Source organism: Homo sapiens, chromosome 7, assembly GCF_000001405.40.
Source record: "Homo sapiens chromosome 7, GRCh38.p14 Primary Assembly".
NCBI lineage: Eukaryota > Metazoa > Chordata > Mammalia > Primates > Hominidae > Homo > Homo sapiens.
The window spans coordinates 121,538,079-121,610,167 of NC_000007.14; the positions used below are offsets into that span (position 1 = coordinate 121,538,079).

General features: G+C 38.2%; 3 annotated features.

Annotated features, from left to right (window-relative positions):
• Positions 6,225–7,424: an enhancer, noted in NCBI's record as "P300/CBP strongly-dependent group 1 enhancer chr7:121184357-121185556 (GRCh37/hg19 assembly coordinates)". NCBI's record gives its function as "activates an origin of replication core promoter dependent on BRD2, BRD4, P300/CBP, MED14 and CDK7 cofactors, with strong dependence on P300/CBP, by STARR-seq in HCT116 cells {active_cell/tissue: HCT116}" and the evidence as "EXISTENCE:reporter gene assay evidence [ECO:0000049][PMID:35650434]".
• Positions 30,711–31,291: an enhancer, noted in NCBI's record as "OCT4-NANOG-H3K27ac hESC enhancer chr7:121208843-121209423 (GRCh37/hg19 assembly coordinates)". NCBI's record gives its function as "activates a minimal SCP1, AML or CMV promoter by ChIP-STARR-seq in naive H9 embryonic stem cells {active_cell/tissue: H9 hESC(naive)}" and the evidence as "EXISTENCE:reporter gene assay evidence [ECO:0000049][PMID:30033119]".
• Positions 31,292–31,871: an enhancer, noted in NCBI's record as "OCT4-NANOG-H3K27ac hESC enhancer chr7:121209424-121210003 (GRCh37/hg19 assembly coordinates)". NCBI's record gives its function as "activates a minimal SCP1, AML or CMV promoter by ChIP-STARR-seq in naive and primed H9 embryonic stem cells {active_cell/tissue: H9 hESC(naive and primed)}" and the evidence as "EXISTENCE:reporter gene assay evidence [ECO:0000049][PMID:30033119]".

Here is a 72,089-nt window from a genome sequence, read left to right on the forward strand (position 1 = left end):
TATGGTAATTGTGTCCTTCTTTAGACTGGATGCTCCATGAGGGCAGAAATAGCTCTCTATCATTAACTATAAGTTTCCAGCACCCAAAATAGTATCAGTAGCATAGAAGAACTCAAAAAATAGTTCGTCAGTGCTCACGTATACACATAAAAGTGTATATTATGTGCAGTAAATAAAAGAGGATTTAAATAGAAGAGTTGGAAGAAAGAAAACACATCTTTCAGTGAAAATGGAATAAGCGAGGATGTCACATAAATGGAATAACCTTCATGAAGTAGGTTCTAATGATTATTTCATAGAGATTTTGCCAGTTCTAATCTCAAGTACCTTTGAAGTATGTTTGTTGTTGTTATTGTTGTTGTTGTTTTGAGACGGAGTCTCACTCTATTGCCAGGCTGGAGTGCAGTGGTGCAATCTCGGCTCACTGCAACCTGCGCATCCTGGGTTCAAGCAATTCTTCTGCCTCAGCCTCCTGAGTAGCTGGGGCTACAGGTGCACACCACTACTCCCAGGTAATTTTTGTATTTTTAGTAGAGACGGGGTTTCACCATGTTGGCCAGGATGGTCTCGATCTCTTGACCTTGTGATCTGCCCGTCTCGGCCTCCCAAAGTGCTGGGATTACAGGCATGAGCCACTGTGCCCAGCCAAAGTATGTTTTTAAAGAACAATAATTTAAATTTATTTAACTTTCCTTAATGGTATTAATTATGCCCATGAAATACTAATGAATTACTCATTTGGCAATTCCAAGCAAGCACAGTGGTTAGATAAGTCTCATAAATGTTAATCAGTAATTCCCGATAGCTTAATCACAGTTGTACCTCACCAAAGAATTTAAGACCTAAGTGAATTGTTATTGGTTTTAAAGCTATATGCTGGTATCTGTAATTTGATTATTTTCTTCATCTTTTTAAACTATGTTTTCTCTCTCTGTCTCATACATATTTTCTATGCAACCGAGTTTTGACTGAAGCTATTAAATTAAGCTAATAAAAACAGTATACAATCTGTGAAAGGGTAGGCTCTGAACTGGGTGGAAATGGCCAATTATAGTGTAAAGTTAGAATCACTCTCTACTTGTGAACCTAAAGAAACCCAGACCATGAAGTGGTTACACCCAGAAATTCAATGCCTATATGCTAGAGTTTCATCTGTACTCTTGTCTAGTCAACATATATTCTCATAGGTCTATCAGCAGGAATAATGAAAGGAACCTTAAAATAAATTACCTAAACCCCTTTCAAACAAAATTTGAAATGAAAATCTTAATTCAAAGAATTATCAGATGCAGAAATCAGGGAGTGTTTATATTTACATATTTTAAATTTTAAAGAGGCTGCTATCACCTCAAATAGTTATGACATGGCTCGGATGTTTGTCCCCTCCAAAGCTCATGCTGAAAGTGATTCCCAATGTTGGAGGTGAGGCCTGGTGGGATGTGATTGGATCATGGCGCAGATTCCTCATGGTTTAGCACCATCCCTGCATTAGTCTGTTTTCACACTGCTATAAAGATACCACCCAAGACTTGGTAATTTATAAACAAAGGAGGTTTAATTGACTCACAGTTCTGCATGGCTGGGAAGGCCTCAAGAAACTTACAATCATGGTGGAAGAGGAAGCAGGTACCTTCTTCACAAGGTGGTAAAAGAGAGAAGAGTGAAAAAGGAACTTCCAAACACTTATAAAATCATCAGATCTCATGAGAACTCACTCACTATCATGAGAACAGCATGGGGGAAACTGCCTCCATAATCCAATCACCTCCCTCCCTCAACACGTGGGGATTATGATTCGAGATGAGATTCCAGAGGGGATACAGAGCCAAACCATATCAGTCTCCTTGGTGAGAAGTGAGTTCTCCCTCAGTTAGTTCACATGAGATTTGGTTGTTTAAAGGAGTCTGGGACCTCCTCCTTTGCTCTCTTGTTCCCTCTCTTGCCGTGTGATGTGCTGGCTGCCCTTGGCCTTCTACCATGATTGCAAGCTTCTTAAGGCCCTCACCAGAAGCAGATACCAGCACTATGATTCTTGTACAGCCTGCAGAACTGTGAGCCAATTAAACCTCTTTTCTTTTTAAATCATCCAGTCTCAGGTATTTGTTTATAGCATTGCAAGAATGGACTAACACAAATCAGAAGACATTTTTTAAAAATGATTATTGTTTGAATATATAGAAACAGAGGGTAGAAAGGTAGCTATTGGGTGGTGGAGGGGTGAAGGAAATGGAAGTCAAAGCTTACAAAGTTGTGGTTATGTAAGATGAATAAGTAGAGATGCAGTGTACAGCATGAGGACTATAGTTCATAATACTGTATTGTATACTGGAAATTTGCTGAAAGAGTAGATTTTAGGTACTTTTACCACGTACACACAAAAAAGGTAACCATGTGTGATGATGGGTATATTAATTGGCTTGACTTTAGTAATTATTTCACTGTGTGTATATCAAAACATCAAATATATTTAAGGGATACAACATGATGTTTTTACATATATATGATATATGTGTTTTTACATATATAATTATACATATTAAGGAGAGCAGCCTCTAACTTTATATATATATATATATATATATATGTATATGGTATATGTATATGGGTATATATGTATACATATATGTATACATATATATGGGTATTTTATATATGTACACACACCCATATGTAAAATTATTTAAAGGCTGCTGTCTTGAGTTTTTGTGGAGATAAACAAGTTAACATTAATTAAAATTATGTTTCTTGGAAACATAATTAAATGTGATGCAGATGGTTATTAAATTTAAAATCAAAATTTTATTTGTTTGGCCATTGTGATTAGTCCCAGGATGAAGACTGTCTTTTCATAACCATGATAGAAAGGAATCACAAAGAATGCTTAACAGAAGATTACATTGCATGAAGTAAATTTAAATAGCCTGAAGCCAATTGCTTTAAAGACTTCAGTAAATTTTGTTTGATATACAAATATCAAATCTTATCTGTTTTTGTCTGAAATTAGACATCAGTATAGTGTTATTTGTCATAATTTCAGTTATTTTTGAAAATGTTAACCATATAGTAACCTTATTTCTTTAATTTGAATTCTAGGCCAATGGTTTTCAACTGGGAATTCACGCAACTCATATCTGGAGTTTTATTAATATAACAGATGTTTAGTACCTCCTCCAGATTTACTGAGCCTTTTTACTTAATAATTTTGATACATTCTTGGGTTATTCTAATTGTATGCTTGTTTAGTCATGTATGTTATATGTCAAGATTATTCTATCTGAAGGCTTTTTCTCTGTAAAAATTATGTTCATCCATTTTCATAAATTATATATGATATCCACTCTTTGAAAATATGGCTAATTTTATGTTTGTTTGTATTTTGTCTTTAACTTTTTGAGTGATTTTATTTTGCACATCACAGAAAGAATCAAACTTCCTTGTTAACTGTATTATTCCTGTAACAAATCCTCTTCAGATCTTTGTTTTGAAAATCATTAATAATAAGCTAACCACACCCATTTTAAATCTCTGTCATCTACAGAAAGGGTTTGTTTTGTCATGATGCTTCCCTGAAACCACTTGCAATAAGCTACAGGCCAGTGTGTTATTATCAACAAAGAAAGACTGTCTTAGAGCCTTGGGAAAGGACTATACCAGGCACTGTACCTTGGTGTACAGCTTCTGATGGTATTGCATGAACAACTTTGAGGCCATCCCGGTGGACTGAGTCAGTATATCTGGACTTCAGTCCACAAATGAGTCCATGATATGGCTACCCCAGGATTGTGTGGAACAAGAATTCATTGCATAGGGCTAAATCAACTAATGGGTAACACTTGTTGGTTTTGTTTGGAATATTGTTGATGTTTTAATATTCTGTGTTCTGGATGTAAAGAACCCTTTCTCTCTTTTCTGTTAAGCTGTCTATAACTTATAACAATTTAGTAGACTCTGTTTTATAAACAGAAATAAAACTCTTATCTTTTTTCCCTGCTTGTTCCCTCTAGAAATCAGAAACTCTTATTAAATATTCTTATTTTCACAGCAACAGAGTTATATGCATAGGTTCACTAAGAAGAGATTATATTGTATCCCTTGTCATTAACAAGGAAACAACAATGTTTCCAATTATGTCCTGTTATTAATAAGGATAGTCCTTATTATTCACCAACCAAGACCATGCCTGCCATTTCATATTTGATAATGATGCGTATTTAATCAGATATGACCAGGCACTAAAGAAACTTGGATTGACTTGATGGAGCCGATGCTTTTGAAGCCCTCTTAGGAAAACTTGCCCATTACCTGTCTTACAGGGTTTAAAGGGCTTACAGGGCCTACACTGTTCCTTCTTAGCCTTAGAGCTGAGGAAGGAAGGCTACTTCCTGGTAATCCTAAGAATTTCAGAATATTTGAGGGACCTCAAGAAGAAAGGAATTAATCTAAATATATAGGTGAAATCTGATGATGAATTATTGGCTTGGCATACTAGCCTCAAGGGGCATTTAAAAGTTAAAATTGCCCGGGCATAGTGGCTCACGCCTGTAATCCTAGCACTTTGGGAGGTTGAGGTGGCCGGATCACTTGAGGTCAGGAGTTCGACACCAGCTAGACCAACATGGTGAAACCCTGTTTCTCCTGAAAATACAGAAATTAGCTAGGTGTGGTGGCACGTGCCTGTAGTTCCTGCTACTCTGGAGGTTGAGGCATGAGAATTGCTTGAACCCAGGAGGCAGAGGTTGCAGTGAGCTGAGATCATGTGACTGCACACCGGCCTGGGCAACAGAGCAAGACTCTGTCCCAAAAAACAAACAAACAAACAAAACCTAAATAACTACATAAATAAAAGTTGAAATTGAATCAAGAGTTCCTAATGATAACTTCCAGGAAAGCAAACTTAAAAAGATATATATGGTAAATTACCATTCTTACTGTACCTCTGTACATAATCAGGCTAAATCCAGTAAGAATGAAACCACATTATTTTATGATCAAGAATAATCACTTTTTTTCTCTTCTTTCCTTTTCCTCTTTTTTTTTTTTTTTTCTTTGAGATGGAGTCTCACTGTCACTCAGGCTGGAGTGCAGTGGCACGATCTCGGCTCACTGAAAGCTCAGCCTCCTGGGTTCATGACATTCTTCTGCCTCAGCCTCCTGAGTAGCTGGGACTACAGGCGCCCGCCACCACGCCTGACTAATTTTTTTGTATTTTTTTAGTAGAGACGGGGTTTCACCATGTTAGCCAGGATGGTCTTGATCCCCTGACCTCGTGATCCTCCCGCCTTGGCCTCCCAAAGTGCTGGGATTACAGGTGTGAGCCACTGCACCTGGCCCTGTTTTTTTTAAAGACTATCTTTGTTCAGGAAAACTTTGTTTCAGTGGAAAACTATAGCAGATCTTTTTGAGTTATCAGATTTGAAACAATAATTCAATCGTCTTTGAACTATTTGTGCCTCTTTATAAATTGTAGGTAACTGATGGATGTGCTAACTCTGTTTGGTTGAGATTTAATTGGCTTCCTTCCCCACTGTGCAATAACTGGTTTTGTAACCTACTTGTGATTAGACTGGATTTTGTTACCTTGAACAAATTGTCAATTTTTACCATGTTTTCAATTCTTCTCATTTTTTTTTTCAATATCTGGCTATAACCTTTCAAACTAACATTTCCAACTTTTCTCCCTCCCTCTTAACTTGGTCTCACTGAGAACAAAAGTCTGACTATCTAGAGATCCTTATCGAGACTCAAAGTTGCCTTGTAGCTGTTCTTTCACCTCCAGATCTGAAGAAGGACTGGGGGCTAAAACCTGATGACTTGATATATACCCTGAGGGACTTATCACCACAGAAGACCATAATGGACTGAATTTCTCCCTGAGCAAGTTACTGTCTAGGCCACTAAGAAAGCTCACTGAAATGCTCAGGTCATGCATAACCTTACATGAGAAGTAACCAAGACTGGACAACATCACCAAGAACATTAACTTCTTAACTTCAAGAAACTCCATAAGCAGTGCTACATAATCAAAAGGTTTTCATCCACTGACTCTGGAATCCACTGGACCAAACTTTCTCAGGGTTGAACTCTTGGGTCTTTACTTTAATCCAGCTTTATATATATATATTTTTTTTATTTTTCATATAGATGCCTGATCTCTAGGACTCTAAAACAACTGAGCTTTGCCTCTACCTTTCAATAGATGTGTTTATGGGAGGCCATTATTTTGGACTAGTTTCCTGTGTTAGGCCCTAGCAGACAAGACCAAATTATAATGGAGTTACTTGGGCTAAGTGCCACATAATCAAACTGAACTTTCCAACAGGTCAGTTTTCCAAAAAAAACCCCCAGCAGATTCTAGTACCTGAGTCAGCATAATAAGGATGCCTCCTCTGTTTGAACCCTATAAGGAAAGTAACGTTGAAAGGATGAGTCTGTTTTTTATTCTCTCTTTTTGTTTCCTTTGGCTCTTTTCATTCTATAAATCTAACCTCCTCCATTCAGTTCATTTGAACACTCACTCTATTTTATAGAATGAGGTGTTCCCTGATTCTAGAATTGAAAATAAAAGTCAATTATAAATTTAAACTAAATACATTGTAATTTTATTTTTTGATGGGTGATTTAATTAATTTTGAAGACATCATGTCATTAAGAGTCCTCGCAAGCATAGTTCTTTTACCCTGGTTCACCTCACTCAGGAGATTTATGGCCACCTTTGACTTGTGCAACAGTGAATGAAATTTATCTGTCTTGATCAAAAGGGAAAGAGGACTAACAATGTTGAACTTTTCCAGAGCCTCATGCTTTCAGAAAATAGTTGTGGTTAAGAAATCTCACCAACTTTTTGTTTTCAGAAATGCCTCACCGTTTTGTGTTCTGAAAAACAGCTTAAGGAAATGAATCACCCTTCTCCATGTGACTCACATAGCACTCACTGTCCATTCTTTCTTGTGACCCCCATCAGGCTTGTAAATGGCTTTCTTGTTTACCTGTGACAAGGCCAAACACACACTTTTCACCTTTGTTTGAACCTGCTGACAAAGCCAGGTATAAATTCCCCCTTCCCTTTGCCTCTACCCAATGTCCCATTATTCCTTTTTTTTTTTTTTTTTTGGAGATGGAGTCTCACTCTGTCATTCAGGCTGGAGTGCAGTGGCATAATCTCAGCTCACTGCAACCTCTGCCTCCCAGGTCCAAGCAATTCTCCTGCCTCAGCCTCCCTAGTAGCTGAGATTACAGGTGCACCCCACCACACCCAGCTAATTTTTGTAGTTTTAGTAGAGATGGGGTTTCACCATGTTGGCCAGGCTGGTCTTGAACTTCTGGACTCAAGTGACCTGCCCACCTCAGCCTCCCAAAGTGCTGGGATTACAAATTACAAACGTCTATTCTTTATCTCATGAATGATTAGCTAAGGTTACAACTGTTTGTTTTTGAACTAGCAAGACACAGAAATAAACATTTTCTGCCCACTTAAATAACAGAGACCTCTTCTGATTGCAAAACAATACAGCTGGGAATCCCCACACCTGCAATTTGTCTACTCTTTCCTGTAAATGCCTTAAGGCAAATCCACTCTGCAGAGACACTGTAATTTTCTGATCTGTGGGACTCTCCCTATGGCACTAGCTGGAATAATATCACCTTCTCAATTGTCTCATGCATTTTGTCTTCAACAGTACTGAGAATAATTCCCTGGGCGGCATCAGTGATTGGGTGCTAGTGAGAGTTGCATTCCCTTTTCTTTCTACTTTCCAGACAAGTAAAAGAAACAAAGCAATAAAGAACCATCAAACAAGACTTTGACAGATAATAATATATTCTGTGGATAATTTCTACTTCAGAGATAGGCAATTACACATTTTTAAAAGCAATTTTTACTGCTCAGTTACAGCAAGTTTGCCTATTTACAAAATAAATGCTGTTTTATTATTTTTAAACATGTCTTACTTACTGCATGCCTCTCCATTTTTAAGAAAACCCCAGTTACTCTGACTGAGCAGGAGAGTTTAGGAAAGGAAGGAAATCATATTGGCTGATCTTCCAATAAGTGACAGACTTGGGCTAGACATTTACATTTATTTGATCCTTTCAGCAACCTGGTGAGGTAGGCATTATCTCCATTTTAGAGATAAGGAACTGAGGCTTGGTGGTGTTAATATCTCACTCAGCATCACACACCTAGTAACTGATAGAGTTTTATGCTTTCCTAACATCTTACATGCCTTCAGTGATGATAATTCTTCAGAAATTAGTAAACATTCTGTGAATTTTTAATATTCTGTGAATTTTAGAACTCATTAAGACAAACACACATCTATGCCTTGTACTCGTATAAAACCTATTGAATGTTACAAATTATGTCTTATCGTTCCAAAATTTCAGATTTTTTTTCCCAGAAATCAAACTCAATGCTGTTTGGAAAATTTTTGCATAAACCAGCATTCAGATTAAGCAAAATAGAGAGATAAATGAAGAGTTGAATCAAAACAAAGTTGAAAACCAAAATAAAATTTTAATTATTTGGTACATTTAATCAGGAAGGATCTTCTTACAAGGCAGTTCTGTGCAAAACATCAATGAGTGCTAATAAATAAGGACATATGTGTGTCCCAAAAGATTTGTCTTCAAGGTATTGTGAAAAAAGTTCCTGGAGCCACCTATGAGAGAGAGTGCATCTGGTCTAATTGCAAACTTCAAGCAATTGTTAAACTTCTTATTGCCTTCTTGAACACCTCTCTGGACTCACCTGTGTAGGTCTGTCTCTGTCCTCCTCCGGGCTGTCTGTGAGTTTCAGTTCTACCCTTCTACCCATACTAAGGGAGAGTCCACTCCAGCCTTGTGGACGTCTAGTTGCATATTCACTTTATCCATAACCTTGACATCTTCGTGAAATAATAAGTGGGTAGGGAAAAAAATTTCTCCTATACACTAGTGGAAATTGTATACTAAAAAATTTCAGCTATTTAACAGAGGGCCAGGAGTTTGGAAATTAGAAGCTGTTTCCCAACATCAGCAAAATAAAGGATTCCACTTTATTTATTTGAAGCCACAATTATCCAACCCACTTCAACGGTTGCTTCATATAATGAGTCTTAGAGTCAGAAAAACTATAATTTAATGACCCCTGATTATGTAGGCTGAAAACTTGGATTCAATGTGGTAATTAGATAAGGCATGTTTGTTTATCTGACATTAGATAAGGCATTTTACCTTCCATCAGCCACAATTTCTAATTTTCCTGCAGATGTTTACACATGTTTTGGGGAAAAAGCTTTTATGGTACTACAGATGCAGCCATTGCAGCTTGGCAGAATGCTACAGGAGCAGAATAATCATCAGAGATGTTCCTAAGCAAAGAAGGAAAACCAGTTCTGAAAAAATGGCAATGATTAAATAAGGTAAAAAGTACACTATTTCCAATGGAATTATGTGATTTTTAAAAAAACTTTGAGAGATGTGAATTTGTCTATGTATAAATAGGTAGACAAAATTGTTCACAAGTAATTTTAAATATTTTTTTCTTTCAGAAATGAAATATTCTTCAATTTAAGGAAATTCTGACGTTTCAGTACGCTAGTGTGTGATGTTCAGCTATTATAGATGCTCCTAGCGCCATCTGGTGAGATATACAAGCAATAGCATCAATATTTGACTCATGCTTTGTAAACCCAGGAGACACTTACTCTGCAGAAAATAGGCAGTAGAACAACCTCCACTTATTACACTATGAAGTTTGTCCTCAGATACTAAGAAAAATCACTGTGTAACCTTGATGTGCATGTAACATCATTTTAATAATGCAGATATGGATCTCACTGAACATTTTAATTGTACCTTTATCCTTGAAATGTTTATCAACCTCTGGTGCCATTTTCTCTTCAAATAAATTTTGCATACATTTCCAACTGAAGTTAATGGAAAGTTAGAATATACATTTGAGATTACAAGTTAACCTAAAATTCATGTTGTAACATGCAAATTAGAAGAAAAATCATTTTGCTTAATTCTTTAGGACTATTTGACATTTCAATTGGAGGTGCAGTAATTTCTTATCGAAAACAAAAGAATAGATGTTTTCTTTTGGAAAACAGACTTGATATGTGTACATGATATTTCTATTAGAGGAAAAGAATATTGAAGAAGAGGATGAAGTTGGCTTTGAATAAGTTGAAAAACATCAGGGTTAGAGGTGCTGAATGTAAAAACATTTAGTGTTTTGACTTCTAATATCACAGACACCTTTTCTCCAAGAGTTACTGGTATAAAATATGTAAATTTACCTCAGACAAAAATATACAGAAGTGTAAAATGCCTTCAATTCCTCCTTACATAAGCTCTATCTGTTGTAAACCAAGTTCAGCATATGTGTAATCAAGAGCTTCTGGAACAGCAGGGAATCACCTGAGCATTGGGAATCTTCAATTTGTTCCATCTCTCAGACAGGTTGCTGAGTGCAGTGCCATCTTATGCATGTAGGCATTTGTTGGTGGTTTGCTGTTTTAGCACAAATGACAGTATAGATACGATTTGCATAGCAAGCTTAAATAGTTAATGATCAAGAAATATGACAAGACTTTATCTGATAAACATTTACTCTTATTTTTCTGACAGAGTAATGTTGATAAACACCAAAAAGCTCTTTCCACAAATACCACAGTAGAATTCACAATCAGAACCAACTACAAAATTTGCAGTGGTGTGCTCAATGCACCATGAAAATGCAAGCCCCTTTGTTCAAAAATTTTAAGGAATTTCAAGATGGCAACAAAAGAATCTTAAATCAAATGCAGGGCCCTTCTGAGCACAGTGGCCCCATATGACTGCACAGGTGGCACAGCCATGAACTCATTGACGTAGGCCAATATTTTATTTTGCACTTGTGGAAAGGTAAACTGAGGCACATTAAAGCATTAAAAACTCTATTAAAGACTTTATTTGAGCATTTAGTGATCCATGGATCTGGGTACTTCCAGACTGCAAGTGGTTTGGGGACTCCAATAAAGGCAAAGGTACTTTTATAAGGTGAATGAGGGAGCAAGGCAAAGGAAACATTTGGGGAGAGGTAGCCTCGCTCAACTCATTCCCCTGGAAAGTCCTAGCTAGAGGTTAGTTGGTGATTTCTGGGTTAGTTAAAGTTTTATTTTACCGTTTATACTGAATTGGGTTTGAGTTTGCTTACACAGGAACCCAAGGTGCTAGAATCACCTCAGCCCAATGACCTCCTAATTAAATTTTTTTAAACACTCTTATGGCCGGGTGCAGTGGCTCATGCCTGTAATTCCAACACTTTGGGAGGTCGCCTGAGGTCAGGAGATTGAGACCAGCCTGACCAACATGGCAAAACCCCGTCTCTACTAAAAATACAAAAACTGGCTGGGCATGGTGTCAGGTGCCTGTAATCCCAGCTACTTGGGAGGTTGAGACAGGAGAATCACTTGAACCTGGGAGGTAGAGGTTGCAGTGAGCTGAGATGGTGCCACTGCACTCCAGCCTGGGTGACAGAGTGAGACTCCATCTCAAAAACAAACAAACAAACAAACAAACAAACAAACACACTCTTATTTAGTGTTTATTGAGCAAAGCCATTACATGTATGTATATTATCAGTTATAAATATTACCTCAATATATAAAGATTAAAACAGATCTCTGCTACAATTTCTGATTACCTCATTAAAAAAAAAGGATGAACAAATTGGTAGGCTCAGCCTTTTCACAGCTTCCTGAAATCATACTCATATGCAGTGGATACTACTGGGTGCATAGAGGCAAATTCACTGTTGCGGGTAATGAAGCTAAAAGTTTGGAGCCAGAACAAGGCTCTGGGAAGTGCTCTGGCAATTAAAACACATTTCATATGTCTGCAAAAGTAAGATTTTTTTTTTTTGACATGGACTTTCACTCTTGCTGCCCAGGCTGGAGTGCAGTGGTGCAATCTCGGCTCACTGCAACCTCTACCTCCTGCGTTCCAGTGATTCTCCTGACTTAGCCTCCCAAGTACCTGGGCTTACAGGCACCCGCCACCATGCCGCTCTAATTTTATATTTTTAGTAGAGATGGGGTTTCACCATGTTGGCCAGGCTGGTCTTGAACTCCTGACCTCGAGTGATCCACCTGCCTCAGCCTCCCAAAGTGTTGGGATTACAGGTGTGAGCCATTGTGCCTGGCCAAAAGTAAGATTTTTAACTGCAATCTATTATAAACCTTGGTTCTGTCCACTCTGACTTCCCCTTTGTCCCTCTTATCCTGTGTCAGGTGCAATTGGAGTGGCCATGGGTATTTCTAAGATCTAGTTGAGGGGAAATTGAGTTCATCCGGACTTAGAGGAATATGTTTTTGTGGTTTGTAGTTACTTCTGTGTATAGTTATTGCCAGCCATCCTGGGGTACTCCTACACTCACTATGCTGACACAAAGTTGCTTGGCCAGGATTCATATCATGAAGAGCATATGTCCTCCACCTCCAGCACCAGAAAGCGGTGGGTAGTGGAGAAGCAGCAAGGTTCACCATGCACAGAGTCATAAATTCATCTGTGGCAAAGCATGTAGAAATGTGCCAGAAAAAATAACATATTTATTGTCCCTTTTTTGATAGTTTTTTTCCAAATGTGTTGTGTATTATAATTTCCTTTCATGTTTTAAATAAAAATTGATTTATACATCTAAATTCATATTTGTAAATTATATACATTTCAGACCACTTAAAACCTGGATCTGTCCCACTGAAGGCTGAGAAATGAAAGCAGAGAAAGACTGAAGGTCTGGCCTAGATTTCATTCAGATGGGGATTATAGTCCGGTTCAGATAAAAATCAAGTATAGCTGAGCTGGAAGAGAAATTATTGTAGTAAGAATGTAGTGATTTATTATTAACATCCCTCAACCCTCCATTTGTAGGTTTAGTTTTAAATGTAAGATTTCAGGAAAAGGGAGAGCTTTGACTTTCACAAGCCCCAGCTTCTCCCCTCTGTGCGACCTCTGGCTGGGCTTCCCCCACCCAGGCCCCCTTCCCTGCATGGACTCCTTTCTTTCCAAGATCCACTCAGCACCTCCTTCCTCTCTCTCAGTACTCCTTAGTCTATCTTTGTTTCTCTCCACAACTCTTCTCAACCATATCACCCACTGTTTTCTCACCTGGGTGACGTTCCCAGCTCTCAACTTTGCCAATTTCTATTTCTTTTCAAAATTGATCTGCTCCACTAGCCCTTTTCTTCAGGTGCTAAGTTTGATAGATAGCTAGTAAATAAAAAAATAAAAACTGAAATAATCAGTTAAATAGGTTTTAATTAGTATCATCAACTTTCTTCTTGTGTACTTTTAAAAAATTGACTTTATTTTATAGAATAGTTTAGATTTGAAAAGATGGTACAAAGAGTTCCCATATACTTTGCACCAGTTTCCCAAATTGTTAACACTTTACATTAGTATATTTGTTACAATTAATGAGCCAATATTTACATATTGTCTAAAGTTCCTACTTTATTCATGTTTCCTTACTTTTTATCTGATGTCTTATTTCTCTCCAAGGATCCATCTAAAGTACTATATTACCTTAAGTCGTCATTTCCCCTTTGGCTTTTTTTAGTTGTAATGACTTTTTGGACTTTTCTTGTTTTTGATCATTTTCACAATTTTTCAAAAGTACTGGCCAGGTATTTTTGTAGGATGTTTTTCTATTGGAGTTTGTCTGATGATTTCCTCATAATTAGATGTGGAGATTATGAGTATTGGAAGGAAAATAACAGAGGTAAACTGTCGTTGTTACCACATCACAGCAAGGAGATATACATATAAGGGTACATGCATACTATTAATATGATTTATTACTATTGATGTTGACCTTGATCACCTGGCTAAGGCAGTGTTTGTCAGGTTTCTTCATTGTGAGGTTTTGTGCTTTTCCCCCTTTGTATAACTATAGTCTTTGCAAGGAAAAAACTATGCATTGCCCACACTTAAGGAGTGGGGAGTTATGCCACCTCCTAGAGGGTGGAGTATCAATGGAAATAATTTGGAATCTTCTGCATGGGAGATTTGTCTCTTCTCCTCATTTATTAATTTATTCAATCATTTATTTATATCAAAATAGATTCTCTGATATTTATTTTTATTTGTTTTATACTTTAGGTATCTAATACCTTTTTTTTTTGAGACACAGTCTTGCTCTGTTGCCCAGACTGGAGTGCAGTGACATGATCTTGGCTCACTGCAGCCTCTACCTCCTGGGCTCATGTGATCCTCCTGCCTCAGCCTCCAAAGTAGCTGGGACTACAGGCATGCACCACCACATCCAGCTAATTTTTTTAGTTTTTGTAGAGACAGAGTTTTGTCATGTTGCTCAGGCTGGTCTCGAACTCCTGGGCCCAAGCAATTCACCTGCCTTGGCCTTCCAAAGTGCTGGATTACAGGCATGAGCCACTGTGCATGGCCTCCAATACTTTTCAAATGTCGTTTATTCCATGAATGTTTCCAGCTTTGGTCACTGGGAGTCCTTTCAGTTGGTTCTTGGGCTCCTTGGACATACCTCCATCAGCACAGTGTTTTATTCTCCCTTTTGGTTGTTGCTTGAGTACTTCCTTACTGTCTAGCACAACAGGAAGTCCAGCTGATAGTCTCCTGGCTTGGAGAGATAGTAGTGCCTCTTTACATCTTCCCAGGTGGCCTCCACTGACTCATCAGAGGAGAGGTAGAGTCCCAAGTCCTGATTTTTCTACCAGAACCCCAGGGGGAGAGGAAAGTGTCAAATCATAGGGTGGGCTGGAAGTCTAGGCTACCCTCTTGGTCTTTGCCAGCATGAGTGGTGGTGGAGCCACATATTTTTTTCTGCAGTGTTTGGCTGAAGTCAAGCAGTTATTGTATAAAACTTTTCTGTGTTTCTAGCTTGAGCTTTGATTAGAAAGAATAGACTTTGTTGGAACTATATAGTTTTTCTGCATTCATTCACATTGCCATGTAACTGGCTTCTTCAGCTCCCAAAGTCTAGGGATATATGAGACAAAACAAAACAAAACAAAACAAAACAAACAAAACACACATACACACAACACAACAAAATAACAACCTCCCTGCCCCCACCCCCCACCCCACCCGCCCCCGCCAAGGAACTCATCTCCATGTTGTTCGTTTGGTCCTGAGGTCCCTTTCTGCTGTCTTCTCTCAAGCATTCAAAGTTTTCTGTCTTTTATGTATATATATATATATATATATATATATATATATATATATATATATATATATATTTTTTTCTTTTTGGAGACGAATCTTGCTCTGTTGCCCAGTTTGGAGTACAGTGGTGCAATCTTGGCTGTCTGCAACCTCCATTTCCCAGGTTCAAATGATTCTCCTGCTTCAGCATTCTCCGTAGCTGGGGTTACAGTCACCCACCAACATGCCTGGCTAATTTTTATATTTTTAGTAGAGACAGAGTTTCACCATTTTGGCCAGGTTGGTCTCAAACTCCTGACCTCAGGTGACCTGCCCTCCTTGGCCTCCCAAAGTGCTGGGATTACAGGTGTGAGCCACTGCGTCCTCATTCAAAGTTTTCTTATGTTTGCTTTATATATTATGTCAAGGGGTTTTAGAAGTACTTAGCAGGAGGAGTAGGTAAGATTATGTCTATTTCATCTTCCCAGAAGTGGAAATCCCTTACTTCCTTTTCAAAAGTTCTCTTTAGAAGCAACAGTCAAATTCAATACCATACTGGGAATGTATTTTGTTGCAGGTGCAACTCCCTGCTTTTTTCCATGAGTCACTAAATATTTCTTATTTTCTTTTAGCAAACATACGGGAACCTTTATTTTATATTTCACTTATAAATTTAAAGGAGGAAAATAGGAAATTAGTATGCCATCAAAAAAGGTGAGTTTTCACTTAAACCTACTTAAATTATAGTTTTATGTTTAAGTCAATGACATATACTCCACTGAGCAAATCATGAGTTGGTTTCTGACCCCATCAGATAGTAAGAAATGTGATATGAAGACTGAGATGGCTAAGGAGTCACATTCTGTGAGATGAAACACAATGATTTTGCTTCCACACAGCAGTAGAATGACACACAGTGATGAGAAGCTTTCCATGAGCGTGCTAAAAGCAGTGTCCAACATCTGGTAGAACTCACAAATTTTCCAGGGACAGTTACGTGTGCCAGTTAATCTAAAATCAGTTATCACCTTGTCAACTAAGTAAAAATGACCCAAATGCCCTAAATTCTTTCACTGCTGTGGGTTCTCTGAAACAGTTAACCGAAACCTCAATTTAATTTAACAACCCTCTCAATAAGCATAGTAGTCAAATTCAGTCCTATGATCATTTTGACCATACTGAAATTAACTCGCTTTTCTATTATGCAATGACTTTCAGGTTTTTGTTTTATCTCTTGAAATTAAAAGAAAATTTAAATTGTTCTTATACATATTCTTGAAAACCTTGAATATGTGTGTAATTATTCATCAGAATCTTTTAGAATTCAAATATACACCCTTTCAGGTTGGAAATGAATTGATATTGGATAAAATGTGGTGGTAAAGATAGTCTGAAGAGAAATATTTCTATTCCAGAAAACAAAGAGCAAATAAATAGAAATAATTAGAATATTATCACTATTCATGTAAGACAATATTTATCTAAGGCCAATCATTTTTAAAGTATGGAGCAGGCTACAAAGTTTATGACAATGAGGGTAAAAAGAAGAAATGAAGAAAAGACTTAAGATAATTATTTTTAAATATTAGTGGTTCTCTTAAGTGTGGATCCTGAATCAGTGGTATCAACATCACTTGGGAACCAATTATATCAGCAAATTCACACACCCCCAATCCAGGCCTGATGATTCAAATTCTCCAAGGGCGGAGCATGACAAGACGTGTTTTGACAAACCCTGCAGGTAATTTTACATGTATATATATATATACACACACACACACACACATATATACACATACATGCATTATATCAATGAATAATTGATATACACACATATCAATATACACACATTGATATCAATGAATAATGTGTGTGTATATATATTTATATATAAATGAATAACGTGTGTGTGTATATATATAAATACACGTTATTCATTGATATCAATATTTTATGTCAAATGAGGAAGAATTTTAAACATTTTTTCTAATGTGTTCATATAATTTGCTCATCTTCATTTTGTGGGTTATCAAATACTACAAGAGTCTTATTTGTTACTTCTCATAAATTTATCTCTTTCCTAATGAATTACTGTTTTTCATGTAATTTGAATTTTTAGGTTACAAGTCACTTTCAATGACAGATTAATTTCCCTTGTTTTCATTATTCATCTTTATGAACTTTGCTTATATCTCACTAATTTTTAGTTTTTCTCATTTATTTAATAAATAAATAAGTGTGAACATGTTACCTCATACATATTAGAAAATAGGGAATACGTTATTTCTAACTGGTTTTATTGAAACATTTTTAAAGCTCTTTGCAAATTGCAGTTACAATGGCATAGTTCGAACCCAACTTCTGCTTAGTTGAACCTAAAAAATGTTACAGCCACTATAATGTCTTCAGCAGGTGGGAGTAGGATAGAGAAAAGATCAGAGTAAAAAGAGACAGTTACCTTTAACTTAAATTATAGCTCGTGTTTTTCACTTTTGCAAATTTTACATGCAACCATGGATCCATCCTCCTCAGGCCTATTATAGCCTTCAGGGGAAGCTTCCATGGAAATAACTTAATCTGGTGAGATCCCCCTGAGCTCAGGAAGGTAGAGATCCCAAGCCTCATGCCTCAGCCAGACTTATCTCGAGGAACCACTTAATAATGTTTTCTATGCCACAAGAATCTTGCTGAATAATCTATTTTATATTTACAGGACACTCAACTGAACAACAATACAATTCATTTTATGCATATTCCATTCATCCAGAAAATTTAATGTGTCTAGTGATTGAATGACAGCAAACAAGTATGTAGTTTTAATGTAGGAAAACATTCAATTATATTTTCAACACTGCTTTTTTTTCAATGAGGGAAAGAAAATCTAAAGCATCAAAGTATTATAAAACAATTCTATTTCATAAATCAGGGGAAATGTCAAGATGGAAAATATGGAGTAAAAACCCTCTGTCATTGTACTAACATAAGTATTATGTTTTTTCTCCATGTATGGTTTAGAAAATCATCAATTCTTAAAATTCAGTGGAGACCAGAACATTTTGGGTAAAGTTCAGACCTCTGAGTGGTGTTGAAAGCTAAGAAAGCGAAGGACAAGAAGGTGGGGAGGTATAGTCAGTACTATCCTAGGAGCACGCAAGTGTGGCTAAACAAACAGTCACGTTTTCCAGGGTCCGAGACCATGGTCACTGGGACATGGAGAGGATCTTGCCAGGGCCCTGTCATGCCTATGAAAACAAAGCTAAAGATTATTTGGAGAGATATAGAAGAGCTTTGGCTTTTCTTTACCGGGAATGATGGAAAGGAGAAAGAAGGTGCCCATACCTCCTATTTGAAGCCTATACCTAGACTACCACATGACTCCACTCTCAGTGAAGACATTTCTAACAGGAAGATAGACTTTTTATTCATGTGCTCTTTACTAAGAGAGGATTTATGCTATCTTTTTGGTATGAAGGAAGGATTGAGGGCAATTTTTTTTTTTTTTTTTGAGACACGGTCTCACTCTGTTGCCCAGGCTAGAGTGCAGTGACACAATCATAGCTCACTGCAGCCTTGATGTCCCAGGCTCAATTGATCCTCCCACATCAGCCTCTTGAGTAGCTGGGACTACAGGCATGCACCACCACACCATGCTAATATTTTTTATTTTTAGTAGAGACAAGGTCTTGCCATGTTGCCCAGACTGGCCTCAAACTCCTGAGCTTAAGCAATCCACCTGCCTCAGCCTCCCAAAGTGCTGGGATTACAGGTGTGATCAACAGAGTTATTTTTATTTTTCAATGTTTTTAATTAAATTTCTTCTTATCCAATCCATCCCTCAACCAATTATTTAACACACGATTATGGAGCAACTACTAAGTGCCATACATTGTGCTAAATTCTGGGAATAAAATGGAGTCCTGCACCTTAAGAAACACACAGTCCTGTAGAGAAAGGTTGTATATAAACACTTTAGTGCTATAATATGTAGGAGGTGATCAGACAGCTGCCTGTACAAAGTACCATGTGAACACAGAGGAGTTGTGAGGTGTGTGTGTGTGTTGTAAAAAGATGCAGACATTTAAACATGGTCTTAAATTTCTTCAGACTCCTCCCCCTGAGAGGTGGGATTTATGTTCTTTCTCCTGGAATTTGGGAGGCTTGTACCTGTTTTGAGCAACACAGTGTGGTGGAAATGAACCAAAGTGACTTCTGAGGCTGAAGCTTCTTCCTGGTTCCTTTGGAATGCTCATGCTCTGGATACTTCCTCTCAGAACCCAACTGCCACTCAGCGAGAAGCCCAAGCCCCTTGGAGAGGTCCTGTGCAGACTCTGGTTCCTCCTGAACCCAGCCTCAGGCTCATCCAGCCCCAACATCAGATGTGTGAGTGAAGAAACCTTTAGATAATTCCATCCTGAGCCACTTGTGTCTCTCTTAGCTCAGGCCTCAATCATCCCAGGACAGAAACAAGCCATCTAGGTTGTGCCTGGTGGAAATTTCTGACTCATAGAATCCATGAGCAATAAAACCACAATAAAATTGTGATTGTTTTATGCCACTAAGTTTGTGGGGATTTGCTAGGCAGCAATAGCAAATTGGAACAGGAGAATTTCAGGCAAGGCTTTCTATAATATAGAGCACTTGAACGAAACATAATCGCCATTAAGAGCACAGGCCTTGGTATTAGAACTAGATGAAAATTCCAGTTCTACAATGAACACTAGTTCATGCCACTTGTATAACCTCTAGTAGTTTTTTTGTAAGTATTCTGAGAGATAATGACTGAAAGTGCTTTGTACAGTGTTGCCTTAAAGTAAGCAATCAGTTCTTAGCTTAAAAAAAGATGAATAGAAGTAATAAAAGCAAAAAACAAGCAATTGTACTAAACATAGTATCTACCATTCCAGTTAGTGTAATCGTATGACTCGGCTTACAATTCTCATTTATTCTCTTTGTCCTGGGACCCTTTCAATTTTAGCATACATCCTAGATTCTTTGTTTATTAATTTTTAAAATAAAATAGCAACATTAACAATTGCATTAAAATAATCAGGGATAGATTTGGTGGACCTTCACATTGTATTTAGAATTTCTGCTGTCCAATGTATGGAGTTCTTACTTAAACTTGCACTTCAATCTAGAAGATGATCAGCTATTCATCTTTTCCCATCTCTTTTCAGACAAAACACAATTATCCCCTTTCTTTCAGGCACAGCATGAAAGACACTCTCAGATAAATGCACTGAATGTGAGTGACAAGGGATAGATTAGCTCCAGTGTAGAGCGGGATGGAAAAATACTTGAAGCTTCTGCCTCTGCTGGCCACGTGGCATATAAGCCCATGTTCCATAGCTTTGTATTAGCCTTTGAGATTCACAAACCTGCAGTCACCAATCTGCTGCATCACTGGGAAACACTGGAAACTATAAGTTAGATGTGCATGAAGTAATTTGGAGAAATAAGAGTCTGAACAGTTATTCTGAATAATGCATCAAAGTGGGCCGAATGTTATTGCTACAGTGGTTTAGTTATTTATTATATAGGGTATAATAAGTAGTATTCCCTTAGGGATCACATTTTTTGGTTAGTCTTTTGTTTTTTTCTTTTGCAACAAACTTTTTTGACATCAATGAGCTTAAAACAAAACAAAAAAACAAACAAAAATCCAAAGTCTATATTTAATGGGAAATTAAGCACCTAAACATTCATTTCCTAATAAATGCAATGATGCACATAATAAGATTGTGCAAGCTTTGAGGATGTTTACCATCCAACTATGAAAGCTGTAGTAACATCACGGACCGTGTGAACATCCAAAAATAAAAATATTCTTAAGATGCTTGAGCATTCCCTTCAGAAGTTGGTAGTAGGTAGTCATGTTAGGAAGGTTGTACATAATATTTCATTAAATTAAACAAGTCTTCTTTGAATTAACTTCACTCTTTTCTGATTTCCATTTTTTACATGTACAAAAAGTGAAGCAATAGTTATTAACGTGTTGGTTTGGTTAGAATTTCACAAACAGTTAAAGAAAGTCTAACTTTTGGCAGTGACACCAGATGCTTCACATAGAAAGTCAGATACATTAATTCCAATGGTTCAATTTTTAAAATTCAACTCATGGAACCAGCGAAAAGCTTCTGAAATTTAATTTAACTGAAAGTGAAATATCTGACACTACAGATGCTCCTTGTCTTACTATGGGATCACCTCTCCATAAGCTCATCATGAATTGAAAATATCAGAAGCTGAAAATGCATTTAATATAACCAACCTACCAAACATCATAGCTTAACCTAGTCTACCTTAAATGCGCTCAGGAACTTTCCATTAGCCTACAGTTGGGCAAATTCATCTCACACAAAGTCTATTTTATAATAAAGTGCTTAATATCTTATGTAATTTGTTGAATACCATACTGAAAGTGAAAAATAGAACAGTTGTATGAGCACTAAAAGTACAATTTCTACTAAATGCATATTGATTTCACATTGTTGTAAAGTTGAAAAGCATTAAGTCCAACCACTGTAAGTTGGGGAACATCCTTATTATGATTGGTACTATACATTAAATTAAATGTTCAATATTGAAGAAAAAGTTTTATGTTTTGATGAGACAACGTGAATAAAATGTTTATGGAAAACAGGGCCATAGTAAACACAATGCTATAATTAAATTATTTATGGAGCAAATATACTTGGAATTGTCATGCACATTCAACTTGTCATTATATCTAAATAAACATCTGTATTGTATTAATCAAAACCTATGGTTGCTGAAATTTATCTATGTGTTTTTACATATACACAACTGAGTAACTGAAGTATAAACTTTTTTGTGACAAGTTAAAAAATAAGTTACTATGGTGGCACATGCTTTTTTCTTTGCTGCCTATTAACCTAATAAATTTCCTTTAGTATTTTATAGTGGTATTGAACTTTGAAAAGTGAGTCCTCTTTTTTTTGCGTTTTATTCAAAATCAGTTGGAAATGTTTAAATGAATTATTTAATGGAGTACCAACAATCTCTTGACATTTTTAATGTCAAAGTGTCAACAATCTTTGACATTTTTAGATAATTGCAATTATAGTCAAATCCTGCAAACAGAAAGACATGGAAATTTAGTCCTATAAAATAAAAGCAAGGGATAAACTGAACAAAATCAATGAAAAGGCCCCAGATGGTGTACAAATTTTGAAATTCTACTTCATTTTGGAGTAACTTGACTTATGGCAATTTTTTTGGATGCAGCTTCTATTTTTGATCAGCAGTATTCGATCTGCTGTTAATTCCATCCAAGTATATATTTTTTCACTCAGATATTACATTTTCATCTCTAGAAGTTTAATTCAGGTCTTTTTTTTTTTTACATCTTTATGCTCTTCTTTAATGTTCTCATGATTTCCTTTATTTTCTTGAACATATGGAATCTAGTTGTAATAACGGTCTTGATGACCTTGTCTACTAATTCTATATTTGTTTCATTTTTGGATCTGTTTCTATTGATTTAATTTTCCCCATATGGGTCACATTTCCCTTTCATGTCTGTCAGTTTTGTTTGGATGCCATGCAATGTGAATTTTAACGTGCTGGATGCTGGATACTTATACACTCCTGTTCATATTATTGAATCTTGTTCTGAGGCTCAGTTTGTTACTTGAAAACAGTACAATCCTTTTGAAGCCTGCTTTTAAAATTTGCTAGGCAAAGCCTGAGCAGCCTTTAGTCCAGGACTCATTTTTTGTCATATGAATTAAGAGAGGTTTACACTCTGACTACTGGGAAAACACTATTTCAGACTCTACATGAGCTATGAGGATTGTTGCGTTTCATTATTTCTGATATTTTTCTCTCCAGTTTTGGGTAGTTTTCTCACGTGCATGTATTGATTGGTACTTACCTGAAGACTTGAGGGGAACTCTTCCTACTTTTCTGGGCTCTCTCTTTGTAAAGCTCTCTCTGCTCCATACAGCTTTCTCTTCTCTGGTATTCTGCACTGCAAATTCTATTTTCTTGGCCTCTCCGAATTGGCAACTCTGTCTTTCCACTAAGCAAGTCTGCCAGCCTGTGGTTTGGGTCCCCCTTCCCTGGACACTTTTTTTGGGAGTAAGCTAGAACAATCCTAAGCTTACTTCATTTGCTCTATTCTCTCAGGGGATCCCTTTCCTGAGCTGCCTTTTGTCCAATGTATGAAATCTGCTTTGTATATTTTGTCCATTTTAAAATTGCTTAAAGTGAAAGATCAAATGTGTTTGCTATTAATTATCAAATCTAGAAGCAGAAGTCCCTGAAAATGATATGTGAATAGAATCATTACTTATGTCTACAAATAGCATCAAATGATAAATCAGTAAATAAGTATCTCAAATAGTATACAATTTTCATTATTTTTGTGTCTACTTTTATTCACAAAAGTGTCCTAGTTTGGGTGATAAATTATCTGGTAGCTCTAATTCTAGTATTTTAATGATATATGTTAACATTTAGTACTAAAATAATTCATAAAATTCTGGGTTAAGTTTTTTGTTTTAATTCAAATACAATTAAAACATGGCAACACCTTAATTCTCTTTGTATGTGTTGATTAGTGAGCCCAATGATTAAATTTTGAAACAGTACCGTATAATTGTTTCCTATTAAATAAAGCTTTCAAATGCATATGAGGAGTCTGTCAAAAGCCTGGCACTCTGCCAGAATTCAGAGCCACATGGAGTTTTTGAACCTCATGTGCAAGGAATTCAGTTAAATGTATACTACTCAGTTTATCTCATACTTCCAATATATGTCCTTACTTGGCTCTTTTTGTTTTACTTTTCCCCATCTCTTCATCCCCTGTCCCACTTCCCTTCTCCACATGTCTGATATATCATATACTTGTATGTTCTTGAAGTGCATGTTTGCTTTTTTATTTGCATCGATGGCTTTGTACCATAGACTGAATTCTATTTTTTGCATATTTTAACTCCATGTGTTTTAAGATCTATTTATGTTGGTATATGTATATCTCATTCATTGTTTCTAGTTGCTACATAGTATTCCATTGTGTGTATCTACCACATTTTATTATAAGATGCCCTGTAGATAGACGCCACTGTTGCCTCAAACTCTTGACTATGCAAGCAAAATGATGATTATCCTTGCTCACTACCCTTATGGACATACATGTGAGTTTCTCTGCAATATAAATGCAGGAATGATCTTTTTGGATCATAAATTCTCTGAGTACTATCAGGTTACTATTCATGAAATTGTTACCATTCCTGAAATTGTTGCCAGAGTATGTGACCCTTAGCAATGCAGTGGCTCCTCATTTATCCACATAGTTCTCAACATTTGGTGTTTTTGTAGTCTATGTTTTGCCAATCTGAGAAATACAAAATGGTATGTCATCATTTCAGTTTTCATTAATCTGATTACCAGTGGGTTTCAGTCTCTCTGGTTTTCCTTCTTTTTCTAAATGATCTACCTGAGTTTCTATTCATATAGAAATAAAATCTTTTGACTTGTTTAGGCTCTATATTTTCTACTAATCTTGTTCAACCTTAATTTTGATGTAATTGAGTATGCCACCTTTTCACGTTATTGTTTTGATTTTGGGCCTCCTGTTTCAGAAGCCCTTCTGTACTCGTAGGCTTATAAAGATAATCTCTTACATTTTCCTTAATTTCATTTCAGTCTTTACTTTCCCAGTTAGGTCTTTAACTCTTCTGATGTTGACTTTTGAATATCATGCCTTACTCTATTTGATATGGTGGGCTACTTTTTCCATGGAATCCTTATAATGACTTTCACACATTACTAAATTCAAAATATGTGTCATGAATAAGATGATGTTTTAAGCACAATAGCATTTTAAAATAACCAGTGATGATCTATTTCTACACATTGATAACATCTATAAATTTTCAGGTATCGTTCGTGTGTGTTTGCTAGATATTTATGTATTTTATTAGCTGGGATGATCTTGTGAAGCCCAATGACACAAATAGTAGCAGAGAGAAGGTATTTGGCTAATATAGGTCCAAAATATGTCCAAAAACGTCAAAGCTTGTGGATTTATGGTTTATTGCTGGGAAGAGATACAATAGAGCAATGGCATTAAAGTAATCTATATATCCCAGCCAAAGGCTGCTTTCCAAAAAGTGGAGAAGCTGGTTCCAATTGTCCTCCCTCTGCAGGCCTGTGCTAGAATGCACTTTTTCTCTCCAGTCAGGAATGACTGATATGTACATCTAACATCCAGGAACCAGGAGTCTGGGCTGACCTTTTTATATCATACTGGTCACATAGGCATCTTTTTGCAATCTAATCAGTAACAGAGCCTTTAGGGATCTCAATAACAACAGGTGCAAACCATCAATCTCACCATTTACCAAAAACAATGCTGATAAGCTGGTACACCTTAGACCCATGTTTCCTCAGATCCATATTTTCATGCGTGTCCATGTGAAGAGACCACCAAACAGGCTTTGTGTGAGCAATAAAAGCTTTTAATCACCTGGGTACAGGCAGGCTGAGAACGAAAAGAGAGTCAGTGAAGGGAGATGGGGTGGGGCTGTTTTATAGGATTTGGGTAGGTAAAGGAAAAAGGGGGTTTTTCTCTGGCGGGCAGGAATGGGGGTCACAAGGTACTCAGTGGGGGAGCTTTTGAGCCAGGATGAGCCAGGAGAAGGAATTTCACAAGACAATGTCATCAGTTAAGGCAGGAACAGGCCATTTTCATTTCTTTTGTGGTGGAATGTCATCAGTTAAGGCAGGAACTGGCCGTCTGGATGTGTACATGCAGGTCACAGGGGATATGATGGCTTAGCTTGGGCTCAGAGGCCTGACATTCCTGTCTTCTTATATTAATAAGAAAAATAAAATGAAATAGTGGTAAAGTGTTGGGACAGTGAAAATTTTTGGGGGTGGTATGGAGAGATAATGGGCGATGTTTCTCAGGGCTGCTTCGGGCGGGATTAGGGGTGGCGTGGGAACCTAGAGTGGGAGCAATTAAGCTGAAGGAAGATTTTGTGGTAAGGGGTGATATTGTGGGGTTGTTAGAAGAAATATTTGTCTTGTAGAATTATTGGTGATGGCCTGGATATGGTTTTATATGAATTGAAAAACTAAATGGAATAAGAGAAGGAGAAAAACAGGTATAAAAGGTCTAAGAATTGGGAGGACCTAGGACATCTGATTAGAGGGTGCCTAAGGAGATTCAGCATAGTCCTGCCAGCAAAGATTATTTATTTACTTCAAGAGTTAAGAGTGGCAGTTTGGGGATAGCACCAGGAGATATCAGCTGTGGTGGCTTGGAGAAACAGTGTAAACTGGCAGTGTAAACAAGAGCAGGGCATGTATGAGTAGTTGAGAACGGCGAATAGGAGTATGACTAGACAGAAGATAGTAGGGATGACAAGTTTTTTGGGGCACAGTCTAAGTTGGTCTGGTGTCTGGAATGAGACTGGGGCCTAATAAAAAGGAGCGTCAATACAGGAGCTCAAATGGGCTGTACCTTGTAGCATTCCGAGGACAGGCCTGAATTCTGAGAAGGGAAAGTGGTAAAAGTATTGTTCAGTCCTTTTTAAGTTGGTGGCTGAGCTTGGTGATGTGTGTTTTTAAAAGACTTTTAGTCCGTTCTACATTTCCTGAAGATGGAGGACCATAAGGGATATAAAGGTTTCACTGAATCCTAAGAGCTTGAAAAACTGCTTGGCTGATTTGACTGATAAAAGCTGGTCTGTTATCAAACTACATAGAGGTGGGAAGGCTAAACTGAGGAATTATGTCTGACAGAAGGGAAGAAATGACTGCGGTGGCCTTCTCAGACCCTGTAGGAAAGGCCTCTACCTATCCAGTGAAAGTGTCTACCTAGACTAAGAGGTATTTTAGTTTTCTGACTCGGGGCATGTTGAGTAAATCTAATTTGCCAGTCCTGGGTGGGGGCAAATCCTCGAGCTTGATGTGTAGGGAAGGGAGGGGGCCTGAATAATCCCTGAGGAGTAGTAGAATAGCAGATGGAACACTGAGAAATTATTTCCTTGAGGATAGATTTCTACGATGGAAAGGAAATGAGAGGTTCTAAGAGGCGGGCTAGTGGCTTGTACTATAGCATAGCCTGCCTTTGCTGGTGTGTGGCTATTAGGCCTGGTGGAACTGCTATCAATAAATCAAGCGTGATCAGGGTGAGCAACAGGAAAGAAGGAAATTTGGGGAAATGGGGTGAATGTCAGGTGGATCAGAGAGATACAGTCATGGGGGTCAGGTGTGGTATCAGGAATAATGTGGGAGGCCGGATTGAAGTCAGGGCCAGGAACAATGGTAATTGTGGGACTTAACAAAGAGTGAGTACAGCTGAAGGAGCCGGGGAGCAGAAAGTATATGCATCAGGTGTGAGGAAGAAAATAGATTTTGGAAATTATGAGAGCTGTAGAGAGTGAGTTGAGCATAGTTTGTGATTTTGAGGGCCTCTAAAAGTATTAGGGCAGCAGCAGCCACTGCACAGAGATATGATGGCCAGCCTAAAACAGTAAGGTCAAGTTGTTTGGACAAAAAGGCTACAGGACGCGATCCTGGTCCTTGTGTAAGAATTCTGCCTGCACAGCCCTGCACTTCAGCTGTGTGTAATGAAAAGGGTTGGGATGAGTCAGGGAGAGCTAGAGTGGGGGCAGTCTCTAAAGCTGTCTTCAAGGAACGGAAAGAGGAGTGGGGAAAGGATTTAGGATCTATGGGGTCAGCTAAGTTTCCTTTTGTGAGTTTATATAATGGTTTTGTTAGGATGGCAAAACCAGGTATCTAAAGGCGAAAGTATACAACCATGCCTAGGAAGGAAAGGAGTTGTTGTTTTGTAGAAGGGGTTGGGGTTTGAGAGATCAGTTAGACACGATCGGCAGGGAGAGCACGTGTGTTTTTGTGAAGAATTATGCCGAGGTAGGTAACGGATGGAGAAGAAATTTGAGCTTTGGAGGGGGATACCTGATATCCTTTGGAGAATAAATGCTGAAGGAGCAGAAGTGTGTCTTGTTGAGAAGATTCAAAGGTGGGGCTACAAAGAAGAAGGTCATCAATATATTGAATAAGGTGAGAAGCGGAGGGGTGGAAAGAAAGTAAATCATGAGAAAGAGCTTGTCTGAAGTAATGAGGGCTGTCCTTGAAACCTTGCGGCAGCACAGCCCAGGTAAGCTGCTGGGACTGATGGGTGTCAGGGTCAGTCTGGGTGAAAGCAAAGAGAGGCTGGGATGAGGGGTGCAGGGGAATAGTGAAAAAGCGTCTTTAAGATTGAGAATGGAATAGTGAGTTGTGGAGGAAGGTATTGAGGACAAAACAGTGTATGGATTGATGGATAGGCAAAACAATTTGGTTGATAAGGCGCAGATCCTGAACTAATCTGTAAGACTTGTCCGGTTTTTGGACAGGTAAAATGGGGGAATTGTAAGGAGAGTTTATAGGTTTTAGAAGTCTATGCTGTAGCAGGCAAGTGATAACAGGTTTTAATCCTTTTAAAGCGTGCTGTGGGATGGGATACTGGCGTTGAGCAGGGTAAGTGTGGTTAGGTTTTAATGGGATGGTAACGGGCATGTGATCGGTTGCCAGGGAAGGAGTAGAGATGTCCTATACTTGTGGGTTAAGGTGAGGGGATACGAGAGGAAGACGCAAAGGTGGCTTTGGGTTGGGGAGAAGGGTGGCAATGAGATGTGGCTGTAGTCCAGGAATAGTCAGTGAAGCACATAATTTGGTTAAAATATCTCGGCCTAATAAGGGAACTGGGCAGGTGGGGATAACTAAAAAAGAGTGCATAAAAGAGTATTGTCTAAGTTGGCACTAGAGTTGGGGAGTTTTAAGAGGTTTAGAAGCCTGGCTCTCAATACTTACAACAGTTATGGAGGCAAGGGAAACAGGCCTTTGAAAAGAAGGTAATATGGAGTGGGTAGCCTCCATATTGATTAAGAAGGGGACGGACTTATCCTCCACTGTGACAGTTACTTAAAGCTCGGTGTTCTTGATGGTCTACGGGGCTTCCAAGGTGATCGGGCAGCATCAGTCTTCAGCTGCTAAGCCGAGAAGATCTGGGAAGGAGTCAGTCAGAGAGCCTTGGGCCAGAGTTCTAGGGGCTCTGGGAGTGGCTGCCAGGTGAGTTGAACAGTCCGATTTCTAGTGGGGTCCTGCACAGATGGGACACCGCTTAGGAGGAATCCTGGGCTGCGGGCATTCCTTGGCCTGGTGGCCAGATTTCTGGCACTTGTAGCAAGCTCCTGGGGGAGGTGGTTCTGGAGGAACATCTGGCCGCTGCGGTTCAGGCGTTTGGAAGTTCTTGTGTGCTGGAGATGTGGATGGGGTTTGTCTCACAGTGGAGGCAAGTAATTGCAACTCAGAAACACATTGCTACTTGGCTGCCTCTACTCTATTATTGTACACCTTGAAGGCAAGGTTAATTAAGTCCTCTTGTGGGGTTTGAGGGCTGGAATTTAATTTTTGGAGTTTTATTTAATGTCAGGAGTGGATTGGGTAATAAAATATATATTGAGAATAAGACGGCCTTTTGACCTTTTAGGGTCTAGGGCTGTAAAGCGTCTCAGGGTTGCTGCTGAACGAGCCATAAACTGGACTGGGTTTTTCATATTTGATGAAAGAGCCTAAATGCTTACTGATTTGGGAGAGGTCTGATAAAGAAAAAGGAGCATTAACCTTGACTATGCCTTTAGCTTCAGCCACCTTTTTAAGAGGAAATTGCTGGGCAGGTGGGGGAGGGCTACTCACGGAATGGAACTGTAAACCGGACCGGGTGTGAGGAGGGGAGATGATAAAAAGATTATAGGGTGGAGGAGCGGAGGCTGAGGAAGAATTGGGACCTAGCTCGGCCTGGCGAGGAGCAGCCTGGGGAGGAGGGGAGAGGTCAGATGGGTCTGTAGAAAAGTAAGATTAGAAAGACTCAGCAACGCTTGGGGTTGGGACTGAGGGGACAGGCGGGAAGGAAAGAAGGAAGATTTGGGACGAGTTGCACTGGGCACAGAGACTAGGGAGGGACCGATGTGTAAAAGAATGCCTGGATGTCAGGCACCTCAGACCATTTGCCTATTTTTCGACAAAAATTATTTAGGTCTTGTAGGATGGAGAAATCGAAAGTGCCGTTTTCTGGCCATTTAAAACCACTGTCAAGTTTGTATTGGGGTCAAGCAGCATTGTAGAAGAAAATAAGGCATTTAGGTTTTAGGTCAGGTGACAGTTGAAGAGGTTTTATGTTCTTAAGAACACAGGCTAAGGGAGAAGGAGGAGGAATGGAGGGTGGAAGGTTGCCTATAGTGAAGGAGGCAAGTTTCAAGAAAAGGGAGGGTAGAGACACGGAAGGAAGTGGTTCAGGGGTTCTTACCTTCCAGAAAAGCGGGAAAGGGGTCGGGGTGCAAAGTTATAAGAGGTTGGGGTGTAGAAATAAGGGATCGGGGCACAGAGATATGAGGTTGGGGTACTTGCCCTTCCTCCAGAAAAGCGGGACTTGCTGCTAAGGGTGAAGAAGGGGTTGAGGGCTTCTTGCCTCTCCTCCAGAAAAGCAGAGAAGGGGTAAGAGACATGGAGAGAAGGGGTTGGGGTACTTGCCCCTCCTCCAGAAAAGCAGGACTTGCTGCTAAGGGTGAAGGACCAAGGCAGGCATCCCTGCGTGGTCTGACACCTCTGAAACGTGGGTGAATAATCAGAGAGGCATCCCTGCTATGATTAAACACCAAGGGAAGTCTGCCCTCCCAGTCCGTGACCAGCACTGGAGTTTTGGGTCCACGGATAAAATGTGTCTCCTTTGTCTCTACCAGAAAATGAAAGGAATTGAAATTAAGGGAAGGGAGAGATTGAAGTGTGGCACCAAGACTGAAAGGAGAAAGAGGTTGAGGGATAGTGAGGGAGGTTGGAGAAGAGAGTAAAAAGAGGCCACTTACCGGATTTGAAGTTGGTGAGATGTTTCTTGGGCTGGTCGGTCTGAGGACCTGAGGTTGTAGGTGGATCTTTCTCATGGAGCAAAGAACAGGAGGACAGGGGATTGATCTCCCAAGGGAGGTCCCCCGATCTGAGTCACAGCACCAAATTTCATGCGTATCCATGTGAAGAGACCACCAAACAGGCTTTGTGTGAGCAATAAAAGCTTTTAACACCTGGGTGCAGGTGGGCTGAGTCCAAAAAGAGAGTCAGCGAAGGGAGATGGGGTGGGGCCATTTTGTAGGATTTGGGTAGGTAAAGGAAAAAGGGGGGTTGTTCTCTGGCGGGCAGGAGTTGGGGTCACAAGGTACTCAGTGGGGGAGCTTTTGAGCCAGGATGAGCCAGCAGAAGGAATTTTACAAGACAATGTCATCAGTTAAGGCAGGAACAGGCCATTTTCACTTCTTTTGTGGTGGAATGTCATCAGTTAAGGCAGGAACTGGTCATCTGGATGTGTATGTGCAGGTCACAGGTGATATGATGGCTTAGCTTAGGCTCAGAGGCCTGACACATATTTACAAAGCAACATTTTAAATCAAATGTTGCCCGCTTTGAATGGGGGTAAGTGCTGTGTAGCTACTTTAGTAAAATAGCTCAGTTGAATCTTGAGGGAAACTTTTTAAGACTGTGGATGGCTTTCTGGGGCCTCCAAGTGACCTCAGAATTGACCCCCTCCAACCTCTTTCCCCACTCCATAAAATCAAGTAAAGCAGATACTGCCAAGATGCTTAAACAGAGATGACAGTGGGTGTTGGTGGGTGCTATGGGGATGTCTTGAGTGGTCAGTGTACTAAGATAGTGAATTTAACAAGAGCAGTCATCTTGCAGTTGGCACATGTTTGAGGTTCAAGGCTGCCCTTGTGTCCTTGTGTCATCATGTTTGTTGCCCACAACCCCCTCTGCTTTTCCTCTTGCTTCCTCCTTTAAATAAGAAAGCACTTAAGTATGTTTCCTGAAGGCTAAGCAGGATGTGATTTTTAACTGATTACTGGATGCTTTTGTATTTAATGGAGGGAATGTTCACATAAAAACCATGCTCAGTCCAACCTTGGAGAAACACTGGGAAACCATGACTTGTTTAATCTTGGAAAAACTTATCTAAACATTTTAGTTCATTGAGCTTTTTTTGTTGTTCATTGAATATTTGGTAGGTATATACATTGTAATATGCAAATTTAAATATATTATTTTATCTTCATAAAATCTCAGTGAAGTAGGTATTTTTATTACCCTATAGTACAAAAAAATAAAATGAAGATTGGAGAAATTAAATAATGCATAACTATCAAGAAGAAATCTAGCATTTGAAGTTTGGCAGTTGTGTGATATCTGAGCATGAAATCTTGTTTTTCGCATGATGCCTGGTGGAGGACGTACTTAGCAAAGAGAGCAGCACATGAAAACATGGAACAGCAGAAGGAATTCCAGGATCTCCAGCTATTTCCTCATAACTGTTGCTTGGGGTGTGAATATAAGCATGGGGTGGCAAACCTAAAAAAAAGATGATAAAGGAAAGGTGGATACCGAGTACCTCATAATTGATTCTTAGGAAAAGGGCAATCATTGAAAAGTCTTCAGCAAGAAATACATAATTAGATTTGAATTTTCATAAAAACACGTTTAAAATCTTCATAGATTTATGGAGGATAATTTCAAAGAAGCTGAGTAGAATAATTCTATGATGATGTAAGAGATGATGAACATAAACTAAGCCATTAGCAGTGAGTTAGGAAGAACTCAGGGGCATTTGAGGACATCTGAGAGATGTGAAGGGAGTGAAAATGCACAAGGCTTGTATCTTGATTTTGGTGGTGGGGGGTGGTGGTAAGGAAAAGGGAAAGATTGAAGATGTCCCTAAGATTTCCTGCTTAGAGAGCTTGGGGACTGGGTAGTTGGGTGATTATAGTTTTCTGCATTAGGAATATAGGAGTGAGTATGAGAGGGAAAAAGTGAGTTCACTTTGAAATGTCTTATATACATTGGAGGTGTCTGTGAGACAGAAGGTACAAATATCCAGGAGACATTTGATATATGGCTTTGAATCTCCACAGAGTCTATCCTAGAGATATAGATTGTGGTCCTGGACCCTACCCTAGACCAACTAAATTAGTCTCTGGGGATTGGCCCATATGTTTTCCATTGAATCAATTTTATACTGGACAACTTAAAAGAAATATATTGGAGAATATCTAAGTAAGCAGGAAGAGGTAGCTTATGACAATATTTTTTATTGTGGAGAGTGAAAGATTAATGATTTAAAAGGTGAAAAAGGACTAATTCAGTTTTAACATTTTGAGGTCATAAGCGTTTTATCATAATTTAGTATTGTGTGCATGTTTATTTCTTTTTGTATCTCATTAGAGAGGCATGCTTAAATGACCAATACATATTTTTGGGGATTATTTTGCTATAGACAATGTGATCCCCTCAAAATAAAATAACGTATTTAACTCTACAGAAAGTATTCAAATCTCCAATATAAGCAGTCTATTTTTGGTGGGTTTGAAAAAAGATGTGCTTAGTATCAAGAGATTTGACTTTGCTACATGCTTTGGTCAAATTAGCTGACAGTTTTGGAGTTCAATTCAGTCTGATAAATTTAAGCAGCTACCATGTACATGGCAGTCTGTCAGCAGGGTAGGGAATCCTGAGACATGTGCAATGCTACCTCTTCCCTTAACGAAGTTTTACTCTAGAGGTAATTGACTTGGGCCCAGTCATATGACAAAACAGAGTAAGATCAGTGTAATAATGGAGTTGCAGAGTGTTTTACAATTTCAAAGAAAAGAGAAAAACTGTTTCATGCGGAGATCAGGAGAGAAAGCTGGCAAGGGAAGGGAACGTTTACTGAGTATATACCAGGTGCTAAGTTTCTTTCCAAATAATATTTAAAATTTTGGAACACTCTGAATAAAAAGTACTGTCTGATATATGAGTTTAATTCTAATTAACTATTAGTTTTTTAGTTAAATTGAGCCATGAGACATAATGTCTAAAATTAAGGTCTACTATTGTGCACTGCCCCTTAACATCTGGTGAAAGCAGGAGGGCCCTGAATAGCTGAATTGGAAGTTTCCTTCCTACACTGCTTGTGTGCATAAGGTCCCCTCACCAAATAACCCTACTTGTCAAGAGAATCATGCGCAATTCCTGCTTATCTCTTAACAGTGGGTTTCTTTTCTTCTTTTTTCTTTTTCTTTTTTTTTGAGACGGAGTTTCACTCTTGTTGCCCAGGCTGGAGTGCAATGGCACGATCTCGGCCCACTGCAACCTCTGCCTCCCGGGTTCAAGAGATTCTCCTGCCTTAGCCTCCCAAGTAGCTGGGATTACAGGCATGCACCACCATGCCCAGCTAATTTTATATTTTTAGTAGAGACGGTGTTCCTCCATGTTGGTCAGGCTGGTCTTGGACTCCTGAACTCAGGTGATGCACCCACTTTGGCCTCCCAATGTGTTGGGATTACAGGCGTGAGCCACCGCGCCCCGCCTGAACAGTGGGTTTCTGTTCCCTGCCAGCCCAGATAATTATTCAAACAAGCCAATTACAGCCTTTCATTGGAACCAGGGGGCATGCCATTGTCTAAATACTGCAAACCTGCCTCGTACAGTCCCTGTTGGTTCACTCTGCTCGTCAGTGCAGCCCCTGTGTGACCCTGGATGGTGAGTGGTATCTTCCTGCTCTGAGCTGTGAGTGTTTGTGACTAATAAACTGCTGTCCTCTGTCCAGTGTTGTGTGTTAGAGTGGAGTCCCTCTTTCACTAATGGGGTGAGTAGGAGGTGATTAAAACAAGTCATGCGTAACTCTCTAACCCAAATTTGATAATTTAACAATCACTTAAAAACCATTCAGTATTTTCTTGATGGAAAAATACAACACACAAAAAGTAAACTCCTCAGCCTAGCATGTAAGACATTCCACAATTTTAGTATGTGCCTACCGCTCCAACTTATTTTCCACAACTGGGAGCTACTCCCCATTCATTCTAGACCACTTACATTGTTTTGTAACTCTCTATGTTGTCACAAATATGTAAGCCTTTGCTCTTTTTTGCTTCCTCCATCTGGAAAAATACTTAATCTTTTGTCTAAAATCCTAAAAATCCCACTCAACATCTGTACTATGAGACTTTCTTACACATCCCTCCAAGAAGCTATGTTTGTGTTTTCCTTCATGTTCTCACTGCACTGTTGACATATACCCATTAAAGCACATATTGCTCTATATTGCAACTATTTGTTCACATGCTTTTCTGCTGTGTTAGTCCATAACCAGCTTGAGAACAGGGTCCTTTTCTTGCCAATCTTTATAAATATATATATATATTATTCATTTTATATATATAAAATATATATTATTCAATACATAAAAATATATATTATTCAATATATAATATATATTATTCAATATATAATATATATTATTTAATATATATAATATTTTTAAATATATAGTATATATATTTTTATTTTATATATAGATATAGATATAAATATAGATATAGATTTGTTTTTGAGATGGAGTCTCGCTCTGTCACCCAGGCTGGAGTGCAGTGGTGTGATCTCAGCTCACTGCAAGCTCCGCCTCCTGGGTTCACGCCATTCTCCTGCCTCAGCCTCCTGAGTAGCTGGGACTACAAGTGCCTGCCACCGTGACCAGCTAATTTTCTTGTATTTTTAGTAGAGACAGGGTTTCACCGTGTTAGCCAGGATGATCTCCATCTCCTGACCTCGTGATCCACCCATCTTGGCCTCCCGAAATGTTGGGATTACAGGTGTGAGCCACCGTGCCCGGCCACTAATCTTCATATTTATGGAAACTACCATAGCGACTATCATCTGAAAGGTGATATCAGTCTTTCAAAATTCCACCTCAACAAATGCTGTTGAATGAATGAATGGATCATTGTGTAATTGTGTCTAGCTAACATGAATTTTATAGCTACAAAACTCCCTTGACAAATATAACTTGATTTCTGCTTTTCTTTCTTCCTTACCACTCTTCTGATCTAAGTAGTATGAGGCTTAAGAATTATTCAGGTATGGGAACCTCAGATCCTGAGCCATCTCATAGCATCTGTTGGCCACCACTGAGCTGTAATTGATTTGGCTCTTTTGAGTGTGTGATCTGCTTTCTGCTTCTTTTGTGCCTTCTCAGCAGCCAAGAAATCTCTGACTGATTTATCTGCACAACTCCAGGTTATGCAGCCTCCATGAGCATTTCCTTGGGAACCACACTCATCCTTCCTATACTGCCATTCTGAAACCATGCTTTCAGTCTTTTTGGGCTATGCCCTGGGAGAAAAAACACATGTTCTGTCTGCACTGGGACCACCTAAACTTATATTGAGTTTGTGTCACTTATATTCCATAGTCTGAAGATTCTCTCTACTATTTTGGATACTCATTTTAAAGTCACAATAAATTCCACCTCTTCTGATATTTCCTAAAGGGAAGATGTCATCTTTTCACTTATATGGGAAGAGATCTCTTTTAAACTTCTAGCATCTGTGTATATCTGTATATCTATATAGATAGATATATAGACGACAGATATAGGTGTGTGTGTACACATTTATACATGTATATATGTGTATATATACATATATGTATGTGTGTGTGTATGTACATAGGTACTCTTCATTTTTTTCAACTATATGATATATTTGTTTTGGCTTTTCAATGAGAACTTAAGCTTCCCCTCCATGTTTTTGAAACATTCTTTTAAAATAAGTAAATAATATCCGCAAATGTTATTATTCCTTTAAAGAATTATGTATAATCTAATTATTGTATATTACTTTTGTGTCCTTCCATTAACATACCACTGTAAATTAGTTTTGTAGCTGTTTGGTGAATGGTTTCCTGGTGAATGAAAAACAGCAAACTTTACACTAAATCATATTTTTATAGGAAGTCAATTCCACTACAGCAAAGACCATTTCTAAATGTCAAAAACTGTTCTTCAGCTTTAGCTATGGCCTACTTACTTCGCATAATACTTAATATTAGAGCATTCTAGTATGACAATAGAATTGGGACAATCTCTGAGAGTTCATGATAATTAGATTTGCAGCTGGCTTTCAGTCTTTTCAATTTTTTTCTTTTAAAAAATTTAAACACAATGGGGAAATGAATTAAATATTGCATGTCAGTTAGCTCAGTTATGTTGTAAAACAATCATAATATCAAATTACACATGCCATCCATCCATGGACTTACTCAACTGTAAGAAAATAGTCTCATGTTCTGTAAAATGAAATCAAACTAAAAGATTTAATCTAACAAATTCAATATTTGATAAGCAATAAAAAGTGACATTTCTTGGTCTGAGGAAAGACTTAAATATCTGGACAAAGACATATGCTTCTGGAAAAAGATTGTTTCTTTTGTTCAGATCGTGCCAAGTAGAAATACTGTCTCTATTACTGTGGACATTTTTATTATCATGTCTCAACAGGAGTGCTCTGGTTGAGAAAGCACTTTCATTCTAACTTTCTTAATCCCCATTGGCTCTAAGTTTCTAAGTAATTTTTAATTTCAATCCAGAACTGTTTTTTTTCTTTTTTTTTTTTTTTGAATGTTTGATAAAATTCACTGTGGCTCATTTTGGGTTATTGGAGCATAAAAATAAAAAACATTTCATCAGATAAGTGATATTTCATGTGCTCTGGGGATATTAAATGATTTTGGAGAGTCAAACATCCCTTGGAATATAATTATTTAATAAAAACAATTTCATCAGAAGTAAGACTAATGAAATAAATGAGTGGTAGATTGAGAGTTGGAAGGGTTATAGAATCTGGCACCTGAATAACTTGTTTTGTTATAAATGGTTTAATGAGTCAGTTCTCTTCTTTGTTGAGTGGGGAATCATGAACAACAGGTTGCTCTGTGGCTGCCCAGTTGCCCCACTTCTAAGATGTGATTTCTACATCTTTAATATCTTGGACACTTAGCCCCAAGTCCTTCCTTTGTGCAGATTCTCATGTCAGAAAGAAAAGTGAAATAGGGGAGAGAGGAGATAAGAATGGTACTCAAGACTCGGTCCTCCCTCCTCTACTCCCTGTCTGTATCTCTCAGAAAGGCTCTAGCCTTTCACTTTAGCGAGAGAAATCTCCATGAAGGAGATTTGTCACTGCCCCCTATCACAGCTGTATCTCAGTTACTTGCCCTGCCGTTTTCTTTGTTGCTCTTTCTTGCCCTGAAATTCCAACAACTGAGATTATCAGAAGGAGCAGCTGTTATTTAAGGCTACAGTTATCAAGACTGTAGCAGTGCTTTTGGTAGAAAAAGTCAAGTCAGTTCACCAGTGTCAGGGAACAGAGCTAAGGAAAGAAGTGCTGCCTCAGTGAGCCAATATTTATTTCATGGCTACTGCCTATCTGATTGAATGTAAATCAAATGGTAATAATTTGCATAATTGTGTACACTTGGTGCTCTATCAAGACCCTCTCTGATCCCTTTTACCTGTTCTGTGCGTTCGTGCTTCAGCTTCTGTGTGCTGTGCTTCTCACTGTTCAGCCCTATGACCTTCTTAGAGGACTGTCCTCATGCTAATGGAGCTGCTTGCTGGCGTGCACAGACAGCAAACCACCTGCTCCAAATCACATGCAGACAAAAGAGAGAAGAGAACTGTGGCTGCAGCACCCAAGACTGTATGCTCATGAAAATATTGGCAAGCCTTTCTGGAATAATTAGAATAATTTTAGGTGGGACATGGTAAGATTAGACATTTAATAACATAGCAATATTAAAATGTCTCATTTTATAGAACCATGGAGATGTCAGGGACTTTGAAGTCAATTTTGTCCCCCTTCTTCTCCTCACTTGTACCTTACTTAGAGAAAGTCATAGCTTTACCATGTGTAAACCACTCATTTATAAAGTCTTATAGGATTACTGATTCTACTGCCTTTGAAATTCTATGATCTTTTTTTCCCTATAAGTTAAGCCAAACTTTGAAATCTCTCATGTAACAACTATTGAATGTATTTAGCCAAACTTTTCATGTTTCATTATTTTTTTTTTTTTTGTCTAATTTTGTTTGGAAATGGAAAACGGTCTGTCATCATTGTCAGGATAACAATCTTTCATACACTGGAAAACTATTATTATGTTGCTTCCTCTTGAGTTGACAAAATAATTCCCTTCTTTGCTTTCCAACCATTTAATCATCTTGCTGTCTTCAGAGTCCTTTTTAAGTTCCCTTTTCTCTTGAGTTTACAGCCCAGAACAACATATTAAGTAAGTGTATTTAATAAATTAAGTAACCAAAAGCTGCGAAATTCGTTTGCTCTACTGAACATTCTGTATGTTTACTTTAGGCTTCTTTCTGAAATATTGCATTAATGTCCGTGTTTTCAATGCCTGATGAGTGAATGAATGAATGAATGAATGAAGTCAAGAGTAGTATACTACGGATATTATGTTTTGTTGCAGACCCTAAGGTTTTTTTTCTATGTTTCAAAAAGCAGCATAGGTAAATTATTTTGTCCTTGGAGTTAAGACTTGGCATCATGGAAGCAACCTGTATCAAAAGGCATTTAAGACTTAGGTTTAAATCCTGACTCTACTATTTTCAGCTGTAGGATCTTAGGCAAATTGCTTAAGCCTGTTAACGGTACAGTCTCCTTATCAGTGAATTGGGGATTTCAGTAGATACTCTGAAGACTTCTTTGAAGATGGAGATGATGCATATTATAACTTGGCAGTCAGTAGCCCTTTAATGAATGGCTACTATTAATGTCATAGAGACCTTCAGTTTCAAGGAGAACCCAGGAAAGTCTTGATAAATGGGCCTTGGCTTTCCTGAAAGGTAAGTTTTCTCTGACATGGTCACAAAAATGGCTTCATTTGAGAAGGCTTTGCCTTGCAAATAACTTTCTGATTCCTTGGAGATAGTATAAGGTATGATGAAAGGAGCACCCATATGGAATCGGGAGACCTGGATCTCTTCTTCTGCTGCTAATCATGTCTGTAACCATAAGCAAATCACTTAGCCACTGTGGGCTCCAGTTTCCTCATCAGTAATAAAATGAAGCAGTTGGAACAGAGGATCTTAATGTTCCTTTTAAGATTTTGTGACTCTGAGAGTCTTTTTGAAGAGCTCCTGGAAGACTAGCGGAAGGTAGTGAAGACAGTTGAGATGCTAATATAAACGAGGATCTTCTTTAGGTATAGGAACAGGATAATCTTCAAGAAAGGTATAGGAACAAGATAATCTTCAAGAAAGGTATAGGAACAGGACAATCTTTATAGTTAAAACTATATTTAAAAATACAAGGAAAAGCATTGCTCTTTTAATGTAAGTTGGAAATTTCGGTTCTTATTAGATATTTGGTAAAGCTCTTTGGCATTAAAATCCTTTATCCATGTAAATTACATGTTGCTAAGACTGCTTCTAATGGTGCTAGGAGCTCAAAACTTTGAACCAGATAGCATTAGGTTGAAATAAGAAAGAAAAAGATAATATGAAGGTAAGTGAGGTTACAATTGGTTGGGGTCAAGATGGTTAATGACATCATATTTTTTCCTTTTGTGCTTATGACCGCTATATCAGATGCATTTATTTCCAGGAGAGAGATTATTTTCATTATGATTCTGAGAGATGTACAGAGAACTACTTCCAGCTGAGACACTTACCAGAGTCCTTGGTTGAGAGACAGAGCTTTAAGATACCTAGCGTGCTTTATTTCACCTCTGTAAATTTAGAAGCTAGAGATGAATGATGAGGTTTCAGCTCAGTCCAATATTACTCAAGTTTCCTGCCAGAGGAGGTACGGCTATCTAAACAAAAAGAGATTCAGTTTAAATTTTTCACCTCAAATGGCAATATCCATGATATATGTGCTGTATCCACCCCTGACAATATCACTATGGCTCCAACTACCTCCTTTCTCTTTTAGAGCAAATGACAGAGAACTTGGTAAACATGCCAGTGGGGAAAAAAAAGCTACACTGGTGGAACAGCTATTATAAAAATGTTGTACATTTTATTGTTAAAATATATTTTTTATTCATGATATTGAAAAAATAGAGAATGTATAAACAAGAAAATAAAAATCACTTAAAATAAAACCTTCCTGAAATAGCTATTGGTAATATTTTGGTGTGTATTCTTTTGCTCTGGTCATATATGTGGTTCTTCAAACTGGGATAATAATGTGCATAGTATTTGACGTTTTTAAAGAAATACCTGAGACTATCTAATGATAAATTTTCTATGACCTTACATCTTCTTTGGGAATATGGTTTTAGGGTTGAAGTAATGGTAGTGGGACAAAGAGTAAAACAGAAGTGGTGAGGGATGAGCTGGGAAGGCTTGAGCCTGGTTTGAGAAATAGTAAGGGCTTTGAGTGTCATGCTATGCAGAGTAGGGTATGGAAAGTTACTGGGTAGCATAAGTATGGAGTCATTGATCCCACCTCCCTAAAACAGTGTGAGTTACACAGTTCAGCAGGACAAAGCCTAGGACATCTGAGATTCATTTATTGATCCTAAAGGAAGTACAATGATGTGGAACAAACACAGGCTTTGGACTCAGACATTGGGGGTTTGAATTCTGGCTCCTATACTCATGAGATACACCATCAGACCAGTTTTTTGTTACTTGTAGACTTCAGTTTCCTCATCTGTAAAATGAAGACGATAACATGTAGTTTGCACTGAGGGTTAAATGAGATACTACATGTAAAGCATACAGCTTAGTTCTGGCATGTCTTAGTTTACTTTTGTTATTCTTATTTTTAAAGTTAGGTCATAGAGGGAACATTGTTTTCCCAACAAATAAATTCTATAACATTAATGAGTCTATGAAGGATTTCATTTCTTAGGAGTGATGACAACTTATTGGTGTATTTTAAAATTTCCCTTACAAAGAATTGTTCAAGAAATTTGGGGTTGATAATTTTCTATCAGTTTTAGTCACCAATGAAATCTAAATTAACAAGAATAAATAGTTTAGATGGAAAAAAATTATGAAGCTTTTAAAGCCAATGTGTCTTATGTTTCTGTCGTTGTTTATCTTTCTTAAGGTGAGAGTCCCTGTGCAGATTCACCATCTTCCAGTGCCATTTGCCCATTCTGCTTTGTTCTCCTCCCTCTTCACTGAGGCTTCCACTGGTCACTCTCTCCTGACCCTGGAGCTTTATTGCCAACAAACTCTTCTGCAGTCTCAGTCCCACCGCTTACAATAGGTCCCCTAACTCCTGTAGTACAGATTGTCTGGGTTTGCCTCTGGCTCTGCCTCTGACAAGCTGTGTGACACACATATGTACACAAACACACACAGAGAGGGAGAGAGAAAAAAAGAGAAAGAGAAAGAAAGAGAGAGAGAATATATACCATATAAGGTTGCTATGAAGATTCAATAAATGAAAGTATTCATAGAAATCAAGCACTTATAACAATAACTGGTAGATAGTAACCCCTATATATTAGCTACTATTTTTGTTATCTTCAGTAAAAGTCAGGATAATGGTAGCTACCACATGGCACTGTTTGGAATGAATTACACACTGTGTCTTAAAGCACTTAATCTAGAGCCTGGCACCAACTAGCCTTCGATGATGATAGTTATTAATGCCTATGTCTCAGCTCTCATAAAATCACTTCAGTTCCTCCAGTGAGGGATGCTGTTTCTCACTTCCCGACCTCCATATATGCTCTTCTTTTTTTCTACAATCTTTTTCTCTGGGTAACTCCTACTATCTCTCTCTCTTTTAAATTTTATTATTTACTTTTTTGAGACAGGGTCTCACTCTGTCACCCAGGCTGGAGTGCAGTGGCATGATCACAGCTCACTGAAGCCTCAACCTCCCAGTCTCAAGGTGATCCTCCCATCAAAGCCTTCTGAGTAGTTGGGACCACAGGTGTGCGTCACCACACCCAGCTAGTTTTTGTATTTTTTGTAGAGATAGGGCTTTGCCACATTGCTCCGGCTGGTCTTGAACTCCTGGGCTTGTGATCCACCCACCTTGGCCTCCGAAAGTTCTGGGATTACAGGCGTGAGCCACTGTACCTGGCCCCTACTCACTCTTTAGATTACACTTACATGTCACTTCCCTGGGAAGTCATCTTTGTCAACAGCTCAAAAGGGTGAGTTGCCCCCATTCTGTCTCTTCACTTCCTCTGGCAAACTGTGTTTCCCTAGTCAGGGCATTTATTATCATTTATGGTGATTGCTGATTTTATTGTTTTTTCTTCCCTTCTTGTTGGTAAGCTTTACCAGAGGAGAAATAGTTTCTTTTGCATACCTTGGAGTTCCTGATATATAATATATATTAAACTAATAATAATAATAATAATAAAATTGTCAAATCAGGAGTGGTAAGAGGAAAATCAGGAGAGTAATTTCTGAAATTCAACTGACAAATGTGTTTCAACAAGAGATTATTTAACAGTGTCAGTGTTAGGAGAGAAGTCAGGTAAGCTAAAGACTGAAATGTGTACCTGGATTTGGCCACTAAGAAATTGCCGGTGACTTAAGAAAGAGCGATTTAATAATGTGCTGGAATGGGGAGCAGATTGCAGAGGGAAGAGGAGTGAAAGAGAGATGAGAAATTGGAGTAGTAAGTGTAGACCTCTTTTTCAGAAAGCTTAGTAGTAAAGCAAAAGAAAGTAAGAGGGCAGCAGCTAGGGAGCCCCTAGAGATGGCCAGTGTGGGTGTGAGACTGTCACTCTGGGTCATGTGCTTGTGTGTGTATCTCTGCATGTGAGTTTGTGTCTCTGTGAGTGTTTCTGTATATGCCTGTGTCTGTGTGTGTGTGTATGTCTATGTCTACTTATTTGTGTGTGTGTATGTGCGTGAGTGTCCATGTGTGGGTGTGTGACAATGTGTGTGTGCCTGTGTCTGCATATCTGTGTCTGTGGCAGTGTCCGTATGTCTCTCTCGGAATGGTGTGTGTGTGTGTGTGTGTGTGTGTGTGTGTGTGTGTGTGTAGAGAGAGAGAGAGTGTGTTTAAGGCAGAAGAGACTTGAACATATTTCTATGTTGAGGAGAGTTAGTGAGAAGGAAGGCTCAAAAGGAAAATCTGTGAATACTAAAACCATGGTTGGAGGAGAGTTTCTCAGAGGGTGTAGGTTTCTGTGATTTTTGCCTGTGATATCTGGAAGAAGATTATTTTGTTACTGTATTTTATTTTCATCCATGCACTTTGGTTATGTATATTATTTCCTGAATTATTGACCTTATCTTTCTCCAGCAAACTTCCTACCCCAGACCAGTCCAATTGCTAAGGATCTGGAGAAACTATGTTACATTTCATTGCCAGTAAAAATATTTGAGTATCATAAAGACAACAGATTGCTCTTTCTGTGTTTACTTTACAACATACCTTGTAAACAGAGCCTGAGAGAAAAGTGAACATTTACTCATTGACATTATAAGCACACTCCAGAAATACTATACATAAATTTAAAATGGCTAAATTAAAAATGTATGGGATAATAATGTTGAAATCCATGCTTCTGGTTTTGAAACTTTAATTGTTTGTTCATTTAAAGGACATTGGTAGTATTCAGCAGGGGATGTTAAATCCCTATAAAAAGAATAAGTAGTCAGCCAGTGTTTGCAGTTTGTCACTGTCTAAACCCCTCAGCGACACAGAGACTTGCTGAAAGAGTTTATATTTGATAGAACACTGTAAAGAGGGAAAAGTTCGGAGTAATATTTTTTTTAGAAAAGATTATTTCTGTTTTTAACAACGTGATCACAAACAATAAAGGGAAGGGTTTTTTTCATTACAAATCCTTTCTCAATGGAGTTATCAAAAATACACAGGCAATAATTTTAAAAATCATGAAATTGAAAGTATTTTTACTGGGACTTCTTTTAAAATTTATCTTGAAAAGCAATTACATGGTCATGTAAAATATTCAAAAGGTGCAAAATGAAATAGAACGAAAAGTAAGTCTCTCGATCTCTGCTCCCCAGTCACCAAATTATCACTGTGGAAGCAATCATGTTATTAATTAATTTCCTGTAGGTCTTTCTGGACACATTTTTTGAATTTATAAACTTGTATATTTGTATAGCTTCACATCCATCAGTAGAAGACTATATACATTGTCATTCACTTTTTTTTTCTGTATGACTCTTGAATATAGGAAGTAAAAGAAAGATAATATTGGACATCCTTAGCAGTGGAGCATTGGCCCAGAAGTCACTAGTGAGACTTCTGTATCCCTTTCCTTTCCACCTATTAATGTGCACAGAGGTTTTTAGTTTGTACTTGGGGATGAGGGAAGAGAAAGGAGCAATTTTGGTGGTAGAGTCTGTGGTTTTGGGGAGCTAAGGATGGGAGTGTTTCTGGCTTTTAGTGTGGGTTGGACTGCCCAAGCTCCAAAAAGTGGCAGTCAGAAAAATAGTGGCACTGTTTTTTAGGAGGGATTTGGCAGATTCATGGGAAGTAAGAGATGGCCAAAAGTTAATTTTTGGAAAAGAAGAGCCATTTCAGAGTCCTGGTGACCAAATGCAACACACAATTGGAGAGAAGGTTATTTCCTCCACCTCTCTTTGGAACCCAGCAATGATCTGGCACTCCTCAAATCTGTAGGCAGAAAATGTGGAAAATTATAAGCCAGAGTAGGAAAGGAAGGAAAAAGCAGATACCATGAAGTTACAGACTGGGCTGTGGGTTGTGTGCGGCACCCTTTTGGAGAACTCCTTAAAATATCTTGGGGACACTTGGAGATGCGCTAATTGCTAGTCATCAAAAGAGTTGAAGCTCTTGCCATCATAATTTGGGCATAAAAGTAGACTGCAACTTTATTTTATATTTCCAATCTGGTGAAGCCTAGAAAAATTGGGTTGTATGCAGAAATGGAAAATACTAAAGATAGAAGATTCGCAATACCTTGTAACAGGATGATGAAATGGAATGGAAGTTTAGGTTGCAAAACAATAGATATTTATTCCAAGTTAAAGTCCTGGACCAGGATTTACAAAGTAAGAGGAACTACTAGATCATTCTTAAACTCCTTATTCTTATCAAGAATATAAAAGGGTAAAGAAGGAGATTGACATATTACTTCTTAGGAAGATTTCTTTAGAGAGCTGTACTAAGAATCCATGCCCCCTACAAGGGCAAGTTCTGCAGGATATCTGCCCCACACCTTAAGCCAAACCTTTAACTGGACTGCCTAGAAAGTCTGATATGTATTTAGCAAGGTTGAAGGACACAATGGACTCTTATCTGAGTCTCCCCTAAGAAATCTCAAGGGTAAAAGATTGGCTGGGTAGCTGCAACAGACAAGCTGAAGGACAGTGGTTGTTAGATCCCCCAGCACTCCTAGGGTTCACTGGGGGTTAAGAACAGGTGAATGTTTCCTATGGATGAGATGTGGGACACGGAGGAGAAAGTATGATCCTGGAGTCATACTACGTTCTTTCCAAAAGGGCTGCAGAGAGAAGTAGGAGACATTACTACCTTGCTAGGGGCTAAGGAAGGCATGAGCAACCAGATAGCATAGAGATACCCAGGTCCAGAGAATTTCAGGTGGATGTTTTCAAGCAATTGGGTAGATTTGTAAAATAACTCACTGAAGTGTCACTCAGTAGAATCAGCTTTAAGTAACAGCCGAGCCCAGGTAGTGCTGCTGCTCTATGACCAAAGAATCCTTGCTCTCCTTCGCTCTCCCATTCTCTCCAGCTCTTGCCTGGAAGTGTCAGAAAATGGATGAAGGCTTGGAGAAAAGAATGAATGGAGAGGAGGACAAAAAGCATTGGATCAGAAGAGAGAAGCTGACCATACTCCAAGGGTGGGGACATGACTGCATGGAAGAAGCAAAACTATTTAGCAATACAACTGTAGTGACCAAACATTTTCATTTTCTTCCAGGGGCAGGGAATGAAATACCTCTACTAAGTACATAAGGGCAGTGTTGTAAGATCTCATCCCATGATTTATGTTTGTGCCAGGTAGCAATTACCTGTAGGCATGAGGGAAAGACAAAATAGGAGAAATTCTTTATTCCTCCAGCATTTTCCCTTCTGAACTCCCAGAGGTTCTTCAATTTTTACTTCATTTTAGTGGATTTCTTTCTTGAAAGGCACTAACACTTCCCTGTCAGGCTTTCTGTATCATTTCTTTTTCTTTTATTGTCCCAGGTTTTCTTTATTACCCTGGGCCACTGCTCTAACCAGTAGTTCTGCTTTTCTCAGTCTGATTTTCTCACTGTCCCTGCAGTGGCAGTAGTAGTAGTGATATAGGACTTGAAAAGAAATTATTTAGGCAGATAGTGAGGGTAAGAGAGCCCTCAGTAAGGTTTTCCTTTAAATAAAAAGCAGCCCCCAAATCATTTCTTTTCTAACAAAAAGAAGCCTGTAAAATCAAACTGCAGACATAGATAAGCAAGATGGAAGCTTGCACGAGTGAATGCCAGCAGCTATGCCAATAGAAAAGGGCTAACAGGACCAGGCATGTTCAACATGGAAGCTCCATCTTCCTTTTTCTTTGTCAACCACACGAAAAGTAAAGGAACAGGCAACATGGTGCTTGCCAGGTAGAGAACCTATCTGCATAATAAAAGATTGGGACATGAGGCCAGCCTCTTTGTGCGCTGTTTAAATGGCACACCTGGTCATGGGTGTGCTATGTGAATCAGACACCGCCTCCTCAAGCTCATCTATAAAACCCTGTGCTTTTTTTTTTTTTAATTATACTTTAAGTTTTAGGGCATATGTGCACAACGTGCAGGTTTGTTACATATGTATACACGTGCCATGTTGGTGTGCTGCACGCATTAACTCGTCATTTAACATTAGGTATATCTCCTAATGCTATCCCTCCCCACTCCCCCAACCCCACAACAGGCCCCAGTGTGTGATGTTCCCCTTCCTGTGTCCATGTGTTCTCATTGTTCAATTCCCACCTATGAGTGAGAACACGCAGTGTTTGTTTTTTTGTCCTTGTGATAGTTTGCTGAGAATGATGGTTTCCAGCTTCATCCATGTCCATACAAAGGACATGAACTCATCATTTTTTATGGCTGCATAGTATTCCGTGGTGTACATGTGCCACATTTTCTTAATCCAGTCTATCATTGTTGGACATTTGGGTTGGTTCCGAGTCTTTGCTATTGTGAATAGTGCCGCAATAAACATACGTGTGCATCTGTCTTTATAGCAGCATGATTTATAATCCTTTGGGTATATACCCTGTAATGGGATGGCTGGGTCAAATTGTATTTCTAGTTCTAGATCCCTGAGGAATTGCCACACTACTTCCACAATGATTGAACTAGTTTACAGTCCCACCAACAGTGTAAAAGTGTTCCTATATCTCCACGTCCTCTCCAGCACCTGTTGTTTCCTGACTTTTTAATGATCGCCATTCTAACTGGTGTGAGATGGTATCTCATTGTGGTTTTGATTTGCATTTCTCTGATGGCCAGTGATGATGAGCATTTTTTCATGTGTCTGTTGGCTGCATAAATGTCTTCTTTTGAGAAGTGTCTGTTCATATCCTTCGCCCACTTTTTGATGGGGTTGTTTGTTTCTTCATGGAATTGGAAAAAACTACTTTAAAGTTCATATGGAACCAAAAAAGAGCCTGCATTGCCAAGTCAATCCTAAGCCAAAAGAACAAAGCTGGAGGCATCACGCTACCTGACTTCAAACAATACTTCAAGGCTACAGTTACCAAAATAGCATGGTACTGGTGCCAAAACAGAGATATAGACCAATGGAACAGAACAGAGCCCTCAGAAATAATGCCACATATCTACAACTATCTGATCTTTGACAAACCTGAGAAAAACAAGAAATGGGGAAAGCATTCCCTATTTAATAAATGGTGCTGGGAAAACTAGCTAGCCATATATAGAAAGCTGAAACTGGATCCCTTCCTTACCCCTTATACAAAAATTAATTCAAGATGGATTAAAGACTTACATGTTAGACCTAAAACCATAAACACCCTAGAAGAAAACCTAGGCAATACCATTCAGGACATTGGCATGGGCAAGGACTTCATGTCTAAAACACCAAAAGCAATGGCAACAAAAGCCAAAATTGACAAATGGGATCTAATTAAACTAAAGAGCTTCTGCACAGCAAAGGAAACTACCATCAGAGTGAATAGGCAACCTACAGAATGGGAGAAAAGTTTTGCAATCCACTCATCTGATAAAGGGCTAATATCCAGAATCTACAATGAACTCAAACAAATTTACAAGAAAACCCTGTGCTTTTCACCATGGAACTGGAAGACCCACTCGGGGGCGCCTCTTTGTCTCTGTGGGAGAGAGCTATTCTCTTTCTTTCGCCTATTAAACCTCTGCTCTTAATCTCACTTCTTGTGCGTCTGTGTCTCAATTCCCTTGGCATGAGATGACAAACCTCGGGTATTTACCCTAGACAACGACGCCACTTCATTTGTTGTCATATTGGTATTTTCTTTCCCTTAAAAAAGTACAGATTTTTATGTGGGAACAGCCTAAGGACATTTCCCTCTAGCCCTTGTGGCCACATGAGAGCCAGAGTCCCTGCTCTCTGACTGCCAGTGACAGGCCAAAACCTCACAATTCATTGGAGTTCACTGGCTGCTCATTGAATAGAGAATACCCGTGGTGGATTGCTCCCAACAGCAATCATGGTGGGTTGCTAATTTAAATCAAGCCATCAGTGTGGCAGATTTTAAAGCTCCAGATTATAAACACTTGCAGAGTTATAAACTCCAAACCACTGGCCCTGGAGTCAGAGATCAAGCTTCAACTTCTGTCTCCACTGTAAGGTGCATTTGTGCAGACTGGAGACAATTTCTTTACAAAGGAGCCAATAGATGCCTCCCATATATTAAGTAAGGTACTAGGCCCAACATGTTTTGCAATATGGTAGTGTTACAGAAGCCTTGGCTAAATATTAAGAATTATTATTGTAATTCTGGCTTCTTTTAATCCCACATTTACCTGTTTCTCATGTTTCTAGGCTCTTAGTTACTTCTTCCTCTTCTTCCTTTTCCTTTCTCTTTCTTACTTCTATTTGGGGAGGAGGAGTCAATGGCCTTTTCATTTACATAGGTTTTTCTTTCTAGGCCAGAGACTTCATTTTAATCATCTGTATAGACAGTTTAAATGACCTGCAAATAATAACCTAGAAAACTTTTCCCCTGCCATACCCAGGATTAATTTTCCTTCCTATCTAACTTAATGCTAAAGCTATAAAATGGGAAAGAACATGGTTGAGTGACAGAATATTGGATTAATAGAATTCCTTAAAGCTTCAAATCCCTCATTTCACACACAGCAATGTTTCTCATTTTGTCTTACTTTTTGTTGGTTCATTTCTGAGTGCATGGGGATGTTTAAAAACTACTTCTTTATGTGATAGTTGCTTTGGACAGTCACTTCTAAGCCTCGATTGACACTGGAATAGTCTGTATATTACCATCTTGAAGACATGCAGCACTAGAATTTCTTTGGATCCTGGGAAGATTCAACTTCTCTCTTGACTTTTCTCTCCTCTCATAGATAGTTTATCATTTCATATAGATTCGACATTTCTCTTGATTCCCAAATGTGCATATTATTTTGGGTTTCACTACCTAGTAACAGGTGGAGGATGAAAAAATAGCATCTGGATGGATTTTTGCTGTTGTAGATTTGGTGGATAGAAGGAAGAAGTTGAACCATACAAATGTAAACCAAAAATAAAATTTTAAGGTCCTTCAACCATCTGAATAGATCCCTCCTCTTGGCCAAAGGCATTCTAAAGTTAACCTGAAAAAACTAGCTCAAGCCATGATGGGAAAGAGGACTTGGACATGCCTCATTATATCCTCCTCCCCTTTGGAAGTACTAATAGACCAGCCTCTTTAAGTCTGATAAGAAACATTTATAATCTATTATCTTTGAAGCCTGCTACCTGTAGGCTTCATCTGCTGTATAAGACATTGGTCTTCACAATCCCTTATTGTAAGCCAGACATTCCTTTCTATTGATAATAACTCTTTCAGCCAATTGCCAATCAGAAAATTTAAAAATCTACCTGTGACCCAGAAGCCACCCCCTGGTCCCCCACCCCACTTCGAGTTGTCCTACCTTTATGGAGTGAACCAATGTACATGATACATGTATTGATTGGTGTCTCATGTCTCCCTAAAATGTATAAAACCCCAACCACCTTGGGCACAGATCAGGACTTTGTGAGTCTGTGTTACAGGCATATCCTTAACCTTGGCAAAATAAACTTTCCAAATTGTTTAAGGCCTATCTCAGATACTTTTGGTTTACATACCTTAAGAGGATTCAGCAACAGATATTATCTCAGAGGTGCAAGCAAGTACATAGCTCATCGACCTTCCTGAATGCAAATTGGTTTCTACAATCATTTTGTCAGGTATTTTACTCCATGGTGTTAAAGTAGAATTTCCCATAAAACAAAAATAGAACTGCTAGTATTTATAAGCACTTTGAAATAATAATAACTTACATATTTTGTAAGGGAATAGGAATATATACAAGGAGGTAAGGGAATCATGTTGTTTGAATTGATGGATGAATGTAAATATTTTATCACTTTGATGGGTAGATATCAGACAGAGAAATTGTAGATAGATGGAGCAATCTCTATAATGTTTTCTGCATTAACTCAAGGGTGCTGTGCCTCCTTTAGCCTATGGTTTCAGTTTAAATTCTATGTTTGGAAGAAAATAGTGAATATAGCAAATGCAAATTAAATTGATAATGATAAGCATTAAAAAACCCCTCTCATCCTCAGTATGTTATTCAATAATCAGATAGTCTTGCATTAACCGACTTGAAGTTTTTGCAACTATTTCTCATCTGCCAAACTAGTCACAGCAAGAAAACTCATCAACATTCAAGGATTGGATTCCTGTCCCTTGTATTGCATCTTCCCACTATCTAATTCAAAAATTCAAGTTGAATCTTCTTACTGTTTAGTTAAAGTCTGTTTAGTCAAGCTGGCATGTGAAAAAGTGAAGATTTCTATGGTGTTTTGAAAACTGGATTTATGGTAAAATCATTTGTTTTATTTACTCAATCCCCAGAAAAGAAAGTCTAGAAAAAATTCCCTCTGTAGCAGTAGAATTTACTCAAGTTATAAAGCAGTGAGATTAATTATAAGGACATCAGTCCATAGGTTCATTATCACAAGGTTAGTTAATTAATTAATCAATTAGTTAATTGAATTAATTAACTATTTCCTCTCATAGTGAATTTTTTCCTCTCATAGATAATTTATCATTTCATATAGGCATTTTTTCCTCTCATAGATAGTTTATCATTTCATATAGGCAAATACAATGTTCTATAACAAATATTCTACCAAAATAAAATTTTTAATAAAGAAGCTTTGAGGTAGCACAACCTTAAGTTTAAGAGGTAAATCATATGAACAAAACTAAAATGCTTTTGTAGTTAGAAAAATTTTGATGGCTTCTTTGTTACAAACACAAAGCAAGGCAAGGTCAAGTTCAAGGCTCGACTCATTGGCTGGGTAAAGATACAAGGAGCCACTCTTAGATTTAGACAGTTTGTAACTTACATAAACAGTGAAGAGGAGAGTATGCCAAAATTGCCAGCTCCCTGTGATCCTTGTTTTACACACCAGAAAACCAAAAACAAACAATAAAACCCCAACACCACCCAAATCAAAGGGGCTGGATGGCTGCACTGTGAGTCGTGAGGCACCCATAGTTGAGGAGCCAATTCTAGACCACAGAGAAGTGGCCTTATATTCTGCAGCTTCATTCTGAGACGGTGGAACAGAAGGCCCCATACTTCCTCCAAGTCTAGGAGTTGATGAGAAACTCTTGTCATTAGAGTCTCCCAGAGGAGATAGGGAGGTGAGTAGGAGGTGGCTTCAGACCCTCCATCCTCTCTTATTACATGAGGATCACAAGGTGTTCTGCCCAGACACAGGTAAGCTGCAGTTCAAGTGTTCATCTAGATGGATGTGTACAAGACTGCCAGGGTGTCATGGCAAAGTTATCTCCTTGCATCCTTCTTCATAAACAAGCTACATAGAAACTCTGTTCAGGATGACATGATATTCCAGTTTAATAAATTTTAATAAAACTGGAATTTAGACCTGCCTCCGGGTGCTTTTTATGTTGTTTATAACTTTATGGTAACTAATATATAAATATTGCCTCTTTTTTATCCTTACTACAGCTTCGTGACCAGCTTAGTACTTTGAATTCTCATATTTCAAGTTTTCTCATTAACTATCATTATGTTTGTGATCTATGCTTTTTAAAATTTTTAACCAAGTTTGAATTACAGTAAAAATAAGCTTGTAGTATTTATTTCCACACATGCTACCCCAGGTCAGACTTCTCACTAGGGATATTCAAATGAGAAACAGAGTTAAAAACATAAATAAATAAATAAATAAATAAATAAATAAATAAATAAATGTAAAACCAAGTTTCAAGTTTCAATATCATCAGTGGTTTACAGAATCAAGCCAATCTTTTCTTTCCCTCTGGAAATTATTTGATCCAAATCTTGATACAATGAGATAATTAACTGGTAGACTAATTTACATTTGAAGGTGTTGACCCTATCTTTTGGGCACAGGACAACTTAACAAAAGAAGAATGTGTATTCCTTAGCTGGTCAGAGATGTAGTAACCAGTATTAAGGGGGCATTTTTCAACAACTACCATAATTTAGCCAAGGACATGCTAGAATACCATATTCCTTGTGTTATATTTTTTAAAACGTTGACAGTCGTTTTAATGCTTTTTTAGAGGCAATATTTCTGATAGATATTGAGATCGCAATGCTTTTCTAATGTTAATTTGTTACTTTCCTTTGCTAAAATGTATACAATTCTGAAAGAAAACACATTTTGGATAGCTATTATTATGACACATTTGATCAAACATATAATGGCACCTGCCTGTGGGCTCCTGTCTTAGTTGGCTTGGGCTGCCAAAGTAAATACCGAAGACTGGGTGGCACGAACAACAGAAGTTTATTTTCTCACAATTCTAAAGTCCTAGATCAGGGTGCCAACACCATCTGTTTCTGGCGAGGGCTCTCTTCATTGCTGGTAGATGGCAGCCATCTCACTGTGTGTTCATGTGACTTCTTTATGGAGGGAGAAAGGGAGAGAGAGTGAGCAAGCTTTCTAGTGTCTCTCCTCACAAGGGCTGAGCAAGCTTTCTAGTGTCTCTCCTCATAAGGGCACAAATCTCATCATAGGGCCCCACCCTCATGACCTCATGGAAACCTAAGCACCTCCCAAAGGCCCCATATCTAAATACCATCACATTGGGGTTAGGGCTTTAATGTATAAATGTGGGGGACACAAGCATTCAGTTCATAACAGCCCCATATCTCACTTTGATATAACTGCCAGAACTCCGTTTTTAATGAGGTAGAGTGAGGAGAGCCAAACTAATTATACTTCACATTTAGAAAGCTTGGAGCAGAAAAATTTCCCCTAAATAATTTCCCCAAAATATGTATCTGTGTTTTTTGCTCGTTATTTCTCATTTTCAATTAAAACTTTTAATTTTGTGAAAATGTAGGAACGTGTACACGGTTTATAAACTCAAATATTGCATTTTTTAAAAACAGTGCCTTGCTTGACCCTTTCACCCTGACTCTGCTGTCTAATGAAGCACACAGACTCATCAGCAATTTTTTGAGGTATTTACTTGTTTTTCTAAATTATATTATTATACTGCCATGTTTTAGTTTTATAGTGCTAGATATTTTATATATTATTTCATATTAATGCTTCTCAAGATGAAAGTCTAGTTTCTTCACTTTCTTTGTCTACTCGTTATTCATACTGATTACTCATTATTATAAATTGTAAGCATTAATTCCTGCTAATCCTAGAGTGTATCATGATTATATATCCTTTCTTAAAAACACTTTTGTTTTTTTCCTCATGTTAGCGATTGCCTCATTTTTCATTTATTTATTTTTCTATGTCCCTTTCTCTGTATTCCTTTCATAAAGTGTCTATGAATCAATAAAATCTAATCCTATTTTCACATAATCAAACCAACAGATGACATATCTATTCCATGTTTTTCCTGGAAACTTCTGACCATATTCTCATTCTACCCTGGACACAGCTTTTCTTTGGGTCAGCTGCATGACTATTGCTCTAGAATTTCTCTTCAGTTCTTTCCCTTCAACTCTTTCTTGAATTGGATATGCTAAATTCTGAATTCTGTCTTCTTTTACTTTCTTTTTCTTTTATTTTTTTCATTTTAGTGACACACATCCTCCAATTGCTTGTGTTTTTTTTTTTTCTTCTTTTTTGAGACAGAGTTTTGTTCTTGTCACCCAGGCTGGAATGCCCTGGCACAATCTTGGCCCACTGCAACATCCACCTCCTGGGTTCAAGCGATTCTCCTTCCTCAGCCTCCCAAGTAGCTGCAAATTCAGGTGCCCACCACCACATCTGGCTAATTTTTGTATTTTTAGTAGAGATGGGGTTTCACCACATTGGCCAGGCTGGTCTCGAACTCCTGACCTCAAATGATCTGCCCACCTTGGCCTCCCAAAGTACTGGGATTACAGGTCTGAGTCACTGTGTCCAGCTTCCAATTGCTTTCTAAAAAAAGAGAAATTTTGAGAATTTGGATGACAAATAATGTCTTTATTCTTATCCCTGACTCTTGGTCATATATGGTGTTGCTCCATTATTTTCAAGCTTCCAGAATTGTCATTGAGAAATCCAAACACATTTTTATATGTGACTCCTGATTTTTACTTTTTTAATCCCCTTTGCAGGATATTAAGTTATTTTCTTTATTCCTGATATTGCAGTTACATGACAATGTGCTTGTAAGGATATCCTTCTTTTTTTTTTTACTTTATCGGAACTTCAGAGAGCCTCTTCAGTCTAGAAACTGATAGCATTCAGGGTTCATTCAGGTTCTCTGAGAGGTAGATGTCAGATAAGATTAGATATTCAAGAAACTTATTAGGGGATGAAAAGGAAGAAGCAGGAATGAGCGGGACAAGACTTTAGACTGTTCACCTATAAACAGAAAAGAAGAGTGGCAAAAGAAAAGAATTGATTAGGAAAAGTCAGACTGTGGTACAGTTCTGAGAACATTTTGTCCAGATTGCTAGGGAGTCCTCAAGCCAAAGTTGCCCATTTGAGGTGTCCTGCATCCCGTGGCTAGCAGGAAAACATACGTCATGCTCAGTCATTGGCAGTGAGAGCCCAGGGGAAGCATGGTGGGAGATGCAGAGGTGCAGCATCTGGGCTGTCAGTCAACTATGCTTGCTGCAACAGATTTTCTTTAAGGAGATCTGAGTCGATATTTCCTTGGCTGCTGCAGTCCACATCTTGTTCTACTGGGAAATACCTCTCCACACAGCTTTGGAAAACAGGTCCCCCATGTTTCCCATGGGCCTGTTTCTGACAGGAAATTCAGAAGAGGGAAGTTAGTGAGATGTACTAAACGATCTATTGATGCAGTTTGTTTCAGAGCAGTAACTGGTTTCATCTCTCTCATCCCCTAACCATTCTAAATCTCCTCCCTGCTACCCTGAGCTATCACCTCAGCAGATCTGAGAAACTTACCTGGTGGTGTGACCAAAAGCTTTATTTGAGTCTTTCATAATTATACTCTTCTCAGATTAGGGTTACTGCACATGTCCATTCAAAATTGCAATAGAGAAGGCAAGTATCAGGAGGTAACCCAAGGGTTCCAGGAGTATCTCCCCTGCTCCTATTATTTAAAAAAAATCCCATACCTCCTGTAAATGAGTCAATACTCCTCCCAGAAAGGCAAACCTTGAGTTAGGGAGAATTACCACTCTATGAATAGTTAGTTTAAAAATATGTATAACTTTAGGATATTTGAAAACTATTGACTGATTAACAAAGAAAGAAGGAAACTATTTCTCTTTAATGTGAATTGGGGTAGAGATAGGGATAAAATCTATTATTTGAAGTATTCTACCTGGTGACAAACCCAAGACCCAGAAGAAGGAGAGCCTTCATATTTAAAGATAGAGTTAGAGCCACTGAAGGGATGAAAAGAGTCCTTTGGTCTAAGCTCTTTTCCTAGGTAGGTCAGCAGTGAAATTATCCCAGGCTAATGCGTTTTCTTGTTATTTTTGAACTCTTTTTAGAAATTCAGTAATCCCTTCCTACATTTTTACACTATATAATTACCTGTAGAAGGAAAAAAGAAACTTTACACTGTAGTAGTTACTAACATTTTGTATTTGTAAAATCCATGGTAAATATAGTCAGCAGGTGATGGCTAGGCATATTTGCTGAAGACCATGGAAACTGAAAAATTGTTAATTGTTAAATATTGTAAGTTCCCTGGCCCACATAGTTAATTCTGCATTCAACCATCAGTGTCCATATCACCCAATGAGAAGTACTGCTCTAGGACAGATATCCCTAAAGTCTCTTGTAAATAACAGTAGCCTTCAGAGAATGAGTGGAATATATGATCCAAAGGGCCGATTCTGTGAATTTGAACTTCAGGAAACCACAGTAAACTATCTGGCAATTAAGCATACCCCATTGATAAAACCTGAATCCCAGACCAGCCTTGGACCTTTGCTTTAGGATTGGCAAAATGGCTCATGAAGCCAGAGTGGTTTTGTTCTAGGGCCTTGGTTCCCACCTACTGCCTCCTTCTATAATCCCCCTTGAATGGAGGTAATATCAGAAATGCCACTTCCTCTCCATGCATTAGAAAGCAATTGAGTTCATGGTGTTTATCCTGTGTCTTCTGAAACCAAGCTTTTCCCATTCTAAGACTTTCAAACAAAATTCAAAACAGTACTCTTGGAGCAGAATTTCAAGGGAGGCCCCTAAAAAGCCCGCCAACTCCATGGTTTTCAGTAAAAGGAACTCCTGCTCTAGTCTTTTGAAACCTGGTTCAAGTAAAATACCATTCTCGTACCAGAGTTTGAATCACATTTCCTCTATCCGCACAGCTTCTATAGTCTTGCCAGAAAGAGCATTTACCCCTCTACTTCCTGATTTAAAAAAAAAAAAAAAAGAAGGTCTGGCTGGCCTATTTTTAATATGCTAATTATCTCCATCTGTAAGTGCTTCCTAGCCTCTTTAGCTTTTCTTGGCCCAACCTCAAATCCCAACATCTTTTCCAAGACAAAAAAAAAAAAATGGTATCCGCCTTACTTACGGCCAGAAGCCAAGGTGCATAAAGAGAGAACTGAACCCTTCCATAACTAAATATAAGTATGAATGCAAATTAGCAATCAGAATTTAGCACCAAATATTTTTAAAGCTAGTAAATGTTACATGAACTTGTTTCTTTTCACTTTGTTCCTATGAAGAATAGTGCCCCAAGATACTTCAGTCATGGAGATTCTTTCATACACTTCCCCAGAGAGATGAGAAAATCAGTATTAGCCCATTTAAGTGAAGCAGCAGATGCCATCATATTAAATTTCCAAGCTTTCTATGGACCATGACTATTTTGTCCTCAGACCACATGTTTAGCTGTAAAAATTACATGAGCTACCACATGAAACCTCATACTGTGTGATGAAGGAAATAATAACATTTTTGAAAAATAAACTACATTTTCAAAATGATATGTTTTCTTTGGCTCGTAGGAATTTGTTTTTAAAATTGAGAGGAGACAGATTAAAGCAAAGCTCCACCATTTTTAGTAGAAACACTATTTCATGCTTTCTGTTTGTGCAGGAAGTGGATAAACTAAGATCAAAATCGGTACAATTTTCTGACAGATGTGAGGACAATCATTTCATTTTTGACATTTCATAGGGAACAAACTTTTTTTCTTAAAAATATTTTAGAAATCAGAGAAGTACATTATTTTATTGTGTTTAAACTGTTAGAAAATCTTCCAAAGTCCGCAAAACTTGTAAATTTTACCATACCTTATCATTATTACTCTTTCCACCATATACTGGTTTTGTCAGTTAGCCAGAAAAAGAATTTTTAGGGGTAGATGCTATTGGTTAAAAGAAAAGAGCAGAGCAAAATAAAAAACAGTGTCTATGGTGACAAAGGTGACCTCGTTGACCAGTCGTTAGCCATCTTCTCAACTAGGTCTTGACCTTGACTTAGTCTTAGCAAGAATCCTGATAAGTCAGTTAAGAAACAGTCCCCTACCCTTGATATATATCAGATTGCTCATCCCTGACCATTGACATCTAAGTCGTTACCCTACCTTTAATAAGAATCCTGCTAAGAGTAAGCCGGTTGAATATCAATGCCTCTGTCCTTCACTTCTCCTCTTAGTAATTTTACATCTACTTACCCCCTCACTCTGGCTATAAATTTTCAGCTCTTTGCTGCACTTAGATTTGAGCTCAGTATCTCTCTCCTATTGCAATAGTCTTAAATAAAGTGTTTCTTATCATTTTAACAAGTATCAGAATAACATATCTTTTTTTTTTTTTCTTCGAGGCAGAGTTTTGCTCTTGTAGCTTGGGCTGGAGTATAGTGGCATGGCCTTGGCTCACTGCAACCTCCATCTCCTGGATTCAAATGATTCTCCTGCCTCAGCCTCTGGAGTAGCTGGGATTACAGGTGCCTACCACTATGCCTGGCTAGTTTTTTGTATTTTTAGTGGAGACGGGGTTTCACCATGTTGGCCAGGCTGGTCTCGAACTCCTGACCTTAGGTGATCCATGCATCTCGGCCTCCCCAAGTGAGAATAACGTATCTTTAACAAGAGATATGAATGATTTATGACTTGGTAAAGTCAGTAGCTTCTCCAAAGTTCACTAGTAGCCCTTAAAACAAAGAGACTTGAAGGCTCAGTACTTCTCAAGTTTCCCAATAAACTACAGCCCTGAAGTGGCTCACAACAAATATGATATTGGTTGAGGCCTCGTGTTTTACCTCAATAATTTGTGCAAATTTTGTATCTCATTTACTTATAATATTTTAAGGTTTGCTTTAACACAAAAATAAGGCTTTAAACTATTAAATATAAAGTAAATCCACCATTTTTTTGGTCTTAGAGAGCTCTCTGGCACACTACCACCTAAAACAATTTGAATAGCATGGCATGAGATACATGCTAGGTTACTATAGAAAATGATATAAAACCACATTCTACACCTACTCTCCTTAAAGTTACTCACTTTCAATTGCATAAGCAATACATGAATATATACTTATTGTGCAAACTCATAGTATAGGAATATATAAAGTTAGTTGCTCTTTACTTCATTCTTTTTCCCAGAGATAATCACTGTAAACAATTTGATGAATATCTTTTCATATATTTTAAATTAATTATATACATATACATCATTTATTTTCTAGTGTAAATAGTGATTGAACACTACTTGCTAATATGAATCATTTTCATACTAAAAATCTTTTTGAAAGAACAGTCTGTTGTGATAAAGTGTCTTTCTAAAATCTAGACTGATTTAGTTTGTTTTGGTTTTTCATTACATTTATGACTGACAATCTTTTTTTTTTTTTGAGACATAGTCTTGCTGCGACACCCAGGCTGGAGTGCAAGGGCGGGATCTTGGCTCACTGCAACCTCCGCCTCCTGGGTTCAAGCGATTCTCCTGCCTCAGCCTCCCGAGTAGCTGGGATTACAGGCACATGCCATCGTACCCAGCTAATTTTTGTATTTTTAGTAGAGACAGGGTTTCACCATGTTGGCCAGGCTAGTCTGGAACTCCTGACCTCAGGTGATCTGCCCACCTCGGCTTCCCAAAGTACTGAGATTACAGGTATGAGCCACCACACCTGGCCATGACTGACAATTTCTATTCAGCAGTAACAGGCAGATGAATTTAAGGAACAGGTAAATATTAATGCTGGTAGAATATGTATGCTAATTTCTATGTATGCTGTGGTAAATTAAAAAATATAAATACTATCATATTTCTGATTTGACATTATAATGAGAAATTCAAGTGAATCTTTTCAAAATTAGCTGTTAATTGCCTTTGTATTCCCCTTGCTCATGGTAATAACAAATTCATTATTCCAGAGACAGCGAAGATTGTGGGGTCAGAATTTGAACATCTGCTTTAAAATGTCTGTGAAATTCTGTTCCAAGATTTTCCCTTTCCATTTTTTCCTTTAGACTATTTTTAAAAATATTTATTAGACTTAAAAATTGGCTACACTGTCTGGGAAATCTGGAACCCAGAGATATCAGACACTAAAGAAGAAGAGACTAAGCAGTTGGGTGAGAAGTAATTTACATGAACTAGGGCCTCTGTTGGTGTAAACACTGATCTTGCCTGAGTAGGCTTAGCCTCAAATTTATTCCGTCCTCTTTATTATTTCTTAAATTTAGCAAGACATTTCCCCTAGCTATAACCTAAATCATATTGAATAGGTTATTCTGACTTGAGGTTGTAAACAGTGGTGCAGCCATAATAGTTTTTTGCAAATTTACTGGATTATGTTTTCATGACCCTTGAGGGAATGTCTTTTGGGCCAGTTAATTTAAGCATTTGCCATCAGGTTGAAGGAATTCTTTAGGAGCCTTAAAATATTTGGAGGCATTTTCTTTAAGAAAAATTAATCATTTTATCATTTTATTGTAAAGTAATTCGTGCTGATTGTAGAAAATTTGGAAATGTATATAGAAAGACAAAAAATAAAAATCAGTTATAATTCTACTGTTTAGTAATAATTCTTTAGAAGAGATATTGTTAGTAACCTATCCAATGGTCATTTCCATTTTTCTCTCCTGTAAAACAACCAGATTTTAAGTGACAATATGCCCAGCCCCAGGAAATGAATCATGATTAGTCTAAAACAATCATAAGCCATGCCATTATTCTTCCCATGTTTAAGCATGTGACCCACTTCTGCCTGTGAGATTCAGAAGTCTTCTGATGTTTCTGGCATGATTTTGCTCCTTAATAACAAGGTTGTATTTTAGGGGAAAGCTTCATTTGCTGACCTCCATTCTACTTTCTTGTTTGAATACAGCCATGTGAGTATGTGAGGCTTGGAGCTGTGGCAGCTATTTTGCAATCATGAGGCAACAAAAACTATGTTAAGCGCAACATAATGAAAGACTAAACAGAACTTTGATCATTGATAGAGTTGCACTGTTGAACTAATACTAGTACTGCCTACCTCTAGACTTTTTGTTAAACTAACAGTAAATATCCTTCTGTTTTAAGTAGCTGTTAACTGAGTACTAATGATTGACCTTGACTCATTCAAACTGATACAAATATTATGTACATTTTTGATGTATTTTCTTTCAGATATACTTTTTATTTATTTATTAAATTAATTTTTTTTTTTTTTTTTTTTTGTACAGACAGGGTCTTGCTTTGCTGCCTAGGCTGGTCTTGAACTCTTGGCTACTGCCTTAGCCTCCCAAAGTGCTGAGATAACAGGCACGAGCCACTGAGCATGGCCTATAAATACGTTTTTGTTTGTTTGTTTTTTGTTTTTTGAGACAGGGTTAGCTCCGTTGCCCAGGCTGGAGTGCAGTGGCTTTTTCTCAGCTCACTGCAAACTCCACCTCAACCTCTGGAGTACCTGGGACTATAGGTGCATGACACCACACCCAGCTAATTTTTTTTCTTTCTTTTTTTTGGTAGAGACAAGGTTTCACCATCTTGCCCAGGTTATAAATACCTTAAAAAAAGTTAGAGCAAATGTAACACACAGTTTTTATATCCTGTTCTGTCCCTTTGAATATTTTCCTAAGTCAATAAATATTCTGTGAAAACATAATTTTTAAATATCTGGTCACAATATCCTACCATACTGGTGTATAATTATATTTAACCATTCCTTTATGTTGAAAATCTAGGTTGTTCTTCTTTAAAAATACATAAATAAAAATTCTTGTACTTTTTTTTTTGAGACGGAGTCTTGCTCAGTCGCCCAGGCTGGAGTGTAGTGGCAGGATCTCGGCTCACTGCAAGCTCCGCCTCCCGGGTTCAGGCCATTATCCTGCCTCAGCTTCCTGTGTAGCTGGAACTACAGGCGCCCTCCACCACGCCCGGCTAATTTTTCTGTATTTTTTAGTAGAGACGGAGTTTCACCCTGTTAGCCAGGATGGTCTCGATCTCCTGACCTCGTGATCTGCCCGCCTCAGCCTCACAAAGTGCTGGGATTACAGGCGTGAGCCACCGTGCCCAGTACCTTTTACCTATTTTTTGAAAAAACATAATCTGGATTTTTGCTTTAGGAGATAGTCCTGGAAGTGGACGCTCTGCCCTTTGTTATGTAAGACTATCGCATTGAGGGGGAGGATCTAAGTAGTTTTGATTAATTTGTCTTTTCTCTTACCTAAACACGTTCACTGCCCACATGCTCCTCTGAGGCAGTGTCCAGTGGCACAGCTCACAAACCTTCACAACCCTCACAATGCAGTTGTCTTTTGTTTCTACAATACAAGGCAAGGGATGTGGATAATTTTATTTCAGAGGCCTGAATGGTGTTAGTTATTAGAACAGGTGTTCAGAGTTATAGGCTGTGCTGTAGTGGCAATGAGTGATCCAGATTGACAGTGGCACCCAGGTGTTCTTCAATATGTTTATTTTTTGCTTGTGTTTATGTTATGCAGGACCACTTAAAGGGCAAGACCTAAGGCAGAGGTCCCTCTTTCCTGGGTATAAGGGCAGCACTTATTTAAATATGCTTTAACTTCATAAAGACTACTCATTATTTCAAAATGAATACAAATGACGATTTTAACCTGTATTTTTGAAGCCAATATTTAACTAAATGAATTTTGTCCATAATCGTATGTGCGTGGAGACACATGGAGTTTGAATTTTTGGTTTGTCTTTATTTGTGATGATTGATGCCTGCTGTATGTGTTTATTCTACTAAAATGATCATCAGGAATGCATAACGGATTCTCTTGATAGATACAGATATATAGCAATTTATACAATTGCGAGTAAATATAAAAGAAAGGCCATTGTGGGTTCAAGCACCAGATGGATTCTATATAAAACCTCAACCCACAAGTGATTTATTTTGGAGCGATATAATTACCGAAAGCATAGTGATGTATTCCAATTTCTTTGCTAGGGCTTCAGTTTTCACAGAATTTGTTTAGTCTTTGGTGCTATTACTCAGTAAATATGATATCATTATCTGTGAAATTGATCCAAATGTTAAGTCTACTATTTAGTATTACTACACATTTTGTATGAAAGTAGAATAACTTTAAATAACATTGTAGCTACATAATGGCCTGTGTTGATGGCATTTGCAACTGGCTTGTAGAAAAATCTGCACTCTATGCAAAAATCAACCCCTTCTCTGTTAATATATTCTTGCTTGTTAGTTTTGTGGGATAAGTTTGCTGTATTCACTCAGAGCGGAGAAGCAGAGTGTAAAATGAATGGAGCTAGATGAACCAGGAATCACAAAACTCGATTTTTAGTTCTAGTTCTGCAACCAATTATGCCTCAACCCTAGTCCCTTTGTCACTCTCATTTATGTGATACAGTAGTTTTCTGGATGATTCCTCAGGTAACCAGCCTGTGTGAGTAGGGATTTGAGTAGGAGTATGCAATCAGGTTGAGTAATAGACCTGGGTAATGTGGTGCTGAAGTGCTGGTGAAGTCAGGCAAAGTCATGGCAGGGTTGGTGTTGGCTGTAATCTGCCATCATTATCAGATGTCCTTGTCTGTAAAAGCAGAAAGAAAGAAAGAAAAAAAATTGCCATCATTTCAGAAAGGTCACGTCTGTCACCTGTGGGCAATACTGCAAAGAATCCAGTCTGGGGATTTTATTTTTTTTAAATATGTGGAGCAGTCTTTTTATATGTAAAACAGTTTATTTCTTTTGATATCATGTTACCCATGGCTCTATGATGTAGCATTACTTTGGGTTGGAAGATAGATGAGAAAATTGGTAGGAAAAATGTTGACTTACTGGAGATGATATAGGAAAATAAAATGGCAACTAAAGCCTCTGGCAGTTCAACAGACTCTTCATTTTGCTGGAGTAGAGACAGCCAGTAAAAATGACTTCAGAGCACCCCAAGGAAAATAAGTTAACGAAAACCAACGTGGGTCCTCTGACCACTGGGAAAATGCAGAGGGATGTCAGATAAGATCTAGGCAGTTTGCTCCTAATAAGTTTATTTGTTAGAGCCAAAGACATAATCATGGTGCCATGATAGGAGAAAAGGCTTTTTTATTTTAGTAGAGATGCACAACACATACACGTTCTCTCTCTGTGTCGCTTCCTTCCTTCCTTCCTTCCTTCCTTCCTTCCTTCCTTCCTTCTCTCTCTCTTTCTTTCCTTCCTTCCTTCTTTCTTTCTTTCTTTCTTTCTTTCTCTTTCTTTCTTTTCTTTTCCTTCCTTCCTTCCTTCCTTCCTTCCTTCCTTCCTTCCTTCTTTCTTTCTTTCTTTCTTTCTTTCTTTCTTTCTTTCTTTCTTTCTTTCTTTCTTTCTTTCTTTCTTTCTTTCCTACAAATCACACTCAGATAATATGAATAAACATTTCTGGAGCATTGGTGCATGCCCAGCATTGGGCTAAGTGCTCACACAAGCCCTTTGAAGTAGGCTGCCTTATCCCCACTTTAGAGATTAGGACACTGAAGTTTATTTAGGGAGACAAGCTGCTTAAAGACACAATGCTAATGAATTATAAAGTTAGAATTTAAAATCCAGACGTGTTTGACTTCAGGTCTTCAACCCTTAACATTTACACATACTGGCTCTATATTTGCCTTTCAGATATTCTGCATTTAAAATGGCATTTTCATCATCATTTTCCATCCCCCTTAGCCTTCTTTATTTTTTCTTCATTGTGTTTACCATTATTTTATGCCTTACATTATTACTTTATATTCTTATATATTATATTACTTTACATTATTATATATATTATTGTTTACCACTTACCATGATTATATATTTATTGTTAATTGTCCATATTATCAATTATCTCTGCCACATGTTTTGTCCCCTGATATTCCCAGGCTCCTGAACTGTGAGTGTCTGGCAGTTAGTAAGAGTCCAACACACACTTGCTGAATACACATGCAAATTGTGACTTGTTAAAACGAGTCTTGCTGCAGCTCTTTTCTTTCATAGTTGGAGATTTTTTTTTCTATGTGCGCTAGCTTCAGCTATTGTAGGATTTTTAAGCTTATAAACTCTAGTTTTAAAGCTAATAGAAGATTGACACCCAGAGAGAGAGAGAGTAAATGTCAGATAAAATATGTGAAAAACAGAGGCTGGAAAATTTTTCCCGAAGTAGGAACTAATAAGCTGACATTAGTTCAAAACAGTTCATGGAGTGGATTAAAAAAAAAAATGTGTAAATGATTGTACTTTGGCCAGGGGCACAGAAGGTCACTGTGCTGAAAACAAAATGTTTTGTAAAACTTTTATCAGAAAATTGCTTTATCATTTTGAAATTTGAAATGCTATACTTTAGCTTCTGCATTCCACTTCAGAAACAACTATTTTATCTTGCCATTCAGCAATGATGTTTGCTTTAGAGCTTTCATTTATGTTGCTTGAAAGATTTTTTTGAAAAAGCTTTGTGCTGCAGCTTCTGGACTCTTCAAGGTGATGAAACAAAAGGTGCCTGTTTGTGTTTTCAACAGTATTGGAATGAGCCTCAAGGAAATTTAATAATTTAGGTACTATATAAATGCAAGAATAATAACTTTTTTCATTTACTGCTGTCTGCCCTGGCCTTGAACTTTTAAATCAGTCTGACTCATGTACCCCCAAGTCCTCTGGGAAGTAAAAGCTGCTCTGTTTGCAGTTGTTGTCCTGGATCCCTCTCTCTGTTCTAGCTCTTACTCCCTGGTACCTCCCGTCTACCACCCCCACTGGGTGTCAGTCCTGCTGACCTTTTGCTTTGTCATCCATTTCTGGTTCCATGTTTCACATTTAATTTTATGACTGACTTGAAGGAATTTGGGCTTGTTGCTCTCTGCAGACTTAGCTCACATTAAGTTTCGGGTTCTTCCAGTGTTTAGTATCTCTGAACATAATTCTTTGTCCCTTTTTCAGTTTCCAAGATCCCAACTTGCCATTGGTAGCCAAGCAGGGCCCATTCAGCTCCTCTCTGAGGAGTATTAAGCAATTACTGATCTGGCAGGTTTATGCTTTAATCTAGATACAGAACCATTAACTGTCTGGAAAGGGCCAGGGTGTAGTCTTCCAGATATGAAAAAATGCTCAAGCCATTAACCTAGTGAGCTGCTGTAAGAATATAAGATCTGTACTCATACAAAAGACTTCAGGTAAAAGATAGTCTAGAAGGTAGAAAATGTGGCTCATTTTCTGCTCCCCTGAAGCGTCCAGGACGTTATGCTGCATGGCAAAGCAGGAATATACATTTGCTGAATTGAATTCATCAGAGCAGGTACTCAATTTTGCCAAGAGATGGCAGATGTGTTCAGACTGTATTTACATAGCTTAGCTATTACATAGTTCTTGAGTTCTCTCTGCTCAAATTCAGGCATAAAAATCAGCTAGGCTAACCTGATTTTGTGCATGCACTTCAGAGAAGATAGTGGATAAGAAGAATCAACACTGACTCCTGTCAAGGGCTCTGTCACTTTACCATATAACACGCAGAGCAAGGTGATCTTTTTTTGGTTGTCATTTGTAGGGCAACAAGGCTTGAGATGAATTCTACAATGTCATACCGTGTCTGTGAAGGAACAGGCTTTTTAAATCGACAAACATGGATCAAGAAAAAGAAAGGACAGGCAACAACCCATCTTTTACTGTCCCCAGAGAAAGGCTAGTGAGGTCAAGGTACTGGGCTGGACCAGCCATGAGCATGTGTTCCAGGGAGGAGATGCTGCCCCTCTGTACCTTGCTCTTCTTAAAGGGCAAGTATAAAAGCAACCTTGCCAGGGTGGGGGAATCTATAGTCCACTTGAATATCAAAAAGGCAGGGTTTAGGTGCTGGCTATTGGTAGGCATTTTCTGGGACAGTACTGGAAGTGTTAGGACTCACCAGGAGGTATAGTTCTTCTTGCCTTGGGGAGGAAGTAATTGATGTCATAGAAAGCTGAGATTGGGTCCTTTCTCTACCGCTGACAGCCCAAAGTCTCAATTCATTACCTAGGAAACCCCAGATAATCCTGTCATCATTTTTAGGCAATTCTGCGTGTTACACCAGACCACCTGTTTCAAAATATTAGTAATCATGCTAGTTTAGGCAAACTTAAGAGAAGATCAGTAGAATGTTCCGACTTATGAAAGATTGTACAATACAGAGTTTTTTGTTTTATTTTTGTTTTTTTCTTCATTTGTTTTTAGTTCCATACTTTCTATTGTTCTGTTTACCATGAACAGAAGCCAGGACATGAAAATCACTGTGTGACTTAGGTTCAAGCTACTTTTTTAAATCAAAAGTGAATATAGATGGGAAGATGATTACTGGGATATAAATATAATATGTCATTATTGCTGTAGTGGATGTAGCAACTGTGTGGGTCACAAATTGTAAGGTACATAAAGGGTTGACTATAGCACATATTTTGGGATACATGTTTATTTTCTCTGACAAAGCCGTGGCATGCTGCAGTCAGTCAGTCCATCCATCCATCCATCCATCCATCCATCCATCCATCCATCCATCCATCCGTCTTTTATATAAAGAACATCGAGACCAGTCTGGGTAACACAGGGAGACCTCGTCTCTGGAAAAACAAAACAAACAAAAAAAAAAAAGAAAGAAAGAAAGAAAAAAAAAGAAAACTTAAGGGATAGGCTCCCAGCAAAGAAAATCTTAGTCATTCTCTGTGTCAGGTATTTATTGAGTGGTTCATTTTGAATCCAGCCACAATGGTAATGTCATTTTGTCTCCTGAGTCCAATAACAAAAGATTAAACTGCACAAAGTAAAAAGCCCCAGAAGAAGGGATTTTCCAAATCAGGGCTTTTCCTCTCTTGTTTTAAGGCAATTTAGGGGTTAAATGTTTCTGCATAGTTTTGGTTTTCTAATTTTGTCATTCTGGTGGACGGTCACTACTTTAATTGTATTTCCTGGGAATACATTTAAGTGGCCATGAGCTCAATAAAAGCTTTATTTAAATGTTTCAAAACAAACTTCAATCATATTTTTACATGAAGAGACTGTTTTCTTAGCAGTTACTGAGGCTAGGCAATATTATTCCACAAAAGAACTGAATTGCAGATGAATTTATGGCACAATTTTCTGGAATATTGAGGTTTTTACAAATATTCTTACGTATTTTGTTAAATCTTTCTACTTTTTTTTTTTTTTTTTGGTAAGACCAAGGCTGTCGCCTAGGCTGGAGTGCAATGCAGCAATCTCGGCTCACTGCAATCTCTGCCTCCCAGGTTCAAGCGATTCTCCTGTCTCAGCCTCCCAAGTAGCAGGCTTCCGCCACCATGTCTGGCTAAATTTTTTATTTTTAGTAGAGATGGGGTTTCACTATGTTGGCCAGGCTGGTCTTGAACTCCTGACCTCGTGATCCACCTGACTCAGCCTCCCAAAGTGCTGGGATTACAGGCGTGAGCCACTGCGCCTCGCCAAATCTTTCTTTTAAAAATAATGCCATATTATTTAGTGAAATGGAACAGACAGCCCATACTCAGTGTTGTAATATTAAATTATATTAATTGCATGAAGAATAGATGCTGAGTAAATTTTAAATGGGATATACATAAGGGAAAAATAATTGTAAGCTCCTAAAATCAGCAGCACAATTTTCAAAAATTCCAGACAATATATTATTTACACATTACTAAAATTCATATGTTTTGGAGATCATGACTAGAGGCCAGTATCAGGAGCCTTTGGAATTATTTAGGCACAAATTATAGCTTTTCTAACAAACTTTATACAACATGCAGAAATGCTGAATGATTTGAATTTCTCTCTTAAGATTCAGAAATAGGGCCAAGTATGGTGGCTCACACCTGTAATCCCAGTGCTTTGGGAGGCCAAGGCTTGAAGCTGGGAGTTTAAGACCAGCCTGGGCAACACAGCAAGATCCCATCTCCACCAAAAATATAAAAATTAGCCAGGCATGGTGGCATATCTGTAGTCTTAGCTACTCAGGAGGCTGAGACAGATTACTTGAGCCCAGGAATTCAAGGTTGCACCGAGCTATGATCATACCATTACACTCCAGCCTAAACAACAGAGTGAAACTGTCTAATTTGGTTTGTCTCTGTGTTCCCACCCAAATCTCATCTTGAATTGTAATCCGAATTGTAATCCCCATATGTTGAGGAAGGGACCTGGTGGGAGGTGATTGGATCATGGGGGTGGTTTCCCCCATGCTGTTCTGGTGATAGTGAGTGAGTTCTCAAGATATCTGATAGTTTTAAAAGTGGCACTTCCTCTTTCGCTGTCTCTCTCCTGCTGCCTTGTGAAGAAGATGCCTGCTTCCCCTTTACCTTCTGCCATGGTTGTAAGTTTCCTGAGGCCTCCCAAGCCATACAGAACTGCAAGTCAATTAAACCTCTTTCCTTTATAAATTACCCAGTCTCAGGTAATATCTTTATAGCAATGTGAAAATGGACTTATACACTGTCTCTCTAAAAAAAAAAAAAAAAGAATAAAAAGGAATAGGCTTGGCATTAATTAGCAACATGAAAGCTGAGTCTATGCATGCTTAGAATAGAAACAAAATGGATTCAATTCAGTAAAACCACCATAGCTCATTGTTTCTAAAACAACTGACTTTTAGATTTGAATCTCTCTCTGCTATTTCTTTAAGGTCTGTGTGCTATAATTAATTTAATGTCTTTGATATATTTCACCTAGGCATTTTGTTAACATGTTGTGTAATGTTCGGTTCTACTTTCGTGCTTGCAGCATGTGGCAGTTAGAAAAGGCAGATGCCTCGCTCACTGCTTTGCCATCCCTGCTGTCAGGAGTTGGCTGTGTGAATGTTCAGGCCAAGCTTCCTTTATCGGAATTATGACAAGCAGCTGGGCATTTGCCTATCAGCCCATCTGCCAACTCCCAGCAAAATCACACAAGCGTTTTCTAGGCCAATGCTGAGGCCAGGACTAAGATAATGAGCTCAGATAATGAGGTACCACTTCACCTCAGATCTCTTAGTTTCACAATGACGTTGTGATAAGGAAGTCCCTATTTTGGCCTAATGAAATTTTTGCTTATAAAATTAAGGGCAGAGAAATTCTCCAAGGAAAATTTTTAAATTTGAAAATTAAAAAGAATTTAATTAAAGAACATTTTTAAGAAGTTGAAAGAGTCTTACAGAGATATAACAATCTCCATATTAGAAAGGAAGATTAATGATCATTTGGTTCAACCTGTCTGATGTATAAATCACTTCTAGAGCATTCCTGACAAGTGTTATCTTGTCTCAGCCTTAAACACTCCAGTGACAGAAACACAGTAGTAATTCCTATTTGATAGAGGCATATTTGGAAAAGCAAGTAATCAGAATGGAAATAACCATTTCAAAAAATGTTCCAGGAGAAAGGGGTATAGGAAGTTGATCACCACTCCCATTTTACTCTTGATGATTTAGTAAATGCTCCTCTTTTTTTGATGTGTTTGTCTTAAGGAGGGAGTGGGTCACAGTGAGTTTAGAGGCATTCTGGAAGGAAGGTGGTCTAAGGTTACCAAGAGCTTCTTTTTGAGATTCAAAATTCGAAGCATTTTTAAAAAATATGGATTCCAATGGCTTTAATCAAGACCTAGGGATAGAACATGGCAATAATCCTCCTGGAAAAAAATACTGTGGTGGAAAGAGCTGGCACCTGCTTGCTGGTGGGGGTGGAAGCTACGAATGGTTACCCTGGGTCTGGGAGGTCTGTATTCTAGAACTTGTTTCTGATGAACATTAGAATCAAGAGGAAAGGACTTTCTCCAATCTGGGTATTACAGAGTTGAGTACATGATGGAATATATCTGGCAACAGGCTGGGAAAGAGGGAGTGAAAAACACTGTTTGCACCCAAGCTGGAAGTATCTAAACTCTGGTTACATTTACATTAAGTCCTTGTTCTATGTTGAGTCCACAAAGATCTGTGCGCATAATGGCAACCACTTAAGAATCTTACAATGGCTCTACACCGCCTTTTCCTGTTCATTCTAAACCTTCTCAACTCTTCCTCTAAGGACATACTTTCCAGGAAGTAGTATCC